The sequence below is a fragment of the Homalodisca vitripennis genome, chromosome 5 (genome assembly GCF_021130785.1).
Source record: "Homalodisca vitripennis isolate AUS2020 chromosome 5, UT_GWSS_2.1, whole genome shotgun sequence".
NCBI classification, from domain to species: Eukaryota; Metazoa; Arthropoda; class Insecta; order Hemiptera; family Cicadellidae; genus Homalodisca; species Homalodisca vitripennis.
In genome coordinates this window covers 33599746-33668868 of record NC_060211.1, presented here as the reverse complement: position 1 = coordinate 33668868, position 69123 = coordinate 33599746, and the positions used below count along the sequence as shown (strand labels likewise).

Here is a 69123-nt window from a genome sequence, read left to right as displayed (position 1 = left end):
TTTTGGTTGCAAGTTGTAGTAAAAATAAGCAAACTGTGTTCATGGTTGCAGATACAAATTGCAAACTTCCATCGGCAACTAGCGTCGGCAATCGGAGTTGGCAATTTTTTGTTGCCAATTCCGGTGTAAACGCGGCTTAAGCCTCCATGGGTGAGAGCTGGATTCGCAGATTTACCAACGGTTAGTATGCAGACCAGGCCGGCATCTGATTGACATGCCGGTGACTTGATGGCATCTTTCTTGAGCTTTACTCGGATCATTCCATCGACAACTCGTACAAAATAAACCGGTTGAAAACTAGTCTGCCCAGAGTGATAAAAACATTCTGTCGTTTTATGTTACAGCCTGCTGCTGCAGTTACATTTTTGCTTCTCAATTAAATACTTCCTCCGATTTATCTTAGCGTTCTTCTCGGAAGAGAGGAAAACAGAGCGAAATAACCTGTCCGTCATAGAATGGCTCAGTCCTCCTTCTGAGGCATTCAATAATTGAACCTTACAATTCATTCATACTTTCATCCATTCAGGGAAGTTGATATGAATGGATATATTAACTTTTAATGGGATGTCTCAAGTTGTCCTACTACGCTGTCTGTATATCTGTAATAACAGCCGCGTAATAAATTAAAGTTGTTAATTGCCAATTTAATTATGAAGTGACATAGCTTGATTTACTTCAGCTATTTAACTCCAAGTTTTGAATTGGTTCATAGACAGAGTTGTTATCGTTACCTTAATTTACATGGCAAGCTAACCTATTATTTATGAGAAAAATAAGAACTGTTGGTTTCGGTTGGAAAAAACAAATTAATACGTTGGTCCATCATAATTTAATACTGTACCGTATGTAATTATTGTGTTGTACTTTATTTATTATAATATGTGATGTTTGGTCGTAATGAAGACATATGTGAATAAACATTTTTGTTTCATGTTACAAGTGATTTTAAGTTGAAGATTTTTTCGAGTAGTGTCCTTTTATAATTAAATTTGGATATGATTTTATTAATCGTACACTTAAATCAATGGAACAATGGTATCTTCTAAACAAAAGAACAAGATTACAACGTTGGAGCCGATGAAATTGTCAGTTTACCTAATAGTACGTTTTGTAGTTGTTCGCCATTTGTCTCTACAAGTGCTTGCATTTTTTTTGTTCGGCGTTATTTAAATTTAACCTTACTGTTGCAGGTTTGTTCCGGATGTCAGGATGGGGAGACAGCAAGTCGAATTGACGGTAAGTAACATTATTTTGGTTCTTATTTTTAGTGTTACCGATTGACCTACTCGTTTTTTTGGAGCACTACCTCTTTTTCAAACAGGATTAAAAAAATTAAAACACCATATCAGTACTCGCCACGAGGAAGCTCAAGGACTTATTTCTTGTAAACAGATTGTTATAACAGGACGATATTTAAAATTGTATCTCTAACATATGGGCTTTCTCTTAATATCGGATCGTTGATTCGTCTTTCGATAAAATTCCACAAACATTTAAGGATTTTAACGAATGTTAAATGGAATAATAAAATACTAAAAAACTACAGTTAAACTAATTTTAAAACAAAGTGGTAAAAAGAAGTACAAAAATAATAAAAGTAAAAAATAAATGGTAAACGAAATGTTGCCAGATTGGTTTCTAAAGTCTCAATTGAAATAATGCAATTAAAATTATACAGTAGAGACCTTAATGGTCGTCAGGTCTTCAACTGATTTAAAAATGGAGGTTTTTAAAAATTGAAAAAAATGTTCGTAAATAATTAAGACAGTTATATTTAAACCTTCAAGATCTTACTGTTTAGTCACATAATACACGTGAATATCCTACAGTCCAAAATTATTTTGTTTCACTGTACCGTGTCAAATGATCGGGCTATATTGAACGTTTATAAAACTACATGTTAGCAATTAAAAAAAAATAAGGGTTAAATTCTTTCAGTTATACCTTCCAACGAGTTTAAGGATAGAGGCGATCCAAATTATATTAATTTCATTTTTGAGCCAAAATAACTAGAGTTCGTGCTGTAGATGTGAAACATTCTTTTTTCAAACCGAATGGTTAAAACATACATAGCCTAAATGTATATCCCATGTATTTATTTTAACTCAAAATACATACGAAAGATTGAATTACTTAGTGTGACTGTACCGTCTCTTGTTATTCTCTAATAAGTGGGGGTGTCAGATTGATAAATGATTACACATGATGTAAACCCTTGTATTACTAGTTTCAGAAATATTTATTTAACAATGATCCCTTTTTGCATGGTATAGAGGCTGAGTAGATTTCCATTTGGTACTATTCTTCATTGTACTTTGATTTATGGGTTTACCTTAGGGAAAAAAACAACACGAGTTAGAATGTGGAGGGCCAAAGAAGCAGACTAATTCTTTATTCAGTGTTCAAATTCGGATAATAATAACGCATAAGTCTGTATTATAAAAGCATTTTCAACGCCTTGTAATTTATTAAGTCTCGCCAATCCCGATTTGAGCTGTAAAAGTAATCCGTAATGATTAAAAAAAACTCATTAAGACCTTTTTACGACACCCCAATTAAAAAATTTTAAATATGGTTCTTATTTTTTATATCTACAAACAACATACTAACTTTTGGTTTGGTATTTTTTTAACTGCAACTTCTATCGATATATAATATTGGATTAAAAATAGGGGTTTCCTACTTACATGAATTAAAAATATGGTAACAGTTTTTTACGTTTCGTTATGGCACGTTATTGATAGTAATAGGTTGGATATTTTTGCAGTTTCCCCCATAAATAAACACTGTACAAAAATAATAAAGGTGTTTTAGATTTTCCTTTTGGAAAACGTATATTAACCTGGATGTCAGAGTTCTGAACACGTTTATATGGAATTAAATTAATTTGACAAAGAACATTGTCTAATGTACATACGAGCCCTGCAACAAACATTGGGTACCGAAGGATGTACAATTGGGTATACCACATTTTCAATTGCAACATGTAAGGATTCTATATTTTGTTCTTCCAGAGAGATTCGGTTAGTATTGCAATCGTATGTTTATACTGAATCTCTTGTACTACCTTATACTTAGTAATATAGATTATTTGAGTATGGCATTTTCAAAGCAGTAACACTAAATGGTTACTTCCAGTAGGGTGATCACATTAGCGAGTTCCAGCTGTACAAGTGAATCCATTTGACTAATTGCTCACATTTTCTCTTTTGAGTTTCAACTTCCTTCTTTGGTCAACGCAATAAAGAACAGTCCAAAGTTAATTAGATACATTAAGTAACTTCTTTAATAATTACATGTAATTTTTATATCTCTTGACCACCACACCGCGCAGCTGCCGAGCTGCATTCTTTTACTTCCTGAAATATTGTGACTACATTAAAAGCATCTAAATCCGTCTCAGATTGAATGGACTAAATCAATTAATTGTTTTGAAATAACAACTACCATTAAAATGCGCATTTTATGTAACTGAAACGATTAAATAAATTATTTTTATACGTTTGTAATGGAGAATTTAAATACAAGTAAACATTTAGTAAGTACTGATGTCAGTAATTAAATGTTACACCAAAACTTCCAACTGTTACTCCATATAGAATGTTTAACAATAAATGTGAGAAATTGAAATAGTATCCTTGTATATGCATAGGCTGAGACCTGAGCATTAAACCAGAGGATAGGCGTTTACATAAATACATCGTGGATACAAAAACTACTAAGATTTATAAAAACACTAAGAGTTAAAAGAGAAAATATGTACTATTGACCACTGTACAATTAAATGTCAACATTCACGTAAAGACTACTTTTCCATTTCCCATATGATAAAAAAAACAAAATTCTTCACAGCACCTAACAGTATAATACGAAAAAACCTGAAATAAAAACGAACGTAATAACAGTGTTTATTTTAAATGGTTTTTATTCACCTTTAAACAAATATCAAGTAAACAAGCAAACAAGTGTTTTTATCTAACTTCGTCAGTGTAAGATTGCGAAAAACGTCAATTTATTAGGATTTATAGTGTATCTTTGAACTTATGAACAATAAATAAACGAATAAATGGAAAAATTTGACTGAAACTTTTTCCATTTATAGAAATCTTTGTTAATTGATGTAAGAATCAACTAAATCGCGTGCTTTGTAGTTATATCTCATTTGCCAAAGCAATTATTAGTAACACACTAGCTTTGCCAAAAATTCTGTATCTTGTTATTCTCGTAATAGTATTGGAAATAGACCAACTACACCGGGCATCCTCATCTCGCCAAATTTCTTAACGCCATTGAGAATAAACAGGCAGCAATTTTGTATTTAAATATAAGAATTCTTTAATTTACAAGGCCTTAATCTGTTTGCACACTCCTAGTAGAGCAAGAAAAAAAGCAAGAGGAAAGTCAAGTTCAGAGGCTGTCGTTTTATAATTGGGTTACACGGGAGATATTAGGAGTAGTCGACATTTCAACAGCACAGCAGCAGCAACAGCAGGGGGTGATTACTCACTGGACAGTAACGGCACGGGAATGGCAAAGCAGTTTTAATGCAGTTAGATTAAAGAGTGGAAGGTCAGATGCTGACCTTAATCACCGGTTAAATTTATTATATTTAGTGTACTATTAACGGAAGCGTCGGTCAGATAGACCAGTGTTGGCTTTACCCAATGTTAAAAGTGAGGAACTTAGATGATGCATCCATTTGAAAGGTCAATCGTGATCCCATAAATATTTTAGATTCATTCCGTATAACATTATTCATATACCGTACTAAACTAATTATTTATTTGTTGCTATCCTCATTCGTTTAATCCTACAGACACGGACGCGATTCCACGAGTTCAATGATCAAAGCACTTTCATTAGTGGCCATCTTGCGTAACGAAACTCTTTGCAGAGGCTAGTACCACAGAGAAACAAACCTAACCTCTAAACCTATACAGTTATTCTCTATGCCAGGACTGAGCTTGACTGCGCGGCAACAGCCAATAGCTACGTTGAGGGGACTGCAGTTCGACAACACTATTGTCGACACAACGTCGCGAGCACAACACAAGTGTGAACGCTCTCATATCGATACTTTGCCAATGATGCCTTGCTGTTGCTGTGCTGTTGAAATTTTGTGCATATGAAAACGCCTAATTTAAGGCTCTTTTCCTCTTAACTTGTTTTAGAAAATAGAATCCATATTGTGTCGTAATATTTATATAAATATATTTTACACTGTTTGTTAGGTAAAGATTCGACACTTTCCTGGAAGGTCCGGCCGATTTCATAGTTCAGCTATATTTTTGCCTTATTTACATCTTGTTTTGAGTCGTAAGAGAACATTTAATCAAAGATGCATCTGCAGACCAGGAGAATTTATGAAGTATTACCTTACGTTCCTTTCTTTAGCTAACAGACTATAGTGCATTTGTGCTTTGAACATGTAGTTTAGAATTGTAGTTCGTCCACTTACAAAGATGAACTAAAATCCGTAAGTGTATATGAGAATAACTTTTTGCTTTAAATAATTGCTTCTTGGTATCTACTTCTTCACTTGTTTTGAAATCTTCAATAGTGTCTCGTGGTGTTGCAGATATGGCAGAGTTGGTGGCAGGATATCTGGACTGTATGGAGGAGGCTGTACGGTACCTGGTGGAGGTGGAGAGGTACCCTGAGTGCCATCCTGCCGTTCTCGGTCTCAGACAACACCTAGCTGACTACCAGAGGCAACTGCTATCAGAGGCGCTTCAGACGTGCTCCTAGTCTCACAAAGGAGCAGGCAATATAGTACCTGGTGGGGGAATACCGAGTACCACTCTGGCGAGCTGAGGTTGATGCATGAACTCCTGGTATTCGGTATCAGGGGCGCAGCAGTTCGTCGTTGACATCCAGAACCGTCGGATAGGACGAAGACTGACTCATATTCATAACTAATGGAGTGTTCTTTGAAAATCACGCTATTTCCAAAAATACACTCGAGATTGTAGTCCAATCATATCTTGGTTTGTTTAAATGATTCAGCTGTTAAATTTTAATTTTGTTTCAATCTCCATCACAGTCAAAAGAACTTATTATTATGAAATATAGTAAAGGAGTGAAATATTTGTAAAATGTTATAAATGTACTTGTCAATTAATTTATATATTATTCAAACATTATTTGATTTTTTTCATGATGTCTGCCTCTTCCACTACGGAAACGAACTTTTAAGTGCCCTTGGGAACTATTAAGTCCAGTGATTAATCTAGTCTTTCTGTACTTTAGGTATAAGTGTGTATATATTTAAGTAGTTCATAAGACATGCCCTGGTTATAAGAGGAATCTGTTATGAAGTAAATGTTTGTATCATATTTTGTTTTAATTGTTTTAGTAAGAATAGTTATGGTATTAGTTGAGTGGAAGCCGGTCCTGGTAAAATACTACTGTGTAATATTCTTTACTGCGTTGTGAATTTTTATTAAGTAAGAGAGTTGTAAGCTCCTTATTCTATTAATTAATGGTCATTTATTTCTTGTTATATGCGTTAATGGTAAGGTGTAAATACATCGATTGTTATATGATAGAGTTGTATTTTGCTCAATACGTCCTGGCAATACTGACCCTAGATCTCTCGATTACGATTTTTCGTGAGATTAAAAGATTTTTGAATGGAAGTCTTATTATTTCAACGCAAAATCATATTTTTGCTAATAAGATTCCTGATAATTATGTCTATAGTGACTTTAAAATCCAATTTTCTATCTCTCTATCCGATAATTTAAACAATAATAACTTAAAACAAATAAATAGTTATATAATTAAACCCAGATATGCCTGAATTATTTTTTTTTAATTTTTTTTAATTCTACAGTTTTTTTATACTATAAATGTATTCTTCAACACATTTTAACAATAATTGTAAAAAAAAATTTCATCGTCGTTTAGTAAATAATGGGTGGCCTATATATAGGACAGTAGGAAAATATGAGTGAAATGCTAAAATATTCCAAAAATGCTTTTTATTTTTAGAAGGGTTACATTTACATTGGATATATATGTTTTATGTACTTAATTCAACTGTGTTTTTAACAAAGATATATAAAACAAGCTTAAATAAAATTTTTAGTAAGTGCATTTGTAGTTTATGGCTTTGTGTGGTAATCAATAAAACATTTAGTATGAAGACCAACATCACACTTTTGGCATCTGGTAGTGCACTTGGCATGGCAATGCCCACATCTCGTTTGCTTTTCCTGAGGAACAACAAGGTGGTCCAATCTGTCAAACCTGGAGTCCACTTTTGATTGTTTCGATGGCCGTCCAGCCTTTGACGCGCACCCTTTACCAAATGTTTCTAGCAGGTTACAGGCAAGTCTGCGTCTGAAAGACAAGTGGTCAAGGTTCCCTCCCGCATGGCGGTGAAGTTGCCAGGCATTTTGTTCTGCACTGTCAATGCAGTCACAGATCAGAGGGAAATACCACTTCTTACCTCTGATTTGGATTCGGTACAGGCTCATATTTTGATCGCACCGGTCCCACTCCGCCCATTTTTTTGTGTGTAACTGGTGTATGAGGTTTTGGTTGAGGGATGAAAGCATGTTTCTTGGCTTTAAGTGAAAAGCGTTTTAACCTGATGTATGGGTTGTTACACCAACAGCATTTGAAACAACAGTGACAATACTGTTGTCATTCCATCTTGCAATAATTAAATTTTCATCACATACTTTTTCGTATTCAAAAGTTCCCCTTTCTTTCTTTTTCAAATCTTTACTATCAGTCAGTGGGCACTTTGCTATTCTGTTCTCTCTCACCGTAACCAATAGCTCTTATATTCTTTTGGGACAGTTTCTCAAACAAAGGTAGACCAGAAAAAAAATTATCAAAATACAAGAAGTACGGGGAAATCACCATTCTTCTTCAGAAACATCACAGTACTGCAAAACAACACTGGCACCAAGGCCCAAGTGTTCATACTGAGGGTCCAAGGTGTGGCTGCTCCCTTGGTAGGGGTCTTTCCAAACTACATAGCCATTGGGTGTAGCACCAACCCAAATTTTGTAACCATAGCGAATAGGTTTGTTTCTGATGAATTGTTTCAAACCATGCCTCCCAAAATATGGGACCATAGACTCATCAACTGAGTGGTGTTCCTCATGTGGTGCGTAATCAAAAAAATGTTTTGTTCAATGCATCAAACAATGGACGTAACTTTTGCATACTTGTCATCAGCATTGAGGTTGTCATTATCACAAACATGCAAATTTGACATAATAAACTCAAATCTGTCTCTAGAAATTGCATTTAACAACTAATTCATTTGCGAGTGTCCAAAGCTGTTTCCCAAAACATTCGTCTTCGAGGTAATGGAACATAACCACTCAACAACAATACTCCTATGAAACATTTCATTTCATCGACAGTTACATCACCTAAACGGTTATGTAATGCCGCATAACGATTTGTTTTCTCAACTAATAAATCTACAATATCATCATCGAAAATACAGAAAAACTGTTCCATTGGTGTTAATTTTTGTTGTACTTCCTGTCTATTACTCCAAATAGTATCATCTAGTTTTAGGTCCTCTTTGACCCATTTGTACTGCTTTTTAGTGAATGGCTTACTAACCTTTTTTTGCTGGTTTCTCTTCAGTGAAATTCTGAATTCGTCTTACTTTTTTATTTGGTGGCTGTGCTATGTCCATCTTCGCTGAACTAGAGGGTAAGGTTGGTTGTGATAAAGAAGGGATCCTCTTCATCTTTGTTGTCACTCAGTTCAAATTCTTGGGAAACTTCAGCCGGGGCCAATAGTTGGTTTTCCTGGAAAGATGATGGATTGAAGTCATGTCCTCATCCCCAGAATCCTCATCAGTGACATCATCATTTGCATTGATTGGTGGCTGAATATATACGCCAATTTCTTCATCAGGTGGCACTTGGATCTCTTCATCTTCTAGCATCGTCAAAATTTCATGAAGGTTCAAGTTCCTAAAAAATTCAAAGTACGATAAATAACAGGTTTTTCAGAATTTTTTTATAAAATAACTGTAAAAAATTGTATTGATGCTTAAAACAAAAAGTTTAACCCAATTACTAAGTCACGACTTGAAATACAAGGGTCGAAACTCATTTGAGAGTGGGAAGCATTATTGTTGTACATATGCCTACTGGACTACATGTAGGACGGGCCAATTCCAAACATAACCTATAAACGGTCTGAATTTAGAACGGTCACCATTTCAAGATAAATGTAATAACTAGTTAGTCAGTTATTAGGAAATGTACTTAAATAGGTTTAAAACTACGAAATAATAGTATTGTACTTACTTTTCGCACATGGCGCAGAGCTCATGAAAGTTGATTGGAAATCCTAAATTTGTAAACTAGTCTAAAGAAACAAACTAGTTGAAGCATTCACTTGATTGTTGCTCAGATGCATTCAGTAGCTCTTACTGAAGACAGCAACCACCCTGCCACCTGTTGGAAAAAGCTGAAACTACTTCAGAAGTAAGCTTTATGGAGAACACTACAAGTGTCCTAAATATAGGTCACTAGGCATATCTGGGTTAAATAATAGTTTTTTACTTTATTCCTGAGATTCCTTTTATTTAGCGCCTTTATAATTTATTATATATCAATTGCTATGCTATAGTTGATTACTGCTGAGAGTGTGTTCCATTAGCTACAAATAAATCCTCTGGTTGGTTAATGGTAGCTTGAAAATGTGGAATCATAGTTCTTTTAAAGTACCTAAATTTAAAGTCAGTGAACATTACTTTCTCTTCATATTGGATTTCCTTTACTCACTATATATTTAATGTTAGGTCATAGACTTCTTTACTAAATATTATGAGAAGCTTAAAAAAGAAATAACAGTCAATAATATTTAAAACAATGCTGTAAATCTTGGTAAACCTTACAATTTTTCGTTTCTATTAACAGTATTTCCTGTTGTAAAATAAGTATTGCAACGTTTCGAATTAAAATTACTGTTTTGTATCATACAGCTTGTATAAAATAATGTAAATATTTTTGTAATAAATCATTTTGATTTTTTTAGTTATAAGGTTATTAGTTTTATATGTTTTTGTTACTGTTATAAGCTGTTTTGCAATTTGTAGACACAATTGTTAATAAAATTACTTTATGAATTTATAATGTTTGTTTCATTCCAATGGTTGACATTTTTAATTATAAGTGAACATCATGCAGATGTATATAATGACAGCATTATAAAATTGAGAAGCTCACTCTTAACGCTAAAATTGTGTAACAAAGGGTTACATGGTTAATTTTTCAACTAGCAGCAATTGTTACATTAGTAACTTTAAGTAAGCCTTGATAGCCTAAAACTACTGTTCTAAAATAGTTGTTTTGAAAAGAATAACGGTTAAACCTGTAACAAAATGCTGAAGCAAAGTTAATCCACAAGTTGTCATAAGAGGGCAATTCAACTTCAAATTTATAGCCGTAATCAATTATCATGAATTGTTATGATTTAATCTGAACCTGTTTCGGCAAAAATACCGTTTGTGTAGATTTACGTTGGAGGAAGGAGACAAGCTTTTTAATTAAAAAAAATCACATTCTATTTCGTATTCATGCAAATAATACAGTATTAAAATGTGCTTCAAAATTAATCACTTCTGGCGGCAATTCAAAATTTCAATGAAAGAGGGAACATTTGTTGTGCACCTTTAGCATCGAAAATGCTCTTGAATAATAAGAACGCCTTGCAATCATCTGAAGTGCATTTCAGCACAAGTCAGGAACCGGTACTCGAAGAAGAGCAAAGAGCCAAGTTCGTTAGAGGAACATGTGTCTAGCTCGAGCTGAGCTGGTCGAGTTTTTATTACAAGTATTAATTCAGCGAGTGAGCAGTGGATGTGATGTGAGGCGGCGCGGCGGGAGGGGGTACGATGACCTATTAATACCCGACTCCCCTCATGTCTGCAGCTGCACCCCTACAACCGCACCCTCCCTCCCTCCTTCCTATAGCTCGTGGCATAACGCTCCCAGCTGTCTGCATTGCCTGGCGGTAAGTTAACCTATTTACATACTGACATAACCTAAATGTATAACGTTTATTATACAACACATTTATAACTTGTTATGATTTCTTAACGTAGATCGTTTGTGAATCGATGACAGTTAATGTGCATATTACACAGGCGGCTGCTAATTTATTCATCGGCGGAATTCGCAGAACATAACCTCAAAATATGCAAACGAATTCCACTTTCAATAACCGGCTTAAAGATGGTTTCAATGTAAACATTGTAGGAAGACGTTAATATTTCTGAACATCTAAAACATAAATATAAGTAAAATTAAAACGGAACATACCTTATTGTGTTTGTAAGTACAATAAACACTTGATTCCCGATCGTTATATCGCTTTACTGTTAACTAATTAAGGCAATTAAGCTTCTTCTAATTTGATTGTTTGTCGTCTTTATTGATGTTTCACATTCGAGTATTTTATAAAGCTTCTCAATTTGGATAGTGTAGCACTGCAAATACTATCCTGTTTTACTTCCGGGTTTATTTACAGACAGTAATACTTTGACCGTTGTTGAAATTTGAATACATTTCCTGTCTGTTTAGTCACATCCATCTCTAAACTATAATTTTAAAAATAACACCAAATGTAATAATCATAATAAATAATTATTATTTGCACAGGTTTTGACACCAGGTGATGTTTATTGATATAGTTCTTCAATTTCATCATCACATCTCTGAATGTTTTTATAATGATTCAAATTATTTTAGCCTTAATTTTGCCTATATTGGTATAATACAATACTGTGTGTTCACATTGTTGACATTCCTGATGTAATTCACGCCTTTGTCCTAAACAATGAGATTGAACATTGATATTATCAACACATTAACAAAACTTCTCAAACTTCAAGGTAGGCAAAACTTCTCACATTTTTACCAATCTACTGCACCCCTGGTTTATACTAATAGCATGGGCTTTTAAGACAAATTAGTTTTTAAATTACATTTTAAGACAACAGTTTTAGCTTTTATTTAACAAGATAGGTACATCTTTTTGTTTCAATAACTGTATGACATTGGCGACCCTTAGCTAGATATAACATGTAATGTCACTTTGAATACAAAACATTTTGTATGAATTTTATATAAATAGTAATATGTTACATTGCTTTATGGTTCAACCCATTGATAAATAATAATTCAATTTTACATAGTACAAGTTGTAAGTAGCCTAGTAATTAAACTACAAAGGAAACAGCCCACATTCACATATGTTTGAAATGTAACAACCACAGAACATTTTCAAATTAACCTATAATATCTTTCTATGAGAAACAACAAATCTTAGAATTGTTTAAACTCTCTTATCAAGTTAATAGGCCTATTTAATTTCATAAAGCGTTCATAAAGATCACACAAAATTATTATAGAACTTGATGGTTTTTAATATATTTTTAACATACTAGAACTAATTTTGACACAATATTCCAATTTAATAAATAGTACATTTAGCTCATTGTAACAATAATAATTAATTACAGTCTAAATAATGAATAAATAACATTCACAAAGATGAATCTGAAAATAAATGTACAAATAAAAAACAAGGTAACACTTGTTAATTATTGTATAAATTCTTTAGTTAACATAACATAGTATTAAACAATAATATAGTAAAACCAATAAAAGCTGCATAGTTCAGAACAAGGTGATATAGCCATGATATCTTGTCTTCTTGCCACTATTCAATTTTGTGTATTAAGCCCTTTTACTTGTGGATGTGTCCCCTTAAAAGTAGGAATGGTCTAGACTCTAGTAAATGCATAAAAATATTACAGGAAACAGGAATGTTGGTGTGAATTAAATTATAAAACAATCAACAACAACTTGCAACCTTTTAAAATTGAACACTTTTGTATAAATGCAATAGACATTTCGGTATACATTTTAATTTTTTTGTTATTTTGATGAAGGCCTTTATTATTATCTTAATAAGTAGTAATGAGTAATACAAGTTAATAAAAGTAAGGATATTAAAAAGTGTTTGACTAAATAAATTAAACCCTCTTCAATTTCTGATGGTACCGCTTTCAACCCATTCACTCAGGTATATAAATTGGATAAACAAAACATAAATAATAAAATTGGTATTTTTCTTTCTTTGTACCACAGAGATTGAGTTTAAATTTAACATGGTAAAATACTAATAATAGGATAATAAAGAATGTGTTGTTATAATAGTGTTATCTGTAGCATTGAGTCTTCATTTTAACATTGAGTTCCACGCTTACAAAGAGTACGATCCAGGTCGTTTCCGGTAGTTGCATATTTTTAGACTGCTGAAATATTGAGTCGAATTCCATCCTTCCTAAAGGTGTAATGGAAAACATCTTTTAATCTGATCTCCATAATTGCGGAATACCGTTATACACAAGGAATTTAACATTGACAGATTTGCATTGTCTATAATATCTTCTCTGCGTTGTATTGCTTGTCCTCTCTGTTTGATTTGTACTTCAGCGATTCCGCGCATGCGCAGTCACGTGGTTATACCCACATAGTGCTGCCAACTTCTGTGGTTGAAGACAATAAAATGGCGAGAGAAAAACAACGCCACCGTCGTCTGTTATGACAAGAGACCACCAGACCAGCTGACGGAAGCTGCCATCTGTCTATCAGCTGTGCTCTAGACCGGGTAGCTGAACAGCTGGTCTTGGTGGTAATAGTAGTAGCGTATCAACAACTGCCCCCCTCCCCCCCCCCCGCATTTAGTCTCATCTCATCTAGGCTACTCTGCTTCTACCTCTATGCAATGTAAAAATTGCATGACGTATACAAGCAGTTATTGAATTAAATATATCAATTTTGGTGTTCTTGTTTAATGACAAGGATAAGTAATAACCTTTCGACCATTTATATATTGTCCTTCAAACTTGAACTTCGTTACATTACGAAATTTCCTTCATCAATGTAATGCTGTTTTAAAGTTTACTTGTCTTTTACATACAATATGTATAGTATGTAAATATGGATGCCTACTGCTATGTAGTGAGAGCGAATTTTCTTATACATCCTGGTTTTTTGTTTCTTCATATTTTCCCCACAAGATACATATATCCTCAGTCAATTATAAGGGTTTAGGTTGTGGTGAAATAGAAAGGTAATAAATGTGTTAAATGATTAGTTTTTTCTCAGGTAATATTTTTTATGTTTTAAGGCTAAACTACTGGAAAATTTTACGGAATTTAACCGATGTATGGCAGCACCTATGTGGCTGTAATGTAACCGGTTTTAATTTTGAAAACTGATTTGTAAAGTAGACTATCATAGAATATGACTTGTGGTAGAAAAAATGTATTGTATCTGTAATATATCTGTATAAGTTATTGTAAACAACTTGTATATAACATATTAAAATGGAAAATGCGAGTTGTAATTTTTTGACAATTTTTTACGAATTTCAAAATTTCAACTTTTAAAATCGGTTTAATAGTTCGACCAAAACCCTTTTTTCTCGTTCTTTCCGGTATTTCTCCCCTGCCTACACAAGTGCGAAGATTTCAGATCTTTAATTTATATATTATTTGTAGTAATTAAGATCAGGTGGATGTCAGTGGCTTGCGAGTTCAAATAGCTTTCAATTGTATCTTGATGTGATCGGAATTTTGGAGAGGTACAGGAAGAGCATCCGGAAGCAGCGTCCCACGCCTTTGAGAGAAATAACGTATTTTTCCACGAAATGCGATTCTTATCAAACCGTCAAAACGATCTTAACTATAAATATCCTTTCCGGCTTAAGGTCTATTCACACACATCAGTTGAGTCACAGTTCAGTCTCAGTTCAGTCACAGTTCCGTCCGGAATTCGTCAGTCAACTGTCCGTCAGTTGGCTTCAGTCAGTCGTCAGTCACTTTATACAGTGATCTTACAGTCAAGCTTATTTTATCATGAGTGAATTAAATTGGATAATATATAATTACCTCAATGGCTGATTTTACTATAGTAGAGTTAGCTGCAATAGCGATACCCTTAGATGACGAAGAGATTGAAAATAAGAGAAAAAAGCGAAGGATATGGGTTCAAGATTTATGCAAGAAGAGGGAAAGTCAGGGAGAGTTCATCACGTTATTTAAGGGACTAATGGACGATGAAACTAAGTTCTTTAAATATTTTAGGATGACCATTTGATGGTCGTTATGATCGTAACAAACAGTCTTTAAAATATAAACTCAACACAGAAATACAACTTTTATATAAAAACGCAATGCTAATAGCAAACACATCCGTCATGCGACCGTCAGGCATCCGAACAATCCAAAAATATCGGTGGGAAGAAATCTGAAAATGACTGACGGACGCCGGCAGAGCGACTGACGGACCTGCGCCGGAACTGAGCCGGATGAGTGTAGATAGCGCAATAGGAAATCCATTATAGAATACATTTTTTGACTGTGACGTGACTGATGTGACTGACCTGTGACGCGCCGGAACTGATGTGTGTGAATAGACCTTTAGTCGGAGGTAAGTTATTTTCACATGTGGCTGTATTTTCATCTTGACTTGTCGGACTATAGATGCGTTATTAGTTTAGACGTTATTTGCACAAGACATGTGGAGACTAGTGCTACTATAAAGTTACATTCAAATCGCTCCCCAAAAAGCCCATTTTGGAGCAATTGTCCGCTTTTGTTTCCTAGAGGGGTGTCCTAAATTTCATTTCTACCTTTTTCCATTGAAGGTTGAGCAGGATATATCCATGCTTTAAAATTAAATAATTTCAATGAGCTGCCATTTTGTAGTTTGAGGTAAAAAGCTGTAGTTTTCACCGTTCTTCTTCTTTTATCAAGATCTCTCAAATGAGGTGTCACTGGGTCTTTGCATTAAAACATTTTGGGATTTTGAGGAAAAGGGCAAAGTTGTAACAGTGACTAAAAAGTTCACTTCTATTTCTTAGAAAAGTGTCCCGAGTGATCCCTCCATCTTTATCCATCACAAACCAAACAATGTATCCATACTTTTAACTCACACTGTACAGACACATATTATTTCTAAACGCACGCATTGAACTAAATTACGTCAGTCAGTCTATTACTAAAGCATTTGTTACTCTAGGAGTACCACAAGGTTTGACCTCGGGACCTGTACTGTTCAGTAATGTCTCCCTGCGCGCGGACTATAAAACAGCCTTTATTGACTCCTCTCCGCTAGTTTTTCCACCACCTTGTCCCTCTAATGGTGTGCATTTTGGCCCGTTGCTCGGCACAATTACAGCTGCGATTGTCGCTCGTAAACCCCCCCCCCCCCTCGCCGATGTCTCCTACGGCCGCGTTTATGATTTGTCACATTCCTCTGTGTGTAGCTCGCGACAAAAGAAGGAACTCATAGTCTGTCGCGAAGAAAAGCTCTTTTACTTCAAACTCACATAAATTGGTGGATATATCTATACAAACTAAAAACCAGCATTAAACTGTAAATTTGTAAGAAATCTCGGCCGTAAGTCTGTGCTGCGTAGTAAGGAGAATTTCACCATTTATTTTGTTATTCTTAGTGATGGTTATTTTAGACAATCCGTATAGTTTTTTTTTTTTTTAATAATAAAGTTTATACAGGATGTTTTATGAAGCCATGTAAAGTTTTCGGGTGTACACACTCGACTTAAAATGATAATTTATTTTCATAAATGTATACTCGCAAATGGCTATTTTCAGAACTACAGGTTTCTTATATACTTATTTATTACATTACATCGTCAAGTTACGCAAAATTTATTGTTAAACCTTATTGCAACATTTTATTTTCTTAATACTTTTATATTATATTTTATATCAAAAGAGAAAAACTGACTTTATTTTCATAAATCTGGTGGTTTAGTGCAGTAATACATATAACAATATAGTATATATAGTAATATAACAAAATATAGGCAGGCATTAATTTACAAAGAACAAATTTTATATACTTTTATTCTCGCATACATTTAGACAATGACTTGTATTACTAGTCATATGTTTTACAATTAAAGCTGTAATCAATAGTAATAAATAATCTATTACAAATATTAATAACGCAAAGATTGGCTGCGCAAGTGAAATACAAAAATAAGAAATGTGGAAGGGAAAGTTTTATAGACAGCGATAAAAGATTAAAAGGTAAGGTAAACGCTATCTTAGACAATCTTTCCCATTACAGTTAACTAATTAACAAACAATAATAACTTTATGTATTTAGGCACATTTTTATACGATCCTAACAATAAAAATATTTTTGTTATTCCATCCCGAGGTGATTTTATGATTATTATGAACATTGCCAGAGAAATGTGGTAGTAAAATATGGAATTTTTAGCGTTTATAGCTTTTTTATAACAATTCAAGTAAGAAGGGTTTAGAAAAAGAACACAATTTGGCATTTTAATGTTTAATTAGTCAAGCTTGAAATTGAAATGACATTGAATTGTTCGTTAATTGACCTTGGACGCTCATGGTCCTTCTAAAGGATGTAGGCCTACTTGCAATCAAATATCTTTAAGAAAAAAATCATTATTTTAACTTCCATAATACGCTCTTTAGAGGTTTAACACCAGTTCAGTATTGGTGGTCCTTGTATTTGCTGCATTTTATTATGTTTTTATATCCACTTAAAAGGAAAATAAACCACTTCGAAAACTACACTGTTAATTTGGTAAAGCTAACAAGACATTAATGGAATGAATACTACATGAAAATTGAGTAATGATTTTTATATCATTCATTACCTTCCATTGCTGTACAGATGCTTCACTATTGTCGGTTTGAAATGAGATAAAAATTTGGTTTTACAGTGTAAGACTAAACCAATAAGAAGTTGACGTTAAAAAAGTAAAATAAACCGTAGTATTTATGGTGCCATTGTAATATGTAGCCTACATACCGAGAATAGGACATCGTTCAAACGTGGGAAGGAAGGTATGTGTTGGAAGAAAGGAAGGAAGCCGTTGATTTGCGAAGGTAAACAAAGGAGGTTGTAGACCACCTGAAGAAGTGGGTGTCCGGAGTTCGCAGAAGTCAGAGTCACGAAACGCAGAACCTGGGCCACAAACACGTAATGAAGACATTAACAACAGGTGATTGTGGACTATAAACAACGGGCCCTAAATCCGCCCCTTGGGTGTCCGTGGTCTCGCACCTTACTCCGTCTTTCTGCAGTCCTGATCGATGTATCGCGGAATTGACACAAGTAGGACAACTTTACGCAAACACGTAATGAAGACATTAACAACAGGTGATTGTGGACTATAAACAACGGGCCCTAAATCCGCCCCTTGGGTGTCCGTGGTCTCGCACCTTAACTCCGTCTTTCTGCAGTCCTGATCGATGTATCGCGGAGTTGACCTAAGTAGGACAACTATTTAAAAATAGGTCAACTTTACATAAACACTAAGAACACAGGACAGACTTTATAAAAACCCTCAATGTCTATGGGTTAGCATCAACAATGTCGTAATACGCGTACGTTTAAGTTATTAAGAAAATAGTTACTTAAAACGCAAAGCAAAACAGAAAAAAAGATGGAAAACTTTTATGGCAGGCAGGCTTTGTATGGAAAAACTATATATTTTAAACGGATTTTATTTTAACTGTCGCATTCGTCATATAATTATAATCGTAACATAGTAATTGACACCGTAGTGAAAGGACCTTGAGTTTTTATTCACAAGAACATTTTTACACTTTTTGCAATTTTACTGACTTTTAATTATTAATTAGTCTTAGGTTAATGGGAGATGTCTATTTTTTAAAGATATAATTATTTCGCATGAAATGCATTTTAGTTTTCGTGTAAACTTAATATCTTTCGTATGTTTGAAAAAAAAAAAACAAATAAGTGTTACAAGCGTACTCATTTTGTCTTTAAATAACACTTTTTACATAGATAAACGATTAAAAATAAGGCTGTAAAATTTATGAGGTTTAAAATTGGTCTTATTGGGCTAAAATGAAAATGGCTATTGAGATTTACTTATATGAAGAGTATTTTAATTCATGTTAAATTTCATGTTAATTGTGCTGTGTTTCAGTCCCTTTGGACGTTTTTATTTAAACACGTACATCTTTTTTATGATTAGCCAGCAATTCAGTTTTACTGGTAGTCTACCACATATTTTTTCTACCACTCTTAGTCCATGTAGACAATGTTCCTTAATTTTTTTGTCAACTCCAATCCAACGATTTCTTACACCTTATCATAACCATTAAGAATTGGAAACACCCTTTGCATTATAAGAAGCTTTTTGTTCCGTATTTATTTACAAACTGTATACACCATAATGTTATGTCTTAACCTCCTTCCTGAAAGTTAATTTTACGATTACAAAAGCCTACAGCCGAAGAGGAGTCGTACATTTTACTGTTGGCTCTCGTGAATGCCTCTGAAATTGTGATCGTGATTTACAAATGTTGCCTCTTGTGCTGGACTAGGCTCACACTAAACAAGGCTTATGTCTTCTGAGGCACTTGTTTATTTTATGGTGGATTATCTTCCCTTTGTGTTCCTGGCTAGAGTCGGGTGTCCTGACACTCGTGAGTACGGTACGCGGCCACTAGGATGCGCTAATGCTGCTAAATGTGTGGTACCTGGACAGTGGCTCTGCTAGAGTAGTCTGGACCTCATCTCGCCGACTCGTGGGAGCTGGGATGTAGGTACCTCAAGCCGAGGCGAAAGTATAAAGATTTTGCGATTTTGATACATAATTTTCGTATACGCCAAGGCACGTATGGTTAAAGTGCTACTACAGATTCCACAAAGTCCTAATTGTGTATAAGGTTTCCAATTTCAAGCATATATTTCATGGCTGTTTTGGTAAGCGTCAATTCTGTGAGGGTATAGAAGGATGAATTATATCTACATTTTCAGTTTTCCTGTTTACACTGCGTCAAAATTATTCTAGATTTCAACCTTTGTCGCGAGATGAACTGAAAACTTTTGAATGCCTAATTGTGTTCCACCAACCACGATAATTTTACACCTGTACACAAGAAACGGAAGGTTGATTTTCAGCATCCACAATGTGGTGACACCTATTAGAAAATTGTCAATACCATTTTGATTGTATCAAGAACTAACCAATGTTTTCTGGCGTCATGGACATTCGAATTCACTTTTATTTGATTATTTTCAGTTGTAGTGAATGAACTTAATATTATTAACTACATAAACTACATATTATTGTAGTACAGGTCAGTTGATAGTGAGTGAAGCATACAATTTGTGTATCATTAACTACACAGTTTTCTCAATACATAAATACGTTTGCTCCCTGTGTTATACACAAGATATACTCGAGCAGATTTATACACTGCAATATAAATATAATATCGTATAATTGTAATATAAACATAAATCACACAAACAGCTATTCAGTAACATGAATTTCAGGAAGGAGAATAATATTATTAATTTATTAACGAAAGATTCCAACATTAAACGCACTATTCATTAAAATGAAACTCAACATCAAACTCATACATTTTCAACGAATTAAAAACTAAAAAAAACCATTAAAGAAAGTAATTCTCTTTTTTGCATTAGGTCCGTGAATACAACTGGGAATAATGCAAGTCTACAGTAAACCAACGTCATTCACCTTGGAATAACAATCCAAGCCTTTAGTAAATCAATGTCATTCGCCTGGAAAATATAGTTATAGTTAACCAACGTCATTCACCTTGGAATAACAATCCAAGCCTTTAGTAAATCAATGTCATTCACCTGGAAAATATAGTTATAGTTAACCCAACGTCATTCACCTTGGAATAACAATCCAAGCCTTTAGTAAATCAATGTCATTCACCTGGAAAATATAGTTATAGTTACCCAACGTCATTCACCTTGGAATAACAATCCAAGCCTTTAGTAAATCAATGTCATTCACCTGGAAAATATAGTTATAGTTAACCAACGTCATTCACCTTGGAATAACAATCCAAGCCTTTAGTAAATCAATGTAATTTGCGTGGGAATTCAATCTTGAGTGTTATTTATTAACTCAGTTAAGTTAAATTCACATAAACTATTTTTTGCACCTGTAACAGTTTTCCAGTCTTGTATGCGACGTACATTGTGATTTATTTTAACAAATGCCCTCTCATAACAGATCGATAACAATTTTTTTGTTTTGATATCAAATATGACTTTATTTTGACAATATTACATAATTTAAATGTTAAAAATGTTGGTCAATTAAATTTTTTTATTTTTCTACTCCCGCGTTTTATATCAAATATGTGTTTTTTATTCATTTATGATTTTAAGTAATCATTTGTTATTAAATATAATTGTAGAAGATTAAGTATTACTTAATATTTTTTTCACAGAGTGAAACTAAATTTTCTATAGATCAAAATTATTCTAGATTTCAACCTTTATCACGAGATGAACCGGAAAACTTTTGAATGTATAATTAATGTTCCACCAACCACGATAATTTTACACCTGTACACAAGAAACGGAAGGTTGATTTTTTGTATCCACAATGTGGTGACACCTATTAGAAAATTGTCAATGACATTTTGATTGTATCAAGAACTAACTAATGTTTCTGACATCATGGACATTCGAATTCACTTTTATTTGATTATTTTCAATTGTAGTGAATGAACTTCCATAAACTACATATTATTGTAGTACTGGTCAGTTGATAGTGAGTGAAGCATACAATTTGTGTATCATTAACTACACAGTTTTCTCAATACATAAATACGTTTGCTTCTTTTATTTATTCACAGGGTATACTCGAGCAGATTTATACACTGCAATATAATTATATCATATAATTGTAATATAAATATAAATCACACAAACAGCTATTCAGTAACATGAATTTCAGGAAGGAGAATAATATTATTAATTTATTAACACAAGATTCCAACATTAAACGCACTATTCATTAAAATGAAACTCAACACCAAAATCATACATTTTCAACGAATGAAAAACTAAAAAAAAACCATTAAAGAAAGTAATGCTCTTTTTTTCATTAGGTCCGTGAATACAACTGGGAATAATGTAAGTCTACAGTAAACCAACGTCATTCACCTTGGAATAACAATCCAAGCCTTTAGTAAATCAATGTCATTTCCGTGGGAATTCAATCTTGAGTGTTATTTATTAACTCAGTTAAGTTAAATTCACATAAACTATTTTTTGCACCTGTAACAGTTTTCCAGTCTTGTATGCGACGTACATTGTGATTTATTTTAACAAATGCCCTCTCATAACAGATCGATAACAATTTTTTGTTTTGATATCACAATATGACTTTTTATTTTGACAATAATACAACATTTTTATTGTGTACAAAATTTAAATGTTAAAAATGTTTGGTCAATTAACATTTTTTATTTTACTACTCCCGCGTTTTATATCAAATATGTGTTTTTATTTATTTATGATTTTAAGTAATCATTTGTTATTAAATATAATTGTACAAGATTAAGTACCGGTATTTAAAATATTTTTTTCGGAGTGAAACTAAATTTTCTATAGATCAAAAACATGTCCCTTTCTAAAGGTATAAATTCTTCCACATATTGTAAAAAATCACATTTTTATCTTCAGCCGTTTTTACTTAGACCTTATTACAACATATTCAGAATTTCTTATTTAAACCCCTGCTATTTCACGTAAAGACATGAAAAAAGTTTGTACTTTTTCTGTCTTCAGTCAAGGTATCGGCTATGAATTTAACATAAGTAGAGAAGGAAAAGACAGATACAGGTTTCAAAACCGGCTCTATCCGTAAACTTTGTGAAACAATCTAAAATGAATGTTCTAATTCTGAGATTCATTACACGTAGTATTGCTAATGCAGCGTAATTGACATAAATAATACAATTCCGTACCTCATTGGTATGTAAATTACAACAGCTATTGAATAGCTTGTGTTTCGTATGGTACTGTACACCAACATTAACGTTCCAATGATAATGTGCTGTAATGTGATTCAAGTTTTTATCCGGAACAACAATTACGTCCATTAATAAATATGTGTTTTCGGTTTAGTTTTTTGCCGGACCGCCAACGAAGGTGATGGATCGTAGAGCAGCTACATTGAGATCACAGAAGTTCGGTAGCTGGCAAAAACTACTCTAGTTTTTGATCACTCGCTCACTGCCGAACACTATAATCATGGCCGAGTAACGAATGGACCCCAGTATCAATTATCGATAGTTCGTGTGATCAGGAGGGTTGGTCGTTTGTTCGCTCCAGGCGCCGCGCGCGCCCCCAACTCCACTCATTACAACAAAGGTTTGTTTAGAACATGTTAATCTCCGGCTGGCGGATACCCCAGAGCGCTTCGTGCGCTCAGAGACACTATTGTTGATTTACTCTGTGGCAGACTGTTGCCCGTAATGGATACTCGGCTGGGTGGCCACGTCCTTCAGGCCGTCGCTTTGTAGAACAGACGCGCCTGGAAAGACCTGTAAGGAAAATGGAAAGATGGATCTCGTAAATCGATACTACGGCTTCAGGGTGCTCTTCTTGTAGTCTAGGAGGAGGGGTTTTTTTTAATCGATAGAGACATTTCTCCTAAAAATATTTTGTCAGCTGCGATATTTACGGTGGTGGTCGAAATAGGAAAGCACCAAAAGGGTTAAAACATATTTATTAAATAATCATTTTTAGTTGGACACACTTCAAATCCACAGTCAGACACGTGCGTCAGCTAGCCGTTTACAGATAGACGATTTGGAAAAAAGCAGCGATTTTCACCCTTTTTTCTTCTTATCTGGCGGTGATATAACTATTACCTATGTATGTGTCAGACGGTGGGGTTTAAATGTGGCAAGCTAAGAAATATGTGATCTAAGAAAAATTGTCGTACGATTACCTTAATTACAATTACATTCACGTTTACTTTGTCGGTACCGTTCTAGACCTGTACCAAAATAGCGCGGCTGAAGATCGATTTATTTCGTAGGAAAAATTCTTGTATCGATTTTCAAGTTAACCAGGTTTTGAGATAATGCAATGTTTTAAGCTCATCTGACAAATGTTGTTAAACATCTATCTTCCTTTCCCTCAAAAAATAAGAAACTTGTATTACATTTTGTAGTAACAAACAAAAGAAGCATTGGCAAACAAATTACTAATAAACGTTGGTCAAGAAATAATATTTGTTAATTTTTTGGATATTTCCAAACATAGTGTGTACGCTAAAAGCATTTACGGTAATTTGTACAAGTAGGAACAGCTTTTCAGTGGAGAAGAAGAAATCCTTAATAACACGATTGTGTTTAACAATTAAGTTGTAAAATAATTTCGTTGTAACACATTGACTGCTGGGGGGCGCAACTTGTTTACTTATTCCGGTTATTGTTACCTAAGTCTGTACACGTACCATGTCGCAGTGAAGGTGTTAATGTCAGTTCCGGTTAAATTATAATTGGTGTGCACATGTAATCACGGATGTGGTTATGAGTTAAGGCAAAGAGAACTATAATAAGCAGGAAACATAAACCCGTATGCTCACTTTGCAGATAAACCTCGCCTTCGGTATGAAAACTCGTTATATAAGGCAATTAAACACGTTTTCCATGAAGTAAAACCATATTCTAAAAATTAGGCAAAATTCCAAATTCAAGAGAGAATTGCGAAGATTATTGTATTACCATGAATGAAGTCCAAACAAGAATAATTCAATGCACACAATCGTAATCGCTAGTATATTGCATTATTATGTAATTAATTCAACATTATTTGTTATTTTAAAGACTATTGGATTATTTGTAATGATAAGAGTAATTTTTATAGAATATAACGTCACACTTATCATTCCAATGCACATAACGTAGAGCAATATTGGGGAAGGTTGTATTTCCACTTCCACTTAGTGCAGCGTCTGAAGTCTAACACTGTGAGAGACTTGACTCCTGGATTCTGGAATCAACATCCATCTGAAGAGATCCAAAACAGTCGGCGACGAAGAAGCTCAAAACGAACTCTCTACATCGTTTCGAAATTAGATACAACTGGACTACAACCATATGTATTCTAGATGAGGTTATGTTCTGATTGTCTCATCAGATGCACAATTGAGGGCACTACGATATTTCTGAGACGATCCCAAATCACGGTGGAGCAACCGAGTTTTCTACACATAACGTAGAGCAATGGTGGGAAAGGTTGTATTACACCCCTTCTGTCAAAGTTTAACGCTAAGAAAGACTTGACTCTTGGAATCTGGAATCAACATCCTTCTGAAGAGATCCAGAACAGTCGGTGTCGAAGAAGCTCAAAACGAATTCTCTACATCGTTTCGAAATTAGATACAACTGGACTACAACCAAATGTATTCTAGATGAGGTTATGTTCTGATTGTCTCATCAGATGCACAATTGAGGGCACTACGATATTTCTGGACGATCCCAAATCACGGTGGAGCAACCGAGTTTTCTATCACATAACGTAGAGCAGTAGGTGAGAAAGGTTGCATTACACCCCTTCTGTCAAAGTTTAACGCTAAGAAAGACTTGACTCTTGGAATCTGGAATCAACATCCTTCTGAAGAGATCCAGAACAGTCGGCGACGAAGAAGCTCAAAACGAATTCTCTACATCGTTTCGAAATTAGATACAACTGGACTACAACCATATGTATTCTAGATGAGGTTATGTTCTGATTGTCTCATCAGATGCACAATTGAGGGCACTACGATATTTCTGAGACGATCCCAAATCACGGTGGAGCAACCGAGTTTTCTATCCATAACGTAGAGCAGTAGTGAGAAAGGTTGTATTACACCCCTTCTGTCGAAGTCTAACGCCGTGGCAGACCTGACTCCTGGAGTCAACATCCATCTGAAGAGATCCAAAACTGTCGGTGTCGAAGAATCTCAAAACGAATTCTCTACATCGTTTTGAAATTAGATACAACTGGACTACAACCAAATGTATTCTAGATGAGGTTATGTTCTCATTGTATCATCAGATGCACAATTGAGGGCACTACGATATTTCTGGACGATCCCAAATCACGGTGGACCAACCGAGTTTTTCTATCCATAACGTAGAGCAGTAGTGAGAAAGGTTGTATTACACCCCTTCTGTCAAAGTTTAACGCTAAGAAAGACTTGACTCTTGGAATCTGGAATCAACATCCTTCTGAAGAGATCCAGAACAGTCGGTGTCGAAGAAGCTCAAAACGAATTCTCTACATCGTTTCGAAATTAGATACAACTGGACTACAACCAAATGTATTCTAGATGAGGTTATGTTCTGATTGTCTCATCAGATGCACAATTGAGGGCACTACGATATTTCTGGACGATCCCAAATCACGGTGGAGCAACCGAGTTTTCTATCCATAACGTAGAGCAGTAGTGAGAAAGGTTGTATTACACCCCTTCTGTCAAAGTTTAACGCTAAGAAAGACTTGACTCTTGGAATCTGGAATCAACATCCTTCTGAAGAGATCCAGAACAGTCGGTGTCGAAGAAGCTCAAAACGAATTCTCTACATCGTTTCGAAATTAGATACAACTGGACTACAACCAAATGTATTCTAGATGAGGTTATGTTCTGATTGTCTCATCAGATGCACAATTGAGGGCACTACGATATTTCTGGACGATCCCAAATCACGGTGGAACAACCGAGTTTTCTATCCATAACGTAGAGCAGTAGGGGGAGTCAACATCCATCTGAAGAGATCCAAAACAGTCGGCGACAAAGAGGCTCAGAACGAACCCTCTACATCGTTTCGACATCAAAGACTCCTAAACTGCAACCAAATGAAATTAGATGAAGTTGTTTTCTCATTGTTTCATAAGGTGCGCGATTGAGGGCACTACGATGTTTTTGGACGATCCCAAACCACCGTGGAGCAACCGGGTTTCCTACACATAACGTAGAGCAATGGTGGAAATGTAACTGATCGTAACATTTGTATTACATATGGTGAAACATTTTTAAAACTGTAGTCGATATATGCTAGAAGGGCAACCAGAGTGGTCACTATTAAGCTGTAAAGAATACAGCAAATAATCACTCACAGAGATTTGCACTTCACACATAAACATGTTACGTTTTTTATGTATGCATGTTACGAGCCATAAACGCAAGCCCTCTCGTCATATCAAGTTGCTACGCCACTGATCTGGCAAACTCTCCGCGATATAAAGTAACCGTCTCTCGACTCAGTACTACGGACAGAGCCTGCGTTATGTAGCCTTGATTTCGGCGATGTGGACATGCCACGATACATCATCCAGTTTATGTTCGGCAAACCCTCCGCCGAGTATAAATCCTCCTTGATACCATGGGAATATGGCTCTATTACCGCCCGGCTGTTTAGGGCCAGTTTTTCTTGCCGAATACGACGTGTCGGACCGCAGCTCTGTGTTGATTTTCCGGTTGATTTCATTATCTCGCAGCACCATCGAGGAGCTGGACTTTGCGCTGGAACGACGTTGAAAGGTTTGAAGACCGTTAAATGTCTACATTACTGAAAAATGTTTCTGTGATAAAAGGATTTACAACACGTACAACAAGGTTGTAATAATATTAAATTAATTAATCTTTGACAAGGTCTTTGAGAGGATTTGGATGAGCTCTAGCGAATATTTTTACGTTGATCTTCTGAGTAACTTCTTTTATGATTCGTAGGATCAAGTTTGAAACGCTCAATCAAAACTTCTCCGGTGGGACCATGGGAACTAAATTCGTGCAAACCTACGAAAACTCACAGTATTGAGTAAATAGGACGCATAGCTTACACAAACGAGTTACGATCAGCAGTATTGTGGTGAACCACGAGTTAATGGCAGTAGACTAGTTTCTCCCTTTGTTAATTCACTCAGCTGCTCCCTCCGGGGTCGGTGACAAACCACTAAAGCTCCTCAAAGATTCCGCAAGGTTCTGTAACGTTGCGGCCGATTAAACTTCAATTATTCTGTTTGAAAACAAACAGACCACAGCAGAAAGCTGAGTCCTAAATGCGATCAGACAGACAGAGGGAGGTAATTGTGACAGATCGAGCCCGGGGCTAAGCGGACAATCTCTTCAGGGAAGCGAAGCGTGGTCTCGGCGACATTTGATACTCGTCGCCGCGAGCTCTGATAAACAGCTGAACAAGCGGCATTCGGTACGGTTACTTAGGGTTTTCAGCTGTAGGCCGACGTTGAATTTTCTCTATTTCTTTTAATGTTTGATTATAATTCCGGTAGAACCTGTAAATCAAAAAGAGATTGCTATGAAAAGTCCGATAATATTGTAGTCAACTATTTCTTATAATGGTACTCTCAAGGAACATGGAGTTCCTCAATGTGTTGTACTTGATCTAATGTTTTTTTTTCATTTACGTTTAGTTTAAGTAATGGTAATATCTATAATTCCTTTTAGTACAAAACTAGATTTCATATATTTTAATGATGATTCAATTCCATATTTAAACCTGCATGCATAGTCAGATTTAGAGTTTAAATCCTTTTGGCGGGACAGGAGGGAACTACATATATTTTTTAAACATGTTAATAAGAAATCTTGTAGTATTACAAATGGTGGAACTTTCGACCTCATTTTCATAGTCTACAAAGTATATAACAAATAAAACTAGTTTACAGTTTATAAAATATTATACATTATTGATTTAGATTACTCAATAATATTTTATTCCAGAATTTGATTAGATTTGACTATTTTTACTTCGTGTCCATAAAGTGTTACCCACTAATCTCAAATAGAGAAGTTGAGTTTCCTTATCTAACACCGAGTATTTATTTATCCATTCTCAGAACAGCGTAAACAATCTAAACTGCTGTCAAAACAAACTCACTATTATTTTAAGAAATTCTAATTTTATCTTATCAGATACCGTTTCACTCAATTATAATCCGGGGTTCTTATGTAACATTTTATAACTCAACTTCACATTTAACAAGTCAATGCGGATGCAATACTATGTGTATTTCAATGTGTACTACAATGTAATGCTATGCGGGTCTTCCTGTGAGAAGTCTGAAATAGGAAGTATATGGAGGTTAGGGTGACAGTGTTAATATAAATGAAAATTATAACGAAAATGTATGAATGCCCACGTATAGGTCCATTGTTAGAGCCGTGAATAAAAATGCTTGAAAGTGTATTCGGAAAATTAAAACATTTTTAAAACAAACCTTAATGTGTGTAATCTAACAAATACTTAATTTTCTTGTACATTTAGTTTAAAATTGCTTTCTTCCTGTAGATTTGTAAAGATATGGGTAAACTTACATAATGTAGCTTTTGATTTTTCCTGAGTATTACAGTGGGTTGCGATTACGCATTTATGCATAATATTTTGATCGCTTAATCTTTTAGTATATCGTTATAAGTTTATTTATGGAGTAAGTTATTAGATCTTCTGCAAGTTTGTAGCACGAGAAAGAATCTTTGTTTATTAAAATTAATTTGTTTATAACTGAAGTAAAATTTGCCCTCTGAGCAAGAAAAATAGGTAATTTCTCGTTTTAATACACTTTAATTTCACAAAGTTAATATGAAATATTTTGAAAAAGAAGTTGACATTTACAAAGTATTCCCTTACAGGGTAGAAAAGAAATATTGAGACTTGTTTAAAGGACATTGAATTATTTATAGCCAAAGGAAAGTTGAGTGGAAGACGTAAATCTGGTAGTTTATATTATAATTACTACGAAGTAAAACAAACGCCTGTCTGGCTCGTCTTGTATGGTATTCATTTGACGCCATCTTTAAAAGAATAATTGTCACTTTTAGCTTCATTACAGATTTCAAATGATTATAGGCATTAAATATACATACAATATATCTTCGTTTGCGGTTTATAATTGCGTCTTGTAATTAAAACGGAATACTTCTTTTAATTAAATGGTAGAATTCTTCTTCGGGACATAAAGCTCAGAAGACGTATACTTACGGTTATAATTATAGAACAGAATAGCAGAGTGGCCTAAGACGTTGGACTTTGGTTCTGAGTTAGAGATAGCGCAGGTTCGAATCCTGTCTGTGACCGTTGCACTTTTATCAGTACCATCGACCTTGTACTGTATCGACACTCCCCTTTAATCTTTTTGATAAGATCCTCGCACAGGCCAGTGGTCCATGAGGATGGACAGAATAAGTCTTAATAGGGGTTCAGCCTCTCCTTAAAAAAATAGAATTGCAAATCAATATCTTTAATTCTACGATATCCCCAGATTCCAGGCCAAACAGAGACTAGAAATAGTCGATAAGTAATAAACTCTCTGGATGCTGCAAAAACTGTTGGACATTAACGACAAGATGATGAAATGTGTCGCAAAGGTGTAATAACCGTTTAATTGTTGAAATTGTGTAAATGAAAATTTGAACATCAGTTGATGATCTTATGCAACCTTTACGCCACTGGCAATATTTCCTGTCATATGGGAGACGATTCTTAAGGAATTGATGGAAAACATCAAATGGAAACATAGACTACTCGGGTTACGTCCATATAATTTTAAATGTCTTTCTGAGGCAAAATCAGCAAGAAACCTTTGACATTTATATAGGGTAGACTGTATACAGGTTTTTCATTTCGGATACTAAATAGCATATATGGTTTCATCGATGTGATTAATCATAAAATGAACAGAAGACAATAAAAATACAATAAAATAAAACTTGGACAAATTTGTAAAAAGTGGGGTTCCTTTAAGAACTGTGCTTCGTTTGTAGAGACAACCATTTAAAAAAATTTTCCAGTATTTTTTTTGAATGCCAAAATGGTATTAATACTTTTTAGCTGTATTGCTGTATTTACTTTCAACTTTAACGTAAACTCGTCTAGAGAATACCATTTTAAATCTACTTCTTTCATGCTCTACAGCTTAGAAGTGGATCTCCGAAGGTAATAAGTAAATAAATTCTAAATCCGAATTTATTTAAGTATGAAAGTTTCATTTTACAAGTTGAAAAATTACAAAGTTATTACACCGCGCCGTGTCAAGACGTTCACCATTCGTCCACTGCAAGAGTTGAGATAATATGGATCAGGGGAGGCCTTATTAGTCAAGCTACTGTATGTTGGAATTCATGTCGCTGCACTATATGTGGAACTAGGAATGCACTGTCCAAATGTTAAATCAATATTGCTTGAATAGTTCTTATCTATAGCTGACATGATATTTTATAATGGAATTTTTGCTTTATTTATAAATTTTCAAAAGAACACCATCCTATGCCATAAATTTCCGTTTCAGACACGTAATAGCAACACAATTGCGATGGTTAACGTCCAGGTTAATCGTAACGTACGCCTCAAAACGTTTCCCTCTTTTTTGGATAATATCTCAGCACGTGGCCGACGCTGCGAGGTACAACCGTTCCCTGCAAGAAATATGGGGGTTGAGTTTGTTTACGGAGGTTTACGAGCTCGCACGTCAGCAGAAGATCAAGTGCGCACACTTAGGCGGATTTACGCGCGGCATTACACTGCAGGGGCCCGGGCCGTGGTGAGTTATGGGCCGTTGGGACAAGGGCCGTGCCGTGGGTACGGGGCCTGGGTGTCGAGGATCGCGGAGGTGGAGAGGTTATACTCTGTTGTGTTGGCAGAGCTAAGGTCGAAGGCGTCTAAGGAAACGTGTACATACAGGGTTTGGAGAACTGGATAGTACGTATCTACCTGGATGTACTGTTCTAGAATGTCTTCTCTTAGGTTAAATTTCTCGAGAAGGATTAAATCGTTGTATTGAAATGCAATTCAAATCATATTTCTGGACTAAAAAAGATTGAGGGCAGGAATGTGACTTCAAACGTGAGGATGGTACTCTATTTAATTTAGCAAGAGAAGGGTTATCTTGGAATATTGAAATGTAGCTCATTCATTTTTCTGGATTAAACATGCTTGAGAGCAGGAATGTGTCGACAAACATGAGGTTCGTACTCCGTTTAATTTAGCAAGAGGAGGATTATCTAGGTGGATTGAAATGCAACTCATTCATTTTTCTGGATTAAACATGCTTGAGAGTAGGAATGTGACGTCAATACATGAGGGAGGTTCTCTGTTTAATTTAGCAAGAGAAGGATTATCTTCGTGGATTGAAATGCTACTCATTCATTTTCTTGGATTAAAACATGCTTAAGGGCAGGAATGTGACGCCAGTACATGAGGGAGGTACTCTGTTTAATTTAGCAAGAGAAGGATTATCTTGGTGTATTGAAATGCAGCTCATTCATTTTTCTGGACTAGACAGCTCGTGGGTAGGAATGTGTCGACAAACACGTGGGTGGTACTCCTGTTTGTTGAATGAAATTAGTTAAATAGAAGTTTTACTGTACCAATATTTGAAAAGGATTCAAAAAGGACTGAAGTTGTAAAATAGAAGGTAACGAGAACATCACGCGTGAAAGGAGGTGCCTGTATCCTAGTTCTAATTCTTCACTGGTCACTAATTTATGTTTTGGATTTTTTATCCAAAATCCGCAAGTGGTACCAATCAAAGCGGTACCAATCCCGAGCATCATCCGCAGCTTTGGTGGAAACCCATTATTATCGATTTAAAACGCACCTCACGCCTTTTCGTACCTAATTAATAAGGAGCTAAGTCCATTATAGTTGAGTTTACCTCCAGTTCACCTTTTGTATTGCAGCGTCTGGTATCTGACGCTGTCTCAGACTTGACTCCTGGAATCTGAAGTTAAGCTCGTCTGAAGAGATCCAACGAAAGTCAGCGACGAAAAAGCTCACAACGAAACATTACATTTTTTCGTTGGATCTCTTCGGACGAACATGACTCCAGATTGTAGGAGTCAAGTCTGAGACAGCGTCAGATACCAGATACTGCAATAAAAAGGAAGGTGAACTGGAGCTAAACTCAATATTAAATTGAGTCAACTCTTCTTACCATAGTTACGTTTCATTATAGTGTTAGCAAGTAGTGACTGCGGCTGGAGCTCAGGTAGTTTACACCAACTCGAACGCAGACCCATACACACTAGTGCAGGGTATTAGGACTGGCCGTAATTCCGCACTGTTAAGTTACCTAGTCCACCTCCACAATCAAACCCAAATTTATGTTCTTTGCAGTTTTATCTTAAAGTCGTTAGTATGTATTGATTGTAAACATTATGACAAGAAATCACTTTTCTTCACAAACGTACTGTCGCTGAAATTGGCACAGTTTACGGCTGAGTCTTGGGTTATTACGGCTGAGTCTTGGGATGTTACTGAATAACCCGGGACTGAAAACCATAGGAGCTGGGCTTATCCCTCTGCGCACGTGAGTGTGGGGGTGCGTGTGTGCGAGGGATCTACCTTACCTTTCAGCTGAAATCCCTAATTGATAATACTGTAACTAAAAATCCAGTCGACCTAGACCTAGTAGGCTTTGAGATTGACATTATTGCTGCCTGAGATACTCATGCACGATATGTAGACGATGTAATGAACTTGACAACGTATTTGCAAAACGGGATTAATCTAAATTCTATCACAGTTTTTGAGTATTACTATGTGGAATTATCCTACATTTTATGCATATTATTGTGTTAGATTTGGTCGGTGAACTAGCTGTTGCTGTGGCCATCTCAGGAGAGGGCTGAATAGAAGGAAATCCAACGGCCTTGCCATGTACTAGCCACTTTAAAACTGAAGTCCGTGCTGTTCATTGTGTTTTACGCGCATGTTAGTTTTGTTTCTTTGAAGTCAAATGTGTTCAGGACTGATAGTACAATATGCTAATCATCGTCCATTTTTATTTGCTCCAAATCTCCAAAACCTCCTGGACTTTAGTTTGTTTTGATGATGGAAGGATTGTGAAGGAATAGGACATTTGCCTTCGTTGAGTGATACAATACAATCGGTAACACTACGTTTCGAGATCTTCAATCTGATCTCTTCTTCAGGTAAATGACTGAACAAACGGCAAGTGAAGCTGCAGAAGCGTCACCTGAGCAATATTCCTTGTTTACTTCACCGACCGAGAATTGCGTCCGAAACTGAAGTTCGTGCTGTCCATTGTGTTGTACGTGCAAGTTAGTTGATTTTCTTTGAAGTCAAATGTGTTCAGGACTGATAGTACAATATATAGGAATTTCATTTGCTCCAAAAAACCTCCTGGACCTTGGTTTGATGATGGACGGATCGTGAAGAAACAGGATTTTTCCGGACATTTGCGATTGTTGAGTGATACAATTCAATCACTACGTTTCGAGATATGCGATCTGATCTCTTCTTCAGGTGCTTAATAAAAGAATCAACCTGCAGTTCAACAATGCATGTTGGGACGCTACAACCATGGCAAGTGAAGCTGCAGAAGCGCCACCCGAGCAATATTCCTTGTTTACTTTACCGACCGAGAATTGCGTCCAACGGCACCTCCGGCCGCAGTAACTCACGCCCAACTCAGCCTGCGACTGCGACCATGTAATTGAGCTGTTCAGTACATAAACCATCTCTTGCAGCCAGCAGCCACCATTACAACATTTCTGTCTTGACGTCGTAAAAGGCGCATAAAGTACGGAGAGACTGAGGCCGTTTTGGCGCGGTGCTCACAGGGCGAACTGCCATTACTGGCTTTCGTTAAGTAAATCATAAATGTCGTGTTGGGACCGAAGTGAGTGAACAGGCCAGTTTTGTTTGCAAACTTGTATTAGATGTGAGGAGCCCATCCTGCAATGGACACTGCCTTAATAGAATCTATCAATTCCAAGTTATAATGATTGCCAGAAAACAAAACTGAAAACTACTCTGTATATTAACCTCAAAACAGTCACGTTGGATCTTCTTAAGCACGGATTCAGGATGTAATCCAAAAATTAATTTAATTTCAATTCAGAAGTAAGACTTTTTTCCCCATTTAAACCATCTTTCTGTAATATGACTTTGCTGATCAACTTGTATTACAACGTGGTGGTTTTAAATTGATGAACGAAAGTTCAACAGCTTAAAAAGGTACAATCGGTTTTTGATTGGAATTTAAAACATAAAAAACCCTTTTAGATCTTTCCACGTGGAATTGCAACCATTCAAATTAGAAAATCAGGAAAATTTGATAACCAGGGCTAATAAACACGTCTAACGACAACCACAACATAATTGTATTTCATTACAACACGTACATAGCTTCAAGGAATGCGATATTTCATACAGGCTTATGACGTACACTAGATACGGCTAGATTATAAGGTACACTTAAACACTATTTTATATGGCTACAACTTCTCAAAGAATGATCCAAGTCTTTTCTGTTTTCCTTGGCTTCTTTAAAGAGTTGTAACTAAAATGCGTTTTGCATTGTAACTTTAAAAATTGTTTGAAACAAACACAGATTGGAATACCTTAAAGTTAATGGCCGTCATAGGGTTTATTTAAGCTTTTACAATTAATTTATTTAGTAACAAAAATATTTATTTTGCTCTGTTACTATATTCAGAATATATACCCACAGAGTCCATTCCAGATTAAATGTGACCCGGACCAGCACTTCTGGGCCTTCAGGGAATTTCAAGCTCTCCTTCGTCACCTGAGTTTAGAGCGGGGGTTGTGTTCCAGTCACCACCTCTTACGACCACCACCTGTAACCGTTAATACAGTCAGATTGTATGTCCACAGATGAGTCCATCCCAGAGTGACTGTTACCCGGACCAGCTCTTCTGGGGCTACCAGAACTTGATTTTGGAGCGGCGTTTGTGTCCAAGTCACCCCTCACCATCTCTTACGACCACCACCTGTAACCGTTACTACAGTCAGATTGTATGTCCACAGATGAGTCCATCCCAGAGTGACTGTGACCCGGACCAGCTCTTCTGGGGCTACAGGGAGCGCACCCGAGCTCTCCTGCGTCACCTGATTCTGGAGCGGGGGTTGTGTCCCAGTCACCCCCTCGTCACCTCCTACGACCATCACCTTTACCTGACCACGGCACATGTGGAGTACTGTCGTGGCTTGGAGCAATGGCCTGCCCAGGGCACCGACCTCGTAGCCCTTCGGACCGCGTGTTTCAGGGGTTGCGATCTCAAGTTCACCTACTGCGATCGCACCGCAACCTCCCTCGCAGACGAGGACAAGAAAATGCACAAAGATGGTAGAGAAAGTTAACGTTTGCCCTTTGATTCGCTTTATTACATGTTTCAATACGTCCAAGTATATGTTCTGGAGACGTATAAAAACAATGTTTTTTATCAACTTAAAGTAAATGTTAAATAAAATACTGTTTTTACTTAAATAGACTACTATCATAAGCCGGAGACCTCCACAAATATGGATTAAATATTGTACAAGGTCGGCTAGAAATGTATTATTTATTTTAGTAGTTAACGTTTTTTAATAGTTTAGTTAGTTAAAGTAAAACAATGTGTTCCTTATAATCATATCATATGAAAGTATTTTTGCAATTTCTCCTATTTTTATTGTTGAATTCAGCTGCATGCTTGTCAAGTTGTTGCAGGCTTGAAACACAAATATTAACACGAGTCAAGTACACTAAACATAACTTTACTCAATTCGGTAGTACAGTACTCGTAGGTGAGTCAATCTCTCCTATTTTTGTTGTTGAATTCAGCTGCATGCTCGTCAAGTTGTTGCAGGCTTGAAACACAAATATTAACACGAGTCAAGTACACTAAACACAAATTTACTCAATTCGGTAGGACTCGTAGCAGAGTCAATCTCTCCTATTTTTATTGTTGAATTCAGCTGCATGCTTGTCAAGTTGTTGCAGGCTTGAAACACAAATATTAACACGAGTCAAAGTACACTAAACACAAATTTACTCAGTTCGGTAGTACTCGTATCTGAGTCAATCTCTCCTATTTTATTGTTAAATTCAGCTGCATGCTTGTCAAGTTGTTGCAGGCTTGAAACACAAATATTAATACGAGTCAAGTACACTAAACACAAATTTACTCAATTCGGTAGTACTCGTAGCAGAGTCAATCTCTCCTATTTTTGTTGTTGAATTCAGCTGCATGCTTGTCAAGTTGTTGCAGGCTTGAAACACAAATATTAACACGAGTCAAGTACACTAAACACAAATTTACTCATGTACATAAAATACAGTTATAAAGAGTTATTTCAAAGATTCTGCTGGGTCATAAACAACGACAATCTATCCAGGGAGTAGTTTACTCTCCCACAAGTCTGCAGCAATCAATTCTAAGGGTTAGAAATGGTTTACCATCATGTTACCTAGTTTTGTTGACTTTTGATTTGCTGTATTAAATGTAACCGTGTTTCTGTTTTGTGTGGAATTATTAAATGCCGAACAGGTAGATGATTGTTTAAGTACAAAATAATAGTGGGTGATGTACGAGATCACCTTATAAAAAAAAATTAAAGTAGAAAAATATTCCATTGTTTAACGCCAAGTCCTTTCCAGGTTTCCTGTTATTTATAAAATACTTAATATTTCTGCATACATTTATCTCATTGTCTCCTTTGAACTAAGGAACCTAAAACTTAACTTTTTTAAACTAGTTTACAGTGTATTTAATTTTAAATTATAATCGTTTACATTGTATGTGTGTTTCGATGCTTATACCAAAGTATTTATAAATTTCTAGTTAAATGTGCCAATGTAAATAAAATACTCACGTTTGGTACGTTTCAATATAGTGTTCTACATTATGGCTGTTTTTATTGATATTAAAATAATTCACTTTTAATTATAACAATTTTAATTGTTTGTATAAAGTAATAATATGTGTACTGTTTGTACAATGTAAATTAATATAAATAAACTATTTATTCAATTAAATTTGTTTACGTGATTTTCATCCAATCAAGTTATGTTGATTGATCCATCATCCATTATCCATCGTCTCCTTGGTTGATCAGTACAGTCCAAAGTAAAGAAGAGTTACAAAAAGTATCCATTACTAGTTTATAGTATTAGTAAATATGTTTAACGTGGTTTATGATGGGAAATGTTGATTCAGGATGAATGTTGAGTTTACCATCCTCTTGGTGAAGAGTATGAAATCTGACGCTGTTACAGACATGACTCCTGAAATCTGGAGTCATGTTCGACTGGCGAGATCCAAAAAAAGTCGTCGAAGAAGAAACTTAAAGCGAACTCTTTGTATCGTTTTGACATCAGAGGCACTTAGACTACAAAATAGTTTAATCTAGGTGAAGATGCATTCTCATTCTATCATCAGGTGCATAATTGAAAGAACTGCGGTATTTTGAATTATGACAGACAGGAAATTCTGTGACAGGGCCAAATTTCAGACGCTTTACAAATAGGAAGATGAACTGAGCAAACTCACCATTCACATTGAGTTAACCCTTCCCGTTATAGTTACGTTATGTGTAGAAGACTCGGTTGCTCTGCCGTGCTTTGGGACCATGGTCCACTAAATTGTAAACCTGGAGAGACAATGAGAACACGTTTTCACCTAGATTACACTTCATTTTATAGGCTAGGTGTGTATTATGTAGAAACAATGCAAAGAGTCCAGTTTGAGCTTCTTGTCACCGACTTTTCAGACGATTATGACTTCAGATTCCAGGAGTCAAATCTGAAGCAGCGTCGTCAGATTTCAGACGCTTTACTAAGTGAAAGGTTAACAATCTGTAACATCCACAGTAAATGTGTTATTTCGTTTAATACATTATTGATAACTATCAATGTTATTGGATTGTTGAACACAGCAACAGGATTTTATGGTAAACATAAATCACAACTCTTTTAATAAATTTACTTCCATTAGGAAGTATTTACTGCTTGATTAGCCTTGCTTTCTAGTTTAAATTAATCAACTCTTGCTTGAAATTACTCATTCATTCATTGAGTAAATTGATCCTTGCGGTTCTCAATCTTGAAAGTGGGCTATTCCAAGTACCGTTTTCAGGGGCTGCTCGAGTTATAATACAAGTATAGTGAGTTTAAAACTTTACGACCAACGTATTACATGTTTTTGGTGAGTTGTAATGAGTTATCATTCAACTTTTTCCATTATTAGTCCAACTGGTTTACAAATTTAGATAGTTACAAAGAATGAAACAACTCGTATATTGTAGTAAAAGAAACACAAGTGTCCAACAATTTTAAATGTAACCCACGAGGCTTTTTAACATCAAATATGCCATCGTCAGGTGTGGAAGATCTTTAATATTGGAAGGCCTCGTAGATTGAATTTAAAATTATTGAACAGTTGTATATTTCTTTTACTACAATAGTTTTTCAAATAAGAAAATATCCTTCATTAATGAAGATAGAGACAATACCATCTAGGAACCTGGTCGGAGTGTATATTGCCTGTGGTGTGTTATCTATTAGAAGAACTGTGTCATCTGCATACATAATTGATAAGATACATTATGGGTGATCAAGAAAAGTAATTTTTAGGGGAACAAAGAAGAAAGCATTCAGAACTGAAGCCTTAGGCACTCATCTAGTGGTTGGCTGAGGCGGAGGTTAGGTTATAAAGTGTGTGGTGTAGTACTATTTAGAGTTCTTTAAATTCTCAGTACCTGATTGCAATATTCAAAGTATCTTTCCATACAATCCTTTGTATCTTCTAGGAATTCAAGGTATCTTTGTCATTACTTGGTTCCATGTCCCAAAAAGTCAAACTCTTTAATGCTATGGAATAGTAAGATGAGACAACATTGTTGATTTCCATATAGCGTATATGAGTGGTATGCTGGACTAAGCTCATTATGCAGTAAAGGTGGATATCTTCTGCAGAAACACAAGCTTTCTCTTAATTAACGGTTCTAGTTCTTGCAGAATTATGTTTTTTGTCTAGAACTATTTTTCTATAATATAAATATATCAGATATGAAAGATATCGGGCGACAATTTTTATTTTTGTTTTGAACCTTTATTGTGGTTAGGATACATTTTTAAGGACTTAAAATTTGAAGTACCTGCATACTTATTAAGATCAGAACATATTGATCATTGTGACAAGTAATATCGTTGCAATCCTTGGTATGTTTGTCTCACAATGGAGTTCTAAGCAGTTGCTTATTGTATGTAAAACATTTCCACGTGTGTGCCAGCAGTTGTGTCCTTGTAAATGGAACTCCTCCCAGTGCTCCCTGCTAAAATTAGTTTTTATATAGCAGCCTTCAATTTAAAAAATGTAAGAATACATTAATCTGTATGCCTGCCAAGTTGCATATGATCAATGTATGTTTCTCTTACTCATCTTTAATATGATTTTGTTTTGGAGAATTTTATGATTACTTTGAAGTTACAAAATTGTCTGTGGATATTTGTTTTACTACTTCTCGCAGGTAGAGAATACTGCTATATCACAATTAAGGATTACTATTACAGCAAACTTAACTGCAATGTTGCAATGATACTCAAATTTATGTTTTTAATCCATTGAAATAGGGAGAGCTTTAGGAGACTACCTACTTATTATTAATAATATCAGCAGGTTTGATGCAACAAAAAAGGAAATTCTTACTCGTTACTTGTATCTCTGAATGATTAAAAATAAATATGTTATTATGATTAGTTTCAATTCTACCTTACAAATTTGGAACCACATTTATCACGAATAATTTCCATAGTACATACTACTGTATCTGTTAAGTTATAAAAAAATAAAAGACTGGATAAGATTTTATTTCGATTTTTTAAAGTTTTGATGTATTTATTTGTATAGATTTTGCTATGGTATAGGATTACATTAGAAATCAATTTTAGAGTAACGAGAACGAAAGTATTACACACTGGGCAATTCACCATAAAACCATTATGACGACCAATTCATCATAGATTGGTCTTAATGACTTACTGGAAGATCAAAACTTCATATTTTAAAAGTATTATTTAACTCAATCCAAAAAAAGGTTACAAATCCAAACTCTCCGCAGAAAGGTTACCACCTGTAAAAACATGCAGAGGAGAAGATTAATTGTAAATATGTGGTCAGTATCCTGCAAGTTCAGGATATTTGTCAGTAGTAATTGCAAACTTGTTCCCAATCAGGATAACATGAACTCGGCTCCAGGGGGAACTGGTTCACACCGTCCATCCGGTCTGTGTACATCACCGCCTTCTCGAAAACATCCTCGATAGTAATTGCAACTTTTGTCTACTATACACATATTCAGTGATATCGATATATTGCATATTATTAAAAGGTTGATTGATATTCATTGAAATAATGAGAAAATGAAACAATAAGAGAAAATTACAGAGAATATATTATTCAGACAGGGTTGATTCAATTGAGTTTAACTCTATTTCATCTTCTGCTTAGTGCAGCGTCTGCAATTTAACAATGTCACATACTTTACTGCTAGAATCTGGAGTCCACGTTTGCCTGAAGAGATCTAAAAAAGTCAGTCATGAAGGCTTTCAAATTCTATTAATCGTTTCGTTTGAGGTACCTAAATTACAAAAGCTCTGCCTGATTTATCCAGCAGCTATCCAATGTAATCTAGAATGTTCTCATTGCCTCATTAGGTGAACGATTAAATAACTCAGGTCATCATTTAGTCTTTCTCTGATGTCGAAACGATGCAAATATTTCGTTTTGAACGTCTTCGTCGTCCATTTTTTGGGTCTTGTCAGATGTACCTGGACTTCAAATTTCAGGAGTAAAGTCTGTGACAGTGACAGATATAAGATACTACAATTTGCAGAAGGTGAAGTAAAGTTAACCCAACATTCTTATTACATCAACCCTTTCTACCATAGCTACGTTATTAGTCATGTTTGAGAGACATGAAAATAGACTTTGCTATAATCTTAGCAAAGTTTTGAGCTACCTTTAAAATGTACTATTATGAGAATCTCTAGCAAATATAGAAAATTAATCTACAAATATTCTTGCTAAAAATTAAAAACATGTCAATAAGGAAATTACAACAACATATTGAAATTCTGACACTTTTAACTAATATTAGCCTGTAGTTCCAATATTGGGGCATCAGGAAACTCCGAAGAGTTTGCAGGTGTCTTGTAAAGTCCTTAATATATATAGAGAAAATGTATAACTTTTCTATTTGTTCTATCTGTAATAAATCTATTTGTTGCTATATTTATTACAGATAAATTAAATCTACTTTAAAATATTTCAGTTGAGGTTTTGGTTAAAAAGAATGCTAGTACTGTATCACTTAATCTCATATGTGCCCATAGTTCCAATAATAAGGCACAAGGAAACTCCAGGAAGTAACCATAAAGAACAAGTCTTGGGATTGAATATTGTGATCTTTCTTTGTTTAGGAAATGTGGAACGAAACTTAGTGAACATCACTAACTAGAAGGGATCAATTCTAGCTTTTTGCACACCTGCAATGGTAAAACGGAGATAATTGTTTATGACTGTTAAATCATTGGGGCAGAAGGAATCTCCAGAAAGTAACCATAAGGAAAAAGTCTTGTGATTAAATATTGTGATCTTTGTTTAGAATGTGAACCGAAACGAAGTGATCGGTTATCTAGAAGGAATCAATTCTAGCTTTTTGTGAATCCGCAATGATAAAAGCATAGATAATTGTTTATGACTGTTAAATCATAGCAGAATTATAATGAGAAGCAAATTGTTCAGTCAAAAATCAGGACATTAATGGCTTATATTCCTTTTACAATAGAAAGAAAACTCTTCTAATGATCAGTTGCATAGGGTGATTAGTTCGATTACAGCAATTTGTTTGTGCAAGATACATGGCTTAAAGAAGGTTAGTGAGATCGTATATGAGAGGTAAATGAGGAGCTAATGGTATTATAAAAACTTGGTAGAACATTTAAGAGAAACATTAAACGAACTGACGCTGCCGGGCCAATGTTATTAGTCAGTACAGCTCGCGCCTAATTGGATGGTGGTATAATTGGTCACTTATATCAATTTCTTGTTCAGTATTTTGCCACATTTTGGGGCACATACATTACCGTAGGAATTTCAGAAGACCAGAATGCTCATCTTAGCACTTACTGCTGCTCGGTTCTGTTCACTCAGCTGATTTCGGTGAATTGAAATCATAGTAATCCTCATACAGATCTTGACCATGAGAGCATAGCTTAAATGAAGTTGTATCTTCTTTCAACAATGTAGATCTCTGAAGAAAAACAGTAAGTCTGTCGGCACGAAACTTCTTTCGCAAACTTACTCTAACCAGCTCCGAAATTTTCAGATCATCCACGTTGGTGATTTCCTCTGTTTACCCTCGATTGCTATATTTAAGCAACATCTTTTCCTGATTCAGGAAGTAGTGGTTTACTCAAGATGGTTACGAATTTTTGTATATCAGATCCTGCACAATGTAATTTATACTTATGTCACTGCCCCTAATACAATAAAACAAGACTTAATAACTATCTCTATTTTGCTGAGTCTAAAGTACACTTGGATGGCTTCAACCTGCTGTACACTAGAATCAAACAAAGGATTATTGTAGAACACAATGTTCTATAACTCCAGAAATACATGAAGAGATCTTGATACCATCAGCAGAGTGTCAGAGTTCAGGATATACAACAATTATGTGTCTGAAGTTTGTTTTTGACGATGGAAGTACGATTATTGTGAAGGAAACAGGATTTTTCAGGCATTTGCCATCTTTCAATGATACAACGTCCCATAGTATCACTAAACAATGGTAAGTGCCCGGAAAAAAATCCAGTTTCCTTTACACATACAACAAGATAAACAAAGGACCCAAAATAGAACCTTGAGGTACTCCTCAATTTGCAATAATATTCGCAGAATGCACTCATCCAAATTCCGCATTAGATTGCCTTTCTATAAGGTAGGATTTGATCCAAAGAATAGAGTCAGGAGAAGATCCAAAAGTTGCAAGTTTTGTTAGAAGGATTTTCTATTTTTGGCAGAATCTCATCTATATTTGAGTAATAAAGAGGGAAACAGTAGTATCATCCCTCAAACGCAGAACTAACCACTTCTGGTTTAGCGGCCTTTTACATATCTATATTTACTTTTAGCATGAACTCTGTTCTATAAGAGTGCTTATTTTTTTTGACAAGAACATTTACAAACATAATACGTGACTTTCTTCATGGGGCCCATTGACAAATATTACGATTATTTGATACTGTGCATTGTCATACTGTGTTACGTGAGTTAAAACATTTTAAAACTTGCAAATACTGTTCACAAAAAATGAGCGTTTTAAATGAAGACTCGTATCTAATAATAATGTCAAAGATAAACAACTATGCAAACTTCCACTAAAGACGCTGGTGTAACAAAAGGTACATAAGAACTGCATGTTTGGAACGTATGAGTGTAGACGACTCATACTCGGTTAACGAGATATGAGTTATGAGGTTGGACTCATCAGGTATGCACTGCAATCTGGGTCTTCCTATAAATTGCGGGAAGCTACTAACTATGTAGTGTAATATATTATAAATTACCATATGGCAGTGTGAATGGCCTTGTGTTTTCTTGAAATGGTTTGCACTAGTTTACATAGTAAAATATTCCTGGGTTTACTCACATTAGATCATAGATGTTTGTAAAATATACCAATTTGTAATTTACGTAGAATGAATATTGTTTATATTTTTATAAAGTGAGTTTGTACCGTATGACGATAACACATGGGGGTGGTGACTTCTGAGGTCGTAGTAATAAATACTCGAATTTGCAAAGTTTACTTATAAGTCCAATTTAATTTACTAAACTTACAAGCACCACTTTTAGATGGTAAAGGAAATGTATGTAATGCCACGTTGCTGCCAATTAGAATATAAGAACTAAAAATGTATATCCGCTAGGTGGGCCTAAAATATCCAATGTTCTATGGAATTATGCCTACGATATTTAACTTTATAAAACAATAAGATTTCACTTCCCTTCGCAATATGTAGACTCACAACCCGGGTGTCGGCGTCTTGGCACGAGACATTGAAGCTGTAGTCTAAGAACGGTTATTTCTAGAAGAGGAGTAGAAGTTGAGAAAGTGGTAGCCATCTACTCAAACAACACGTGAGATACATCAGCTACGTGAACTCGCCTAAAACAAATTCGCGACGGTATTAGCCATTTAATGATACAAATTACTATTTATAACAACGTGTTCGCCATGAGAACGACGCCACAACTTTTATCTATCTCAATCAAGTAAATAAAAGATCTTCAAGGGTACGTTACTTTACTATTTACAACTTTACTTTACGTTACATTCATTTTTATACGTTTGGCATCAAAGGGCTAATTTAATAATACGAAAAGATAAATTTTACTTACGGACAAAGCGCGCGAAGTCTGATCGGTCACGTAGTTGGGCTGCTACAAAGGGTTAGAAAAAAATATTCATAGGCGTGCCAATTAGGTAGTTACTCCGCCCAATAATTTAGTTCCGGAACATTGGATAAAAATAATATTAAATTATACTGGCTGACTAGGTTGCGAAATTTACATTACATGAAATTTAATTAACTAATTTACGGTACAAGTTTGACGCTTTTTTGTGAAAGTATTTAGCCAAAGAGGTTAAATATATATTTAGTTATAGTAGACTCAACATCCAGGACAAAAAAAGATGTTTATTTATTACAACTTAACCACAACCCGAATAATGTTCCAAAGAAAATCTCGTTAATGAAAAGGTAGGAATTTTCGCTTGCCAATCATTCAGTCCTCAAAGTCAGTATAAACTCGTTAGTGTAAAAAGAAACATTTAAATTAATTATTATTTTGGAATGGAATAATATGTTATGCCCTAATGAGTAAACATACATCCATATCAGAACATGTTAAGTGCCTAATTTTTGAATAAAACCAACCTTTTTATTATACGAATGGAAAAGTCGCATTAAAGATAAAGTTCGTCAAATTAAATTAATAATATTTTCATCAACATGCGTTTGATATAATAAGCCAGTACAAATCTAAAATAGCCGATTGTTTAATATTTTTTATTCAATGAAATGTAGTTTAGAAAAGTAAGATATATGTCAAAATTTCCACCATATTAATGATATTTGTAAAACATTACTAAGAAATTAAATTGATAATTCTTAATTTTTAATTGTTACTGACAGCGTATACGAATGGTTTGAAAAATAAATAACCGATTATTCTTAACGGTCCTTCTTCTTTTAGTCCGTCTTTTGGGAAGTAAACGAAAAGGTAATGACGCGGCCTCTACAGTTTTGTGCTATTAGACAAAATTGTTTTTGGATGAAGACATTAGGCTGAAGTCTGTTATTGAAATAGCGATAGTGGTGTGGAAGATTGCCGACCCCGTAGTACAGGCTGTACAGTAATAGATGGCGCGCGTGATTGCGATTCTAGGATTCCTCAATTACCGAGGAATAATTGAGGTTATGTTTTAGAGAAGGAACACAAACTCGGCCTTCGCGTCAACAGAAACTGCCCGAAATTTGGTTTTGAATAGTCATAGATTCAGGTTTGTTCGTTATATTCAAACATTATCTTCTCGTTAAAACATATTCTGGTTGATCAAATAAAGTATTGATTATTTCTACGTTACATTTGAAAATGAAAAACTCAACTGAATTTAATACGATAGCCTAATTTTACAGTTTAGGAGTGTAACACGGGTATAGTAGACTGCCATGTTTTTATGAAGTTGTTTCAGTAAGACAGAGTAGGGTTTACTCAGATTTTGCATTCACTGTATAAGTTTTAATTTGTATGATAAATGTTATATGTTACAAAATTGTTAAGTTAAATTTACAAAAATCTTATGCGTACAAGGGCTTTAAGGTAAAGCAATCGATGCTTGGAAGGAAACTGATTTCTATATGCTGGAACATTGAGTTCGATTATGGTGTATGTCACTCCATAAGATTTGGCTGAGCGTTAGTGAATATTTTTACATTGGTCTTATGAGTAACCATGAAGGAAACAAGGAAATATCAGAATAAATAAATTCAGTACAGTAATAAGAGATTTTAACATGAGACAAATTAACTCATGTAGCTCAACTATCCTAACAGATACAACATCATTTTATGATGACTTGGTGTGTAGAAATTTATTGAAAGTTCATAAAAAATATAATTTAAGAAAACAACGGTTTTTGAAATGGTTTCTTACGGAAATAGAATTTTTATAAATGAGAAACACGTACTCCCTGCAGCATCTTTTGTATATAAACACTTTCTATCTCTATCTCCAACAGTTTTTCTTTGAGCTTAATTATAAAATGTCTCAATAGTCTGCTTCAAACACCATCCATTCCACTTAGAATAATAAAAAAATACTGTTCTGTGTTTCTATCTTCAGAAATAGTATGTTAAAGCGGCCAATGATTTCATTAAAAATTCAATCAGATTATTCTAACCTAAAACTAATAGCACCTCCTTCACCAATCTAAACAATCAAATACTAGCTTGAGACTTTAGCTAGTTACATGCTCCATAGTTGAAATCAGGCGTCTAAATGCAATAACAAGTTTCTAAGAAACCTGTGGTCTTAGCTGATCTGATTAAGAAATTCCTAGTAGTCCAGGAGTCGAGACCAGTTTGAATCGCGTATACATTGAACCTGTTTTCTTTTTTTTTTTTTTTTTTTTTTTTTTTTTTTTTTTTTTTTTTTTTTCAATAAAAGGATTTCTTCTCCATGAGAAAAAATTCGATCGCCACCCTAGTTTGGGGAAGGGTCCAAATAAGAGAGCATCGAAAGGGTTAGAAATACAAAACGATAGAATAATAAAAAAGTTATTTTAGCGTTAGCTAACAAAAAAAAATCGCATTTTCAGTCTGTTTATCAAGTTGGCTGACAGTTACATAACTTATTTACACGTCTGATGGTTTATTTTTTAAGTGTTTCAAGCTAAAAATATGGTATGAGAAAAATATTATTTAATATTTCTGTCAACATTCTCCCACAGACCCTCACCAAAATTAGCGCGATTTTATTCTTAAGGGGGAAATTTTTCCATCAATTTGATAAAAAAACTACGTTGTGTCCTAATACAATAGACTAAATTGGCTCTCTGCTCTTTTGAATTTCGTTATTTCCACGTTAAACATAGGAGAAAGGTATTGATGAAAAACGATCGTGAAGGGAGAAAAGGAAAAAGTGCTAATGCCCAAAGTATACTGTTCCGTAATTTTCCAAAAGTAGTCACGTCATCAGTTCCCATTATGTAACCGTAGCCAGGACAGTTTCTTTGTTCTAACTCTTTTGGACCACTGCCGTCGATCCTCAAGGAGAAATCTGTCAAGATTACGCTTAAGTATCCGAGATACAGCTGCAAAACCTGAACCAGTTTATCGCAACCAGACCATCGACGTGTCTTGTCGATCTTAAACAAAAAAAGACAAAATAAATCGTAAAATCTGGCATTTATTTACTTAGCTGACTTGTAATGGTAAAATTTACTTGGCGGGTCAAGCTCATAACGAGTCATTAACGAGTCGCGGGTCATTTGACGAGTATTGAATAGTGTTTATTATAGAGATTAAAACCGTAAAGCCTAGTCTTCTTGTACGTAGGTGACAAGTGTATTAAACTGAAAGACATAATCATATTTTTGACATAGTTTTATAATAGACACGTTTGAGAAAAAGTCAAAATCATGAAATTTGGTAACATAACTAGAGAATATTTTAATTAGCTAAGCAACCTTCCTAGATAATTCTTGGAGAAAGTTAAACAAAAGTAAAACGATAAGTTGATGTAAAGTATGCGTAATTATATCGTATTCTAGCAAGCGTAAGGTAGGTAGTAGTCAGGTACGAATTCCACAGTGGGCAGTACTTTGATGTTCATTCTACACATAAAACAACTCATATTTGCCTAAAGCTATTCAATAGCAAAAAACCTAAACTTGTATATCCGAGTACTCCACTTCAACTCAAAATGCAGAAAGTACACACTTCACAAGAAAAACTAAAAAACATTTAGATGCGTATTAATCGTATATTTTAAATGATATTGCTCGTATAATTGTAAGACCAAATATATGGGCGTAAAAGTGTATGAAAGTACTCCGTTCTTATTGGGTAAAATTCAAGGTCTTTTCACTAAAATTCAAGGTCTTTTCACTAAAAGTCAAGGTCGTCTCACTAAAAGTCAAGGTCATCTTACTAAAAGTCAAGGTCTTTTCACTAGACGATAAGGATTTGTCACTAAAATTCGAGGTCTTTTCCACACAATAGGTTATTAATATAAAATCGAACGATAACGTTCTCTTCTTGGCGAAATTTGAACATAACTTACTGACGTCTGTTAAACAAGATCATTCTCTGAGGATTGTTTCTTCAAGACAAAAAGTGGGCCATAGTCATTGGAGATGTATAAAAATATGAGTATGACGGCGTGGCTGCTCTGTATGCGGGGGGTCACCCCCTGGTGGGAGGGGCAAATCGCTTCACACCTCCACAGAGGGGGGCACCCCGGGGGGTACAGAGCCGTCTGCGATCTGTTATCACTCGTATTGTTCTCCGATATATTGTGGCAGAATGAGACGTATTTGTGGTTGGGGAAAGGGGGGGTTTCAAGTTTGAGCACGGCACTGCATTGTAAAATCCATATGGTTGCAGTGCAGATCACAAATACAGGGGCGGATCTATGAAGTGACCTTGCTCCCGAATCTCTATCCAAGTGGATAATAATTTTCTAAAATATTCAACGGATTAGATAATTTTAGAGATGTAGCCTCGAAAAGTGTTTGCTGTATAATATACAATAATACAGCTTTTAACACTTGTTGCTATATTTGATTTTGTACAATGTACATTTTGAATTCAATGAATTCATCTTCAGGTACTTGTAAGTTAAGGTAAATAAAGTAAATAAATAATTGAAACTAAATTTTCATGCGTTTTAAAATACCTTGGTGGCTAAATTTGGTATTTAATTTTGTATATAATCAATTTATATCGTTTTAAAGTCTATGGAATAATAATTGTTTTGTTAGAAAATCTTCGTCATTTGATAATACATTAGGATTAATTTTGGCACTTTTATAAATTACAAAATGTTCTTAAGTTGACAATAGGTGACTTTTTTGCATATGTGTAAAATTCCAAGATTGTTTTCGATGTTTGTGTATGTATGGCCGGTGTCATTTAAATGGTCTGCATATTTTAAATTTGATGATGTCTTCAATGCTTTTATATGTTCATGAAATATAATTTTGAAGGATCGGCCGGTTTGTCCAATATGTGGTTTTGACAATCATTGTAATTTAATTTGTATACTACGGCCAAACATACACAAACATCGAAAACAATCTTGAAATTTTACACACGTGCATAAAGTCATTTTATGTCAATTTTAAAACACTTTGAAATTTACAAAAGTGCCAAAATTAATCCTAATGTATTATTAAATGACAAAGATTTTCTAACAAAAAATTACTATTCGATAGACTTTTAAACGATATAAATTGATTACATATAAAATTAGATACAAGATTTAGCCACCAAGGTATTTTAAAACATATGACTATTTGGTTTAAATTATTTATTTACTTAATTTAACATAACCTACAAGTACCTGAATATGAATTCATTGAATTCGAAATGTACATTGAACACAATAAAATATATCAAGAAGTGTTAAAATGTGTATTATTGTATATTGGATTAGATAATCATTAATAAATTGTATTAACTCTTGCATTGCACTAATTTCACAAATAAAAGACTCCTCAGCAATTTTGAGAGAACTGTGCTCAGATTTGACAGTATAAAAGATATTGATTTCGATGGTTGTGCAAACCTCTCCATGGACCATAAGTAAACCCTACATTTCCGCAAGATGTCTCGAAAAGGATTGAACTATAGTTTTGGAATTAACCCTTTCGACCCCAAGATTCTTGTGTGGGGATCTGCCAGATTCCCAGCTCTTGGCGTTGAGGTATCTGCACCAGTCCCAGCCACATTTTACTAGAAGTGTAGACGTTAGCTAAAAATTGCATACAATTTTTTTTATTGATGAAAAATTCATGCAGTTTTTATGTTTTTACTTCCCAAAGTACACTGTATTGCATGCTTTAAACTAAACTTTTGTAATCATGCACAAAAAGCTTTTTTGTCAAAAAATTGTTACTTACAACAAAAATTAATTCCTAAATTTTGCATTTCTAATGGTAAGGAGAAACCTCAAAAAATTCCTAGGTCAAAAACAATATGTTTTTTTTTTTATTATTACAATAATATAAAACATAACATTGAATAAAATTAACATAAAATTGAAGTAGAACCCAAGTTTTCATTGCAATATTCTTTGCTATTTATAAGTATAAATATCTGAGATAATATCAAAAGAAAAAAAGATGTAACATGGCCAAACAGCCACGGCCATCTAAATCAAATTAAAACATCGTTGACACATCGAATAAAAAGTATCGATAGTTACTGTAACTTTGTATGCCGGTTCATTACGAGTACTCTGATATAATAATTATAATTATACTGCAATTTATTATATTCGAAAAATATTTTTTTCCGAACGTCCTAAAAATAGGACGTTGGGATCATACGCAATTTCACGCGATGTCCTAAAAATAGGACGTTGGGATCATACGCGATTTCATGTGACGTCCTAAAATAAGGACGTTGGAATCGAAAGGGGCACACTTTTCTACCACTTAGTTAGCTGGCAAATGCTTTTGTCTGTCTGTCTGTCCTCCACAACATATCTTGAGAGAACATTGAGCTATAGATTTTAAATTTTACATGAAGCTTCACCGAAGCCTGCTACACAACACGTGGTGTGGCGTACTCTTACTTTGTAGGCCTTAAGAAATTGTTAAGTACGACTATGCTGTGTTAATAGCCATATTTGGCATTGGTTCCTTGTATCCTAAGTTTTTCCATCTGAAGGCAAGTCCATGTTATCGAAAACGTTTCTGTAACGTTAATATCTTAAATCCTGTTTCCGAAGATCAAATTTAAGCTAATCATCAAGTGCTGGATGTTTCCTGTAAGTCAAGTTTTATTTATATAATTATAAATAATTTATATATTATATAATTATTTATTTATTAATTTTATCTGACAACGCTACGAGAAAGAAAACGTAGTAAAACTTAACATTGTGATTAAATGTGTCTGGATTAGCATTCTTTCACTTTGTACATGAAAAGTTACTTCTGGATTATTTATAATTTAAACTTTTGAGCATATTGTAATTCCTACTCTTGTAAGTCCTAACTTCTCTTCTATAATAAAAGCTTTCATTTTAGTTAATTTAATTTAATCACTACTATAGCAACTATTACTTACTGGTTTCTTTGTCACTTAAAACATACTGTAATCTTATTCATAAGTACTAATTTTCGTCTATTTATCCAATTAAATCGGATATATTCGGAATAAAAGCCTTATTCAACAAAACCTTTCCTTAAAACATGATTTACAGCCTTTGCTTCGCAAAAATTATGCTACAACAATGGAAATTAGGGAAGCTGATAAACATTAACTTACATAACAGACTGGATATGTAATCATGTAATGTATTGTTTATCTCCGGTACTTCTTGCTTAGTGTCAATTTGACACGTGATGCGTACTTCCTTATTTATGTATAAGCTGTATATGAATATTACATAATTTATCTATTTAATAGATTTTAACTGATTGTCATATTTCATAAATAGGTACTTAATTTTCACGTAAATTCAAGATCATTTTACTAAATAAATACCTGATTCTATATCTGACCAAAGTTATATTTTAAAGCAGTAATTAATTCTTGTTTCAATTTAATTAACTTTAAACAAAAATTCTGGATACATAAAATCTGTTCAGAAATGTTGTAAATAAAGCTTCACCAAATTAAATTTACTCGTAGTTAGTTAGCGATGGTAATTTTCAATTCTTTCATATTTTTTACTTTGAACTCCCAGCGTGATGTAAAAATAACAATAAATAATGTGTTTCAAATGTAATAACAATAAATAAAGTTATTAAATAATATATTAGTTTAACAAATAAATTCGCACCTACAGAATTAAGAGTTTCCTTGTTAATGGAAACATATGTTACTTAATCCTTAGGCTGATCGTAAATTTATCCAAATTTGTTGTTGTTAAGTTGGTATTTGTAGGTAAATAACAATTTCCCATCAAGTTAAATTTCTACACATTCAGCGTGTTCGGTGTTCTGAAACTGGTTCCGTCAAGATCGTTAAGATATTGAATGTGAATAAATAAAATCAGTGCCCTTCAGCAATTGGGCTAGTAATCGATTACACAACGTGTCACTTAAATTGACAGTTACAACCGTTGAATTGGAGAGGATAACCGACAATTTACATAGCGATAAATAACCGACTACCCTCAGGTAGGTGTGAAATGCTTGTTATCCTGGCGCCTGTGCTAACTTCTAAAGGTCCAACCTTAAGGACCTCTCTTCTGAGATCTCGTTAGGTTAGGCTAGGTCGGGTTAGGCTTGCCCTTCACCTCTTTGGGCGTAATTGATTCTAACTGGTTTATTAGTTTTGACCCAACCCAAGTAAATTGTGCCTACCGGCGAATGTCTGACCCAATTTGAGTTTAGTTTTCAATTTTATCTGGAACAACAGACTGATGTATTCACCACATGGAGTTAGTTTCGGATAAATATGGCTTCTACAACTATACTCATTTGGATCTTATACAGTATATAACTAGAATGGCCCATGATCTTAAATGAAATGAAATATACACTAGATTGACAAACTCATAAATATTGGTTTGAAACTATGGTAGGAGTCAAACTTTTTCGTTCGAGGACCAAACTAAAAGATCTTATGAAGATGGCGGACCAAGAACTTTCACACGTAGTTTATATGGTTAGAAGTATACTAAGTATCTAAAGAATTAAAGCTCTACAATAACTGAACCATTCAGTTAGTTCCTATACTAAATAACTATGAAAACGTTTTCGTACAAAATGCGTTAATTTAATTATAAAAATTAATATTCTTTAGAGTTGTTTACAAAAGATTTGTCATATTTTCTATTGAGCTATTCACTGTCTTTTTCGTGTATAAGTGAGAGATTTGTGCAGTTTTTCGGCCAAAAATGACAGTCCATCTAGATTCAAACATTGACAACCCTACCATCAATGTAAATTTTGGATGTTCATCAGAATGGTTTGCTGTATAATCTGTGTATGTATATATATTTTATCTTGGTCGGGAAACCAGGCAAAAACAGTTTTGGAACTTACTACACTAAATTAAAACGGCCATAAATATAAACGTTTTGACAGATTTTCTTGATGCAACTACAAGCCACACTGAGACTTGGCGTCAGAAATATAATTCACTCTAAACAGAAGTTCTCATACACGTGAAAAGCCTACGAAATTAAGTGCGAAGCAGTGGGTGACTACTAGTAATAAATAAACAAAAGATGCCTTTTAATACCACAAGCGTATTAAAATATTTATATTTGGTAGTCAAAATTACAGTAACACAATCAAAATGCAGAAACAAACATCTAAAAGGGTCTTGGCTTAAATAACTCTTTCAGTTGTCTTTTAAAATTATTTACAGATATAATATTTTTAACCCTTAAGGGAATTCCATTAAATAGCTTTTGGGGTAAAGTGAAGCTCTCCATCCTGAAGGGTGGTATGCTAAGAACCCTTATCAAGAAACAAGAGTCCCTCATTTAGGTACTGGGCTCTTTCAGAATTAGAGCTTGATTCTGTTATAAGGCGTATAAGTTTTTAATATTCAAACAATAAATAACAAAAAAGTTTCAAACTTTTTTGAATAACCAATAAAGACATTAGTAATTGAATTGTGAGTCTAGCTCCAGTTCATTTTCCTCTTATTGCAGCGTCTATTAGTGGAGTTGACTCCTGGAATCTGGAGTCATGTTCCTTTGAAGAGATCCAGAGAAAATCGACAACGAAGAAGCTCAAAGCGAAACATGTACATCGTTTCTGCAACAGAGACACCTATAAATAGGTGGTGGTCAGATACCAGACAGACGCTGCAATAAAAGGAAGGTGAACTGGAGCTAAACTCGTAATTCAATTGAATCAACCCTTCCTAGCATAGCTACGTTATATCAGTAATGTTATATCTTATTTCATTATTCCGATGCATACATTTATGCTAGACATGCTATATAGTGTGCAACATCAGCTGTACAACAATCAACATCTGCCCCAGGGCGGCAGCACCCACAAACCTATCGAAGTGAGGGCCTCTATCGCAGGAACTCCCAGCTTGAATGGTCTCGATAATATCTGCCAGCAATTATGCACATTCGCTCATAATAAGCCATTCGCAGGGAGTTAATACCCAGTATCTAGAGCTATTTATAAAATTACAAATCGCTCAGAAAGCGAGAGTGATCAACGCGCGGTTGCCTGAGGGGCTCGCCCCAAATCACCGGTCCTTTTTTCAATTTGCCCGACCCGCCCTGATAATTCACCCGAGATAAGACGGCTGAATATGTATTTAAATCCCCGATCCGCGCCTCGAGATCGGCAGATATTCCGCAGATGCCTGATAGGTTCATTAGCCGAATTATATCATTAAGCGAAGACCAACTCATTCATATTAATAGAGTAGTCTTTTCTTGATGCACTTCAAATTTAAATCAATTTCTAAACCTCTTATTCACAATATTATAAATGTTCGTTTATTAGAGCGGCGGGGCTCAAAATAGATCAGTAAAATTGGCTGGATTGTTAGATTTCGTAGGCTATATTATTAGCGTTTTGAACTAATCTCGATATTAAAGTCAAGTATAAGAACGTCCTTAATTGATATTCTAATTTGATATTGAGCGTTTTATGAAGTAAAAATAGTCAATACTTCACCCATTGAGTGTGACAGTGGCTATTAAGGAGAGACCAATCCCTTTTAAGCCTTATTCTGCCCCTCCTCATGGACCCCTGGACTGTGCGAGGACTTTATCAAACAGAATAAGGAGGACCGCTAAGGTCGACGGAACTGATAAAAATTGCTACGGCCAAAGGCAGGATTTGAACCTGCGCTATCTCTAACTCAGATCCAAAGTCCGACGTCTTAGACCGCCTGGCCGTCGGCACTCTTGCTACCATGGCCGATTAAAAACTGAAGGATCACCAGTTTTTTCCTGCAGATAGGCCATCCTCAGGTACTTTCCCCTGGTTAACTGATTTCGACTACGGACAAATGCTGGTTCAGCACAGTGGTAAAACTAACTCTACTTCCATCGTACATTCCTGCAATTGTTCAAAAGGTCGACCGGAATAAGAACTGTCAATGGATTGGGTGGGGTTGGCCCAAGAAACAATGGTCATAGAATCTTTGATGCTAAAAACTTTTTCCGAGTGAAATCATTTCCCAAAGTCAAATGCCTATCAATAAGACTGCAAGCATTATACGTTGGAGTTGTCCATACACAATTTGATATTCGCCTAACTAATTAATTAGGTATTGTATGATGATTACGTAATCTCGTTTTCCAATGAGGTGGTGTCAAATAAGTATCCGAAGTACTAAGATATTTCAGTCTCGACCGATACTGAAATAGACAATTCATTGTAAACGTTTTTATCTAAGCAATGAGCTGTGAAGAATTATTCCAAAGTGCATTAAGTGATTATTTACACAATTAAATAATAAATCATATTTACCTTAAAATTTAAGAAAAAACTCACTTGTAATGTATAACTGTCTGAGGTACTTTATGTGTAGAAACTTGGTTGCTCCACCGTGCTGAGAGATCGTGTCTAAATCATCGTAGTGCACTCAGTTGTGCATCTAATGAGACAATAAGAACACCATTTCATCTATTTATAGGTGTCTCTGATGTCGAAACGATGAAAGGCTTCGTTTTGAGCTTCTTCGTCACCGACTTTTATTGTGTCTCTTCAGACGAACATGACCTAAATTCCAGGAGTCAGGTCTGTGACAGCGACAGATCCCAGACTAAGAGGAAGAAGCGAATTCAACATTCACATGGAATCAAATCTCCCCCCCCCCCTACAGCTCCGTTATGTGTAAAACATCACACATTATTAATGTTTCTATTTCTACATACAACAGTTACCACAACCAAACCAAACATGTTTGTTGAAAGAAATATACAAGATTTAACCCTACTCCAGTACCACAACTTGAGGATACTGTTCAGCAGTTTCCCTAATTAATTGGATTTAGGTACGGTTTTCTGACGGGACACGCTAATTATGTGGAAGGTGGACATTAATTAGTGTAGAAGGGCAAGGACACGTCATTATCATAATGAACCGGAGTGATTTATCAGATCCAACATGGCTGACGGGATAATCGGAAATTACACAGAGCAATTAACTGAATAAAAGCAGAACGGAGCAGTCGCGCCGAGCGGCCATAGAGTAATAAATCGCAGCCGTTACCTTGTAGGCGAGCTGCGAGCACGTTCCACAGAGTAAGCAAGCTAGCATGGCTCTGAACAAATCATACTCTATTTGCATAATGTATGCATGACTACACCTGTAGTAGAGGTTTATGGCGTATTTCAGGATTATTTAAGTCGACAACGACTGCCTCCCACGCAGCCACAAATTGTGGAACACTGTAGTTATAACGTTCTAGTTATGAGAGAGCAATTGGTATCTCGTCGAGAGGTTATTGCTAGGAGTTAAGTCGTTAACAAAATTATACCGAACTAAAATATACACATCCGGTTCACACCTCATCAGTGCATTGCTAACACAATATCATTCTTAATATATTATGCCTCATTGTAGAAAAACAACTTTAATAAAAAAAATTTCAAACAAAAACTGCTAATAAATCGTATCCGCCTGTATAGGTGAGTTGAAGGTAACAGGAACTGTGTCCTAATTTGCTGAAGCTTAACCAATCATTGTGAATGTCGAGTTTAGCTTCCTCTTAGAGCAACGTCTGTAATATGACGCAATTACAGACTTGATAAGGTGCACAATTGAGTGCACCTCAATCAAGAGGGTTGTGTTAAGGTGGTGATGTTTTAGATGGTGGGAAGGGTTTTAATCAATGTGAATGTAGAGTTTAGCTCAAGTTCACCTTCGTCTTGCTGCAGCGTCTGAAATCTGATGCTGGTACAGACTTGACCCATATAATTTGAAGTGATCCAAAAATGTCGGTACGAAGAAGCTCAAGATAAACTCTTTACATCGTTTCGACATCAGAGACACTCAAACTATAAAATATAGTGTGATCTATAAAAAGGTATTTTCTTTGTCCTATCAGCTTGTCCCACCATACCTATGTTATTTATATGAACAACAGTGATCGACATGTATCTTTATAGCGGCTGCCAACGGTTTGATAATTTGACGCTATCTTCCATGTTGACATTAATCTCTTTCTTTATTATTTTAAAAGGTCTGTTATTATCCTTGCATAATAGTGTGGAATCTTTGCAAATATATTTCTAATGTCGTATTCTATTGCGCATTTGGTTTTGAAACTATGCTCAGCTATAACCGATTTCCGTAAGTTTTCGACGTTCCGTGTACCTGATGACTAACTCGTGTAGATATTAAACGCAGCTTTTAGTATATCTCCAAATCTCCAATGTAAATAGCCTCAAGTATGGAATTTCGTAGACTCCAGGAACACGCATTGGAACCGGAGGTTTACTGGTCACAAACAATTCCTTAACCTAATTGAATATCTTTTTACAACCTTATCTACCTTAGTCCTTCCTTTAATATCAGGAAGATGGGCTAGTTTTTACGTTCTTTATCTCAATTTGGAGTTAACCGTGAGACACTATAACACCTAACCCAGTCTTTTTGATCAGGGTCTTTGTACCCATTCTCCTATAACGTCCTTTTCTTGCATTTCATTTATCTGTATCTGATTATGTAGATAGCTCGATGAATGCAATCCATATCCCACACTTTTGTGTTAAATGACAGTGAGGATATTTAGCGCCCAGATACCTATTTAGTGTGGCTGGTTTTCATGTATACAGAATTTCCTATACTGCCGCCTAGTTTCCCTTTTCTTTTCAACTTCTGTGGTAAACTTGATGTTTGTTTTTTCAAGGTAGTCATATCTTTGGAATTTATATATGACAATTATTCTAATTGCCATACATATTGCATTTATGTGTTGTAAGAACTCGTGTATACTCTCTGTACCGTGCAGATTTCCAATAAATCATCAAAGAGTAAATCCACAACTTCAGCTTCCTCCTCTCTCAGTCTAGTAATTTTGAGATTTCATTTCTTGAGAGAATAATATTTAAATTCACCTAGAGATTGACACTTTTTTAATGATTCAACATCTTTATTGACAAGTAAATCGTCTTCACTACATCTTAATATTTTATGATCTAAAGAAGTATCTAGAACATATCTCGTATGAATGTTTTTTCCATGGTTGAGGAGCCCATAAAGCTGAAAATGTTTTCAATGGATGCCCTCATTTTTTGTACTCCAGGCAATCCTCTGAAGCAGTGGTTTTTTTGCATCAGAGTTGTTCAAACTTCTCTTACGGCATGTTGACGCCTAATTAGACCTAGAGCTTTATTTACTAGTGATGTTATGTGCGTAGTAGAATTTATAACTAATTTATAGCTGATTTATAAAATACTAAAAATTATTAAAGTTTTTAAAGAAATTAAGATTTTATTATTTATAAGTGTCTTTTTCCCCAAAATTACCGTCACTTGGCCTTAACTTATGGTAGAAGTATTAATGAATAATCTTTTTTAAAGCACAAACGAATTTCTGTTTTCTTTTGATTTTGAGTTTACTTAGGTTGATATTGCGTTATTCACTTTGTGATCAACATGAAGGAAAATTAATCACAACTTTCACAACAATCTTTCCACTGTAAGGAAACAAACATCTCAAAATATACCAACAAACAGTAAATAATAAAGACCATTGTAGTAGCGATTTGGTTTCATTCAGTTTTAGTAATCTCTGGAAGGAACCTTTAAAGAGATCAAAGTGATCATGCTGGAGAAGGGTCAGTATCACCAATAAAGTGATACTCGTCAAGGTTAACGGGACTACGCTCGGAAGAACTAGTTTCTGGCAGGATTAACCGAAGACATACGATTAGATGCGGGCACCACTATCCTAGGCCGTAGGAAACACAATAAACTAGGAGATAAGGACCAACTGATATTAAAGATCTCAGGAATGTTTTAATTACCTGCGAGAAGATTTCTAAGTTCAAACGTTACCAACGTCAGTAAGCCTAGTAAATAAAGGTTTACCAAATTCCGTAGCATTTTTAGATTGATAAAAATAATTATTGCGTCTAAATGTGCAAATGAGCTTTTTTACAATTTAATTGATCACAACAGAATATTTTCCAATTAAAGTTAAAAATATTACAAAAGACTTTAAACTAAATTGTTCACTATACTATTATATTTATTTAAAACAAAACCATATTAACGTAATCTGTACATTATAAAAAAATACGAAACTAAATAAATAATTAAAAGTGTATATTAAAAATCATATTTACAAACTGTCAATAAACAAAAAACAAAAACAAAAAAAAAACATTTAGAATAATACAGGATTAATAGTACCATTGTCTCCAATTCTTTACTCAGCCAAAATCTACAATATCCTAAGGTGTCGGCTGGACAAAGAAACTTCATCATCCTTTTTAAACTTACTATCTGAAGAGAAAAAATGACATTAGTGAAAGAACAGTATTATAGTTTTTCATCATAACATTTATCGGTGAATTCAAAGCATAATTAGTACTTTCTTATTATAAAAAGTGAATTAGGTCTCCTGTAAAACTGTGGAACATGAAAGCAAATGTTGTTGGGGCGTTTGAGAATGATCTGTCTTACCAGTAACCGGTTTTCTTAGATGCATTATAGATAAAAAGTTTCTTTTAATTTTTAGATAGTTGACATTAAATAATTGTTTTAAATCCTTGTATGAACCCGAATAAGTATAAATATAGAAGGTTCTGTGAAACAAGTACGTTAAAAAACTTTTTCGGGCATTTTTAATAATATTGAATTTGATTCTTCATTTCTGTGGCAGCTTTCCAACGCACGATACAAATACTGTCAGAAAATATATCTTCTACTATAATGTTGCTACTTCGTAAAATCCTAGCGATAACGTTAATCGCAGCAGGTCGCGAAAATCACCGGCTGAAAATGCGTGAGATCTTGTTTGGTAAAGGATTTTCAGATCATTCTCCGGGCAATAAGTCGTCTCAGACTGAGAGATTGCAGGTGGATTTCTGACTTTAAATATTAAAGAGGTCAAACAATACATTAATTATTTGTTACAGTACAAGACACATCAATGCAAGCCTGTGATGTGGCGCGGTGTTGCCAGCTGTAACGGAATAATAACTAGTGATGAGATAATCGATTGAATTCAACAATCGAGTGATCGATACTGCTTATCTTCACTTCTCATCTATCTTCCTGAATCTTTTTATATTCACAACAAACAAACAAAACAAACAAAACACAAACAAAACAAAAAACTAACAAAACAAACATAAACTAACAAATACAAACAACAAAACAAACAAAACAAACCAACAATAAAAACAGAAAACAACAAACAAAACCACAATAAAAACCCCAAACAAAACAAAATAACAACATGCAAAATAATCTAACGACGAGAAAAAAACGGATGCACGGAGAAATGGACAGAAGTGAAATGTTATCCAGTCATACTGAGAATCAGCTGATATGACAATGTGGCAACGCCGCAATATGAGGGAGGAAGTAGGGTGGGGTAACTATTTTAAGTGATTATTGGATACATGAATGAACGACCCAAATCACAGAGAAGGCCCCTTCCATTGTTTGTGTGTTAGGGTTAGGCGGTATAATCAGTCTTTAGTTTTTCACTTCGATGCGACGCTGCGGGAGCATCTCCGTGACCAAGATCCCACTCTTGAGACCCGCCAGGACCGTACAGTTCCTTGCAAGGACGATCCCACGCCGAGAGTAAACAGTAGCTAACTGATAAGACACGGTTAGAGCTGCTCCCCTTTTTACGCTAATCTGTCATGGTTAAATCCTCCACGCTTTAATACCAACCGCTTTAATACCGCCTCTCTTCAGCCTCTCTGCATTTTAATTCATAAAGAGCTTACGTGCTCTTGTGAAAAGGAACTTTACTTTCAGGTTCAGCAGGTAAAACAGAAGAGTCGTGACATTGCCTCTAGATTCGGAAACGATTAATCTAACTGATTAACTGAAACTTGGTTAGTTTAACATGGTATTTGCCAAAAACACCAATGAAGCTGCCCAAAAGAGGCATCAACAACTAGCCTTAGATATTAACTTTAAAAAAGTCTAGATGGTTTTAATCCGCGTTTGTTCGTAGCCATGAAAAACTTATTTGGGTGCCACATTGGTCCCCTGCATGCTATGCATATTTTTAGAATCTCTTGTCTTGAGAAACTGTTGTAACCTCCTTACGTAATCTTTATAAGAATTCAAGATAAAAGCCACACGTGAAATCTACCTTTCCTCCAACTGTACTAGAAGGGAAAATTGAACTCTAGTTTCTAAAATTGTATTATTCCTGTCATAATAAAAATTCTCTGTCCATTGAAATTATCTGGAAAATGAATTCATAGCTATTTCTCAGTTATCTCGAAACAAAGATCAAAATTAGCATATTGACATTGTTTCAAATCAATTATTGACTATTGTCGATAGAAAGTTTAAAAGAATAACAGGATATTGATGTCTTTGACTAGTCATTTGTCTCTACACTAATCTATATATAATATTAAGTAGAATGTCTCTGCATAAAATTAGCATTATGTCATGATTTTGCACAAATCCACGTATTGGCCGTACAAAACGTTTTATTGGTTGAGAGAGACTAGGCATTTTATTGGTGGAAAACGTATCCAAGTAATGTGTAAGTATTGTCGTTGTACCAATTTTAGTTTGAATTTTTGGATTTACATTCTTATGTAATCTAATGAATATTTACGGATTTACGTAACTTTTTAATCGTAAGAGCACATAGATCAATATTTTTAGTCTATCATAATTATTGCATAATTACAGCGAGAAAATTTCGAATTGAATTTGAATAGCCAACAATCATGTGGGAACATATTTGTTGCCAAAATGTAAAACATAAGCTGGAATCATATCTGTGCTTTGAGTAGTTGATACATTTATTATTAATTATTTATATTTTGAGATAACCTTATTTGAGTTAATTTTGTCTGATCTTTTTGGTCAAGACAACACTATAAGTTGGTGTTAGAGGTACTCGTTTATATCCAACTGGGGGTCCGAAAACCCTGGATACTACCCTGATGATACGTGTCCGAAAGTCCATCCTTCTTCGCTTCTACAATGGAGTGTAATGTACAAGAAGATATTAAGATTTCAATCCTCTGTACTTTCTTCTGAAGTCATTGTTATCAAAGTCTAACGAATGCATAAAAATCGCGGACTGTACTCCGTTACAAGAAATTAAAGTAGTCGTTATTCCAAATGTTGCTCATGTATAACTTTTTAAACATTACTTTGAGAAAATCGATTTTAGAGTGTATCACAATAGTCATAGCACGTTTAGAAATCTACTGATGTGTATCAAATATTGTTAAATCCTTTATCATTAGCAATATATAGGGTGTAAAAAAGTCCCGCACTGGCTTGGTAACTCCCGAACGATTACAGGTAAAACTTCAAGCAATAAAACTTCATACCTCATTACTGCACCTATAAATCTACTTTTTGAAGTAACTACCACTTTTTTGTCATGTCAAGGGGATTGTCAGCAAGGAGTCAGAAGAAAATCTTAAATGAGAGCATAGATCGAGTAGTTTTTACCGTAAGCTTAGCTCAAGATGTACATAATTATAAAGGGGTTGTTTAACAGAGATGAATGCTAAAGGGAAAAACCTGGTATCAGTTATTATAATAGAAAATTCTTATTTTCTTCTTTTAGGTTGGGCTTTGGACTTCACTTACATTACTGTACATCTTACATTAAACTTCAAAACAATGTAGAACATCTTGAGCTATGCTTACGTTAACTTTTTTCCGAACTCCTTGTAGACCATTCCCCAGTGGATGTTTACTACCTTAAAAATTATTTATTAAGTCTAGTGTTCATTTACAGTAGTTTCTTTTACAATTTGAGCCAAGACAAGAATATTAAACCATCTAGAATAAGGCCTACATTGTAAATGTTTCAAACTTTAAACGAGCATAATTTTTTGAAGAGTGAACCCTTTGAGGTCGGATTTGCGGCATGGTACTCTACTAATAAAGACCTTTAATTTGATGTACTACTTGACCTATGCTCTCATTTAAGATTTCCTTCTGACTCCTTGCGGGCCATCCCCCTGAAATGACAAGAATATGGCATTTACTGAAAAAAGTAGATTTATAGGTGCAGTAATGATGTACCAATTTTTATTGCTTTACATGTAATCGTTCTGGAATTATCAAGCCCGTGCGGGACTTTTTTATACCCTATGTACAATTTATTTGATCTACGTTTTTTTAAAAACACATTTTACAGGTACTTTCCTTTCTTTTTGGTGACCCGGCTTTTCTTGTATTTTTATCCTTAATCAAAACTTGTTATATGGTTTATAATAAACTTTTTCATAATTCCGCTGTCCAATTTTAGGTTTATTTGTAATAATCCTGAAGGTTGACGTCAGATACCGCTATTCGAAGTGGACATGTCACCTGCTTTGATGGCACCGCCACGGCTCATGTAATAATATCCGCCACAGCCATCTTCTCCTCTCCACATCAGCTGTTCCCCTCAGCCTCCTTCGTCTCTGTCACTTGTCCTTATCTAAGTGGCTGTTCTCGTCGTCTTGAATCATCACGGTGAGCGGGTCTGTGATGGCGCTTCATGTACGCTCTTTTATCTCTTGTAAAAGACAGCTTTTCAGATTTAGAACGATAATGAATGCTTCCATATGGCAAGAAATGTTTCAAACAGATAAAACTGCGACTTTCGTACAGTTTTGTTAGAATATTAAATTAATAACCTTTTTGGTGATCTACTAAAAATACGTAATTGAAAACTGAATGTGTAACAAATTGCAGTTGCTGGTAGTTCGATTTATATCAAGTTTTCCATCTAAACCTCGGTGAACTATTTCCAGAAAGTTATTCAGTAATTGTTTCAGGTAGGTACTGAACAATATTTTATTTAATATCTTATTTTATTTAGTCTTTATGTATTTTTGTATTCCGAAACTTCATAACTCATACGCTTTTTTAATCCACAGTGTTGTTACTTTTTACGCTTATATGTCTTGAAAGCCATGACAGAGCTATTAGTCTAACTAATTTTAAAATTATGTCTGTTCGAAAATTTTGATATACGTATATACCAAAGTAGTGCCAAAAAGTATTAAAGACGCGTAAACGGTAAAATATAAAACATCAAAAAATTGTTTCTTATGTTTTAATATGTATTATTAACGGATTTTCTGTTTTTGTCTAATACAATCATCCTACATTTGTTTATAGTTTAAATGAAGATAAATCCTATACAAATGTATTTATGTTTAATAAACACTATATATGCAAAAATGTATATTTGTAAAAAATGTTTATGTTTTATTTTTATAGTGTACCTACCTAAAAAACTTTAAGTTACTTTTTGGTTTAATTATGGTTTAAGTAGCCTTGCTGCTAATAATTGGGATTCTGCTTAATTTATGTAAATGGTTTAAAATAAGCGCCATTTTGATATTAGTTGCACTATTTTCTGAATATCCAGTATTACTTCCGGTCTTATATATGAAGGAAATGTACAAAATAACAATGCTGTAAGTGTTTATGTGTTATCAATTTTTATTTTAAGTACAATCGCATACAGAAAGATAGTCTACACCAAATTCACTCATTCTGTTAGTCTCTCTTTGTTTTACCAACATACTCCACATAGTGTGGACTTCCATTTACCTCACTGTAGCTGGCTACAGTTGTCCCGTAACCACTCCTTGCTGCCATCGAGAAGTACATGGTGGAACAATCGGTTTAACATACAAGTGTTCTCCAACTGAAAATTACTTTTTTTAGCACTCATTGCGATCAATTTGTTCACCTTTACGCCTCCAGATATATTTAAAAAATTGAGAACAGGATTAATTATCGTTAATAAGTCCTTTCTTAGAAGTAAAATTATACCAAGGCACCATTTCTTGATGCTTTCTTTATTTCTGACTGCCATTCTCTTTATTGCTCTATGGATTCTCTCCACCAATACCATTTCCACTTCGTCTGTTGTCCAGCAACACTTTTGAAATTCTCTCTTCTGTTGCATTAAAAGTCCGCCTCCAAATACAAAATCTGCTGGGATCTGTCTGTTATTGTTAGATACCTTAAAGTTCCATAATGAGTTACGTCAACTATAAGGCTATACAAAGTTTCTTCACAGTCTAAACGACTAGGTTCCTACTTAATCGGCGAAAGATCTAAAGGCGAAAATTCCCTATGATTCTATTACCTTTTCTACATCATTCTTACAAAAATCAATACCTGGATGACAACACTTAGCCCGATCGACACCAAAGTGATGTGCACATTTACACTTCTTCCATTATGTACTGATTATTTACACCTCTTCTCTCACCTAGCATAGCTGCACTAATATTACTTTGTGTAACTAACTAATAACTCTGGTTGAGGAATCTGCCTTGTTCAAGTTTGACTGAACAAGTTCTATTTTATTATTCAGGCCACATTCATCATTACAATTCGTTGGTTTGTAGTTTCCAGGTTCCCTCGAAGTTGAGCCGTCAAGTGAAATAATTGACCTTATACAACCTGAGCCAATAAAATGACGTCTCAAGTCCAAGGAACAGTATTTTTTATACAGGACCAACGCAGACCAACTCTGATAACCACCTGAGCAATAAACAATCGCCATCCTTACTCGCCTTTTTTCTGACTATTAGCACGTCAGGGCAAATGGCCTGACTCCCCGCGACAGTAACAGATCGCATTTGAGGCATCCATGTTTTTCTTAAGTGGACAAGACCATGCTAAATGTCTCCTTATTTTAAACACGAAACATCTCGAATCTTCACCACTATACTTGTATTTCTTCAAGGTTAATCCGCTACTACCCCAATGTTAATTTCGCTTGCAGTTATTGAACGTTGTGCTCTCTCTGTTTCTTTGGGTAGGTTTATATCTTGAAGGCAACAAGCTGCCTTTGTCTGCCTCTGTGCATCTTGTGGCAAACCATGCGCTTCATCGGATACGAATGGACCCACAAGTTTTGCTAACCTCTTTAATTCAGAAGCATAAGCATCCACACCGGCTCAAGTGGGAGCAATCGTCTTAATATGAACTGCTCACAACCGCGTTCATTTTGGTGGAGGTCGAAATGGGAGTGTACCAAAAAGGTTAAAATATTAAATGATAATAATTTTGTTTCAGATTATATTTTTCTTAGTTTGACACACCTAAATCTAACCGTAAAATACGTAAATAAATGTTAACTCAGCGCTAGCTAACTATATACAGGCCTTTAAAGTTTTTTTATCTAGCTGTCTGACAATGGTATAACTATGTGTCCGAAGGTTGGTTTAAGTGTATCTACCTAACAGAAAAATAATTTCAGAAATATTATTATTTTATGTTTTTAACCCTTTTGGTACCATCACATTTCGGCCTCCACCAAAACTAGCATGGCTTTTTTGGTGAAGACCAATTCCTTTCTGAAGAACCTTATCCTTTCAAGAAAACGCTGGTTGAATGCTTATTCAGTGCACTATTAATATAGTATAAAGAATAAAACATTCCATTGCCAAGTGAGACAGTACAGACAGTGAGTATGTACAGATCTACGACCGTTTAAAGTCTCCACAGCTTCAATGACAAGTATTGCGATGGTGCCGTGCGGTGGCTACCAAAGAAGTCAACCCCGAGGCCACACCAGGTCTGGGACTCGGTGAGTTATGTTCTCCCTGATTTGTGGCCTATACTTATTCCACCATTCGTATCTTGTCCACACTCATTAATAGCCTCTAATTGCTGTCTTCACTGGCTTGTCCGTGACTAACACACGGCGCTCACTAAATTACTTCAGGGTAGCTTCTTCGTTTACTTGGCTCGTGTGTGAGGCCCGCGATGGAATATAAGTTACGCCACTTCCTTCACCTTCCAGCTTCATGAGGCCATTCATGAATTCTACATAAAAACTGTTTCAAGTGAATCTAACACTGCTACTGGAAATAATAACAGTCAACACAATTGCAAATAAAAAGGTTCATACGAAAAATGGGTACTTTCGTATTATCCGGAGGTCACTATTTTTGGACGAGTTTTCCTTATCGGGGAACAAAAGAAACTTCAATATGTGTCTTACTAGTACTGTCCTTGTTTCATAATAAATCGAAAAATACCCGATGAGTCATACTTCTTGTTGCCAAATCACCTCTAAATAGCCTTAGACGAACGACACTTCAAATAGGCCTAGACGAGTGACCCTTCAAGTATACCTAGAGAGTGACCTTTCAAGTAGGCCCAGACGAAAGACACTTCTAATAGGCCTAAACGAGCGACCCTTCAAGTAGGCCTAGAGAGTGACCCTTCAAGTAGGCCTAGACGAGTGATCCTTCAAGTAGGCCTAAACGAGCGACCATTCAAGTAGGCCTAGACGAGTGATCCTTCAAGTAGGCCTAGACGAGCGACCCTTCAAGTAGATCTAGAGAGTGACCCTTCAAGTATACCTAGAGAGTGACCCTTCAAGTAGGCCCAGACAAAAGACACTTCAAATAGGCCTAGACGAGCGACACTTCAAATAGGCCTAGACGAGCGACCCTTCAAGTAGACCTAGAGAAAGACCCTTCAAGTAGGCCTAGACGAGCGACACTTCAAATAGGCCTAAACGAGCGACCCTTCAAGTAGGCCTAGACGAGTGACCCTTCAAGTAGGCCTAGACGAGCGACACTTCAAATAGGCTTAAACGAGCGACGACCCTTCAAGTAGACCTAGGAGTGACCCTTCAAGTAGGCCTAGACGAGCGACACTTCAAGTAGGCCTAGACGAGTGACCCTTCAAGTATACCTAGAGAGTGACCCTTCAAGTAGGCCTAGACGAGTGATCCTTCAAGTAGGCCTAGACGAGCAACCCTTCAAGTAGGCCTAGACGAGCGACCCTTCAAGTAGGCCCAGACGAAAAACACTTCAAATAGGCCTAGACGAGCGACCCTTCAAGTATACCTAGACGCACGAACGACCTACCACTTTCAAATAATTAATTGTTGTTTTTTTTAGATTTTATGTTCATTGATCGTACTGCGTTTTATTAATTTATAATTTCACCATAAATAAATTATCTTTGCCTCTTAGATTTACCTCGAACTCAAGAAAGAAAGATTTTTATTGGCAGAATACATGTGGC

The 69123-nt window shown here is 35.0% G+C and overlaps 2 protein-coding genes across 2 annotated transcripts; one reads left to right on the top strand and one right to left on the bottom strand.

The window, feature by feature from the left end:
* Nucleotides 1–8734: 8734 nt before the first annotated feature.
* On the bottom strand, nt 8735–9311 carry LOC124363409 (piggyBac transposable element-derived protein 2-like). Its single transcript, XM_046818658.1, has 2 exons — nt 9291–9311; nt 8735–8951 (listed from the first exon to the last, which is right to left on the bottom strand). Exons 1-2 carry the CDS (start codon nt 9299–9301, stop codon nt 8735–8737), a joined length of 228 nt encoding a protein of 75 aa, XP_046674614.1. The 5' UTR covers nt 9302–9311.
* A 1468-nt stretch (nt 9312–10779) lies between these two features.
* On the top strand, nt 10780–36950 carry LOC124363407. The gene is made up of 2 exons (XM_046818657.1): nt 10780–11001; nt 35693–36950. Exons 1-2 carry the CDS (start codon nt 10780–10782, stop codon nt 36023–36025), a joined length of 555 nt encoding a protein of 184 aa, XP_046674613.1. The 3' UTR covers nt 36026–36950.
* The last annotated feature ends 32173 nt before the right edge of the window (nt 36951–69123 follow it).

Coding starts and splice junctions, on each gene's coding strand:
- LOC124363407 (XM_046818657.1), top strand. CDS start 10,780: ATGTGTCTAGCTCGAGCTGAGCTGGTCGAGTTTTTATTACAAGTATTA. Junction 11,002..35,692: donor GCTGTCTGCATTGCCTGGCG/GTAAGTTAACCT, acceptor GTATGTCCACAG/ATGAGTCCATCCCAGAGTGA.